The 72,089-nt window shown below is 37.3% G+C and overlaps 1 protein-coding gene across 1 annotated transcript; it reads right to left on the bottom strand.

The window, feature by feature from the left end:
- Positions 1–19,449: 19,449 nt before the first annotated feature.
- LOC131162684 (uncharacterized) lies at positions 19,450–58,980 on the bottom strand. Its single transcript, XM_058119315.1, is given in 14 exon segments — positions 19,450–19,497; positions 19,604–19,738; positions 19,908–19,974; positions 20,055–20,137; positions 20,139–20,193; positions 40,012–40,580; positions 50,402–50,406; positions 51,229–51,286; positions 53,624–53,627; positions 54,029–54,083; positions 57,611–57,720; positions 57,793–57,885; positions 57,887–58,308; positions 58,852–58,980. Coding segments are annotated over 14 exon segments (1,833 nt in total).
- Between the last annotated feature and the right edge of the window lie 13,109 nt (positions 58,981–72,089).

A 72,089-nucleotide genomic window follows, 5' to 3' on the forward strand; every position in this document is an offset into this window, starting at 1 on the left:
CAACCGAACATTAACCCTGAGCTTTTCCAACAACTCGGATGTCTGAATGTTTACGTTCAAAATACTCTCGGGCAACTGAACATGCAAGTTTGTCAGACCGAACTTGAGAAGAGGTGACCGAACCTCAGATAGTTTGGAAAATTGCCTTGTTCAGCTACCCGAACCATTTTTTAGGCACCCGAAATTCAAAATTGTCCTTTTCTCATGTGTTAGTTCGGGCAACTGAACCTAGGGCTCGGTCGACCGAAACTCTCGGGTTAACCTAATTTTTATCGTGGTTAATTGGGGTTAAATAAGGTTAATTTTTTAAAACTCAATTAAAATAATTTTAATAATTCCCTTGGTATCCCCAATGGTTATGATTTTGGCTAAGTCTATAAATATGAGTTCATTTGCTTAGATTAAGGATGATTAGCATTGTGATTAACATTGAAACTCTTTGAAATTTGTCAAAGCTCAAAAAACATATACCCTCACATACTACTATTCCTTTGCTAAATTAAGTCTCGTGAGAGTACCTTGAGTGATTATACTTTATTTCCATTTGCTAGAAACTCTCATTTTGCTTATTGTTTGTTTGATTTTTGGATTAAGAGTTGTGCATAGGTTTTCCCCCGATTTAATTTAATAAATCTTTTGTGTGGGAAAACTTAAAGCTTGTGGGTCTTGGCACTTGAATTGCAAGACACCTTAGCTTGTGTTTTTGAGTGTGCAAAAAAAAAAAAAAAAAATTTTTTTCAAAAACTCATTTTTCGAATATCTCTTGTGCTCAAATATTGAGAAAATATTTTTAGAGATATTTTGATTACTCTTGGTGAAAATCTTTGAAACCCTAAATTGTTATTGAGATTTACATCTATACATTGTTTCAAAGATTAGCTTGTTAATACACCTTTATGCTTGATTGAATACATACATTATATGGAGTGTTGATTGCACATATATAGCACTGAGCTTGTAGTTCTTATATTATTGATGTGCATTGATTAATACTAGTACGAATCTGCTTATTAGAGAAGCATAAATTTTGTACACATCTTGTGTTGTGAATTGGTTGTATTACAGGCGTGGCCTGAGGGGGGCGTTAATCTAACCCCGAAGGATTGGTTGTAAATGTTGAGGTCAATCCTATGTTAATTTGACCTGGTTGTATCTCGGTGCCGCTTCACCCGTGAAGTGAGCCTTAGTGGAATTCTTGTACTTGTGAACCAAGGCAGAGACGTAAGCACATTTTCCGAACCTCGATAACATATCTGAGGTCATCTCTCTTTACTTGTTTTTCTGTGCATGCGTAATTAGTTTATGTTGACCCTATGGGTCATACCCTATTTTGATTATGACAAATACTCAGGTATTTAATGACTACGGAGTTGATGTGCAGGTTTATCTTGGTAGTATCTTATGATGGCACTCGGAGACCTGGAGGAAAACGAAGACCCTAAAGAAGACTCTAGATATAATTTATTTGTTGTAATTTATATTCGGGTCTATAATATTTAAGTAGGAAAGGTCTGTAATAGTAACTAGGGCTCTGGTTTGTAATAAGCTCACACACATCACATGCATGATAATACGTAAGCTCAAACAAACCGTGAATGAAAAATGCCCTTAGAAAGACATTAGAGTTTTCCCTTCGGTCGACTGACATTGGACTTTTTCGGTGTCTTTTGGATCCTAAGTGACCCTAGGACACACACATTTATACATACTTGTTAGGCACTTGAATAGGGTTTGTATGATTCGAAACGGGACCGAAATGCAAACTTGGTGCACTTTCGGTCGACCAGCACAGTCAGTTCATTTTGGCCTGGTCGACCGAAACCTCCTTAGGTCAAAAGTTTGATCATCTGGTCGACCGAACCAAGTAGTTCAAAAAGCCCTGGTCGACTGAAACCTCCCTGGGTAAAAAATTTGACCATCTAGTCGATCGACCCTTTTTGTACTCCAACTACCTGGTCGACCGAATGGTCCTTGAAAGAATTCCCAGCGGTCTGATCAACTGAACCAGGTAGTTCAAAATGTCTTGGTCGACCGAACCTCATAAAATTGAGAAATCGCCCTCTCCTGGTCGACCGAGCCTTCAGTTCAAAAGTCCCCTAGTCGACCAAAGCATATGAGTCTTGGTCGACTGAAACATTTCTGGTCGACCGGACCTCTCGGGTTGTCCTGATTTTTTACCGCAGTTAATATTTTTTAAACAGGGTTAAAATGCTTTAAATATCATTAAACTTTCCAAAGAATACCTAATAAGTCCCCAACGGTCATATTTTCTCCCATATCTATATATGTGAGTTCATTGGAGAAAATTAAGGGTGATTAGCCACCTTGATTAGAGAAGAATTCTCTGAAAAATAAAAATCATATACTACTCATTTTCTTACTCAAATCACTCAAGCTTACCTTCTATTATCGCCTACATCTTTTGTAAGTGGATTGAGTTTGTGTTTGGGAAGGTTTACTCTCCGTATTTTATTTGTTTGACATAATTTTATTTGAGAGCAAAACTTAAGGATTCTTAGTGGATTTTGTTGATAAGTCTACCCTAAGAAGACTTTGTTGGATCTTCTAAGCTTGCACCTTCATTGCAATATTCTGAGAAGATCTTATAGTATTTTGTTTGCAAAATCTTTTCAAAATCATTTTCAAATATCTAGTGTGCTTTATATTGATAAATATATTTGAAGAGATATTTGTTTATGAGATAGTGGTCTTTGTTGCAATATTCTTTTACTCATACATTATTTGTTGAATACAAAGATTATGCATCTTTTGCAAACCGAGCTTATACTTCATTTGATACTCACATGCTTGAAATATCCTGCTGATTGAAATACTTGAGACTAGACATCTTTGTGTGAACTTATTTATTGAACATATCTTGTGATACAAAGACTGTTTGTTTGTCACTCTCACGTACGCATTACACTGATGGAAAATAGCTTTGAGAGTTGAACCATTTAGACCACATGGAGCTTACATATTGAATCATATTGTAGTGTATGTTATTGCGCGCATTTGGGTACATATCTGCTTTACACGAAAGCACAATCACTGTACCATCTAATTATATACACTTTTGTTGTATATCCATTCACATGCTTGAAGAGGAAGATTAGCCCTAGAATAGTCCCGGATTGGCTTAGACCCGGTTAGGAAAGTTAGGTGCATCGTCTTGTTAAGGCATGTAGGTTGAGGTCAGCCCCGCTAATTGACCTGGTTAAGGTTGAGGTCAGCCCTGTGTTAATTTGACCTGATTGTAAATGGTGTCGTTCCACCCTTAAGTGAGTTATTAATGGAATCCTCTAACTTGCGAGTTAGAGGCGGGGACGTAGGCACAGTTGGCCGAACCCCGATAACATATCGTGTGTTGTGTATATTGTCGCACTTTATAATTATCGCACATGTATGTTATAATGTAAATGTTGCGCTTGATTTAAATTTCCGCATATTATATTCATCAGTGTATTTGGAACTGCATAGAAAGACCCTAGGTTGTTATATTCAGCTGACATCTAGTTTAACTTAAGAGAAAAGTTTAAAATTCTAATTCACCCCCCCCCTTTTGGGAATACACCAATTCTAACAGTTTACTTGTGTAATTTAATTTCAACTGAATATATTGATTTATTTTATATTTTTGCATTAGATTGACTCTAGGGTTGTGTAATACTACTGCTAGATAATTGACTTAGGGGAGAAATTTTTAAAATACCAATTCACCCTCCCTCTTGGGATTACATTAAAGTTAACAATTTGTATCAGAGCCTAGTAGCTTAGACTTAACCGTTTTTCTACGAATGATCTAGATGACTCATAATACTGTAACCCTTTTCCCTGAGGGACCCTCTTCCATATGTCCTCCTATTTTTAGCAGTGTCAATTACAAATCTGGAAAAAAAATATGCGTATTTACCTTCAGAATATTGAATGGAAGGTGTGGAGAGTTGTCTCTAAGGGAAACTATGTTCGCATGAAAATTGAAGGTAAAATTAAAGTTCATAAGACTTAAGATGAATATACTAATGAGAATATGAAAGTTGTTAGTATAAATGTTAATGCCATGAGTAATCTTTATTGAGTAAGAAGCATTTAGAATGAATACTGGTGAGTCCATTCAAAACATGTACATTTGCTTCGCACACATTATTAATTCACTGCATGCATTGGGTAAGACAAATCCCACATATAAAATGATTAGGAAAATCCTTAGGGGTTTGCCTCTTGTTTGGGAAGCAAAGGCTATGACCATATCTGTGGGTAGAGATCTTAAGGCTATGTTACTAGATGAATTGATAGGTTCACTTATCACCTATGAGTTAGCTATTAATGAGAGACTGAATGAGCATAATAGAATGAGAAAAGTAACTACATTAAAAACATCTACTAATATATCTAGTGAGTGCAGTGAACCTGAATCTAGAGATGACATGGCTATGCTTACTAGGAAGTTCAGCAGGTTCTTTAAAAAGAATAGTAGGCCATATAAAAAGTTCAGAGATTCAGTATCTGAGAAGGGAGAGCCTAGTAAAAGAAAATAAAAATCAAACGCTCCCACGTGCTATAATTGCAACAAGGTTGGACATATCAAACCTGATTGCCCATTGCTGAAAAAAGAGTCTAGGAAAAAGAAGAAAGCCATAAAAGCAGGCACCTCATGGGATAGACAAAACATCAGTGATTCAGATTCAGATTTCAGCGACTCTGAGATTGCCAACTTGTGCCTAAGGGCATAGGATGATGATGTATTGTCTTCTTCCTTTTAACTTCATATTATTCTGACAATGATTGTGATTATGATAGCATGCCTACATTTAAAGAATTGTAATATGAATATATTCATGTATCTAAATTATTAAATAAAATGACTAAGGAAAATGATGTTTTGAAAAAGAAATGTGAAAATTGGTCAAAAATTTTTGATATTGCAAAGAAGTCTCATGCCTCATTTCTTAAAGAAAAAAGATTTAAAAATTGTCGAGCATGAGAGAAAATTATAGGAGAGCTCCAAAATTATTTATAGATTTGCTAAGGGTTAACGCAATTTTGAAAAACTTCTTGGGGTCTAAAGAAACTCTCTTAGCAAAGAAGGTCTCTAATTTAAAGGTATTAAAAATGTGAGACGACCTGATCTTTATTTGGGACATTTTACTTGAAAATCAAAATCCCAAATTCCACCTAATGATCTTCGGTGTTGAACGATATGCTTTAAATGCAAGCAAATTGGTCATATTCAGCTTGACTGTCCACTTAGAAATAGATATGTAAGAATTAAAAGGGTGTGGAGAGTCAAGGGTGAATCAAGCACTAACCCCTATGAACCCAACAGAATTGGGGACCAGCTTCAGCTACTTAGATTTTCTTGCAGGTGTGCTTAAGATCATCCTCATCTAAGGACAAGTGATACTTGGATAGCGGTTGCTCATGACATATGATTGACAACAAAGCCAAGTTCACATCCATCACTCCCATGGATGGAGGGTTCGTGACATTCGGGGACAATGCAAAGGGCCAAATTATCGGTATAGGTAAGGTTGGTAAGGAACCTTCCCTCGTTATTGATAATGTACTACTTGTTGATGACTTGAAAAATTTGTTAAGTATTAGTCAATTGTGTGATAAAGGGTATAAAGTATATTTTGAAAACGATAAATGCATTGTTGAGAGTAAATCTGATAACAAAGTATTTTTTACAGGTGAACGTCATGAAAATGTGTACATCACTAGCTTTGATAATTTAGCTTCTTAACAAGTTACATGTTTTTTTGCTATAAACGAAGTTAGTTGGTTGTGGCATAGACGTTTAGGACATGCTAGTATGGATCTTTTGTTAAAACTTGTGAAAAAGGACTTAGGTAAAGGTTTGCTTAAAACACATTTTGTAAAAGATAAAATTTGTGATACATGTCAAATGGGCAAGCAAACTAGGTCAAGTTTTAAGAAAAAGAAATTCATATCTACCACTAGACCACTTGAAATGTTACTTATTTGGTCCTAATCAAGTTCAAAGTTTAGGTGGAAAATTGTATGCTTTTGTTATCGTGGATGATTATTCTAGATTCACATAGGTGCTATTTCTCTCTCATAAAGATGAATCATGTGATTAATTTACTAAACTATGTAGAAGAATTCAAAACGAAAAAGGCTACAAAATCACACACATATATACGAAGTGATAGGGGAACTGAATTCAAAAATGATGACATAGAAAACTATTGTGACCTAGATGACATTTCACATAATTTTTCTGCACCTAGGACCCCACGAAAAAATGGAGTTGTAGAAAGAAAGAATAAGTCTTTGCAAGAAATAGGTAGGACAATGCTAAATGAATATAAATTACCCAAATATTTTTGGGCCGAAGCTGTGAGTGCTACATGTTATGTTATGAATAGAGTGTTAATCAGACCCTTACTTAATAAGACTTCATATGAATTGTGGAACAGTCATAGACCTAACATTTCCTATTTTCATGTCTTTGGTTGTAAATGTTTTGTACTTGGAGATAATAAGCACCTAGGAAAATTTGACTATAAATTTGATGAAGGTATTTTCCTAGGCTATTCACTTTACAATAGAGCATATAGAGTATTTAATAAGAGAACATTAACTGTTATTGAATCTATTCATGTTGTGTTTGATGAATCTAATCCATTTTCTAAAAGAGATGATGAAGATGATATTGATATTAGAAAAGGATTAGATAAGTTATCTATTAAAAATAATGTGGACAAAAATTCAGAAATAAGTGATAAATCAATTGAAGAAAATAAAACTAAAAATGAGGTTCAGGAGCTTCCTAGAGATTGGAAATTCATTAGGAACCATCCTATAGATCAAAGTATAGGTGAATCCTCACGTGGTGTAGTCACACAGTCTTCCTTAAGAAACCTAGTGAGTCATTTTGCATTTTTATCCTAGGAAAAACTCAAAAATATCAAAGAATCCATAGAAGATGAATCTTGGGTGATGTTTATGCAAGAAGAGCTTAACCAATTTGAAAGAAGCAAGGTTTGGACCCAAGTTCCTAGGCCCAATGATCATACTATTATTGGAACTAAATGGGTTTATAGAAATAAAAAGGATGAAAATGGGGTAGTAACTAGAAACAAAACTATACTAGTTGCCTAGAGATATAATTAGGTAGACGGGATAGACTTTGAAGAAACATATGCTCTTGTAGGTAGAATGGAAGCCATTTGTATGTTGCTTGCTTATACCGCTTTTAAGAACTTAAAATTGTATCAAATAGATGTTAAAAACACCTTTCTAAATGGCTATATAAATGAAGAAGTCTATGTAGAACAACCTCTTGGTTTTGAAAATTATAAATATCTTGATCATATATACCGGTTGTCCAAAACCTTGTATGGATTGAAACAAGCTATTAGAGTATGGTATGAGAGGTTTACTGGTTTTCTTATAGAAAATGGTTTCACTCGAGGCAAAATTGATGCTACACTCTTCATCAAATCTAAAAATGATCCATGCTCCTTATGCAAATTTATGTAGATGATATTATATTTGGAGCTACTATAATGATGAGCTGTGAAATAAGTTTTCCAAGTGCATGCAAAGTGAATTTGAAATGAGCATGATGGGTGAATTGAGTTTCTTCTTAGGACTGCAAATTAAACAAGCTAAATGTGGGACTTTCATATGTCAGTCTAAATATGTTAGGGACTTGCTCAAGAAATTTAATATGGAAGATGGTAAAACTTTGGGAACTCTTATGAGCTCTTCTACAAAACTTGATAAAGATGAGCAAGACATCCCTGTTGATGTGAAACTATATCATGGCATGATTGGTAGTCTCTTATATCTCACAGCTAGTCAACCTAATATCATGTTTAGTGTGCGTATGTGTGCTAAGTTTCAAGCTGCTCCTAAGGATTCTCATTTGTTAGCCGTAAAAAAAATACTTAGGTGCTTAGTTGGGACTATAGAATTAGGCTTATGGTACCCTAAGCATACGACATTTGAGATTGTTAGCTACATCGATGCTAACTTTGCCGGTAGTAAGGTAGATAGAAATAGTACTATCGGCACTTATCACTATTCAGGTCAATCTCTGATTTCTTGGTTCTCCAAGAAACAGAACACAGTTGCCTTATCCATAGCAGAAGTAGAATATATTGCGACTGGAAGTTGTTGTGCTCAAATGCTTTACATGAAGCAACAACTAATGAATTTTTGATTGCACTATGGTACGGTTCTAATTAAATGTGATAATAATAGTGCAATTAATATATCTAAAAATCCAACCTCACATTCACGAACCAAACATATTGAGATTAAACATCATTTCATTCGTGATCATGTGCAGAAAGGGGATGTGGCACTTGAGTTTGTGTGCACTAGTGAATAGTGGGTTGATATTTTCATCAAACCTATTCAGGAAGATAGGTTCATACATATTATACATGAGCTAGGTCTAATGCATAGTAGAGAGGTCACATAGAAGATTGATAGAGTGCACAAACTTAGGGGGAGCTACCCAACATAGAAATATATGGCTTTGAAAACTTTAATAAATTTATCATTGCCTTTATACCTTGTGGATTTGTTTGTGATTTGCAATGCATGACTATCATATCTCTTGTATGTTGAGATCTATACTTATGTTTTTTGTTTTGATCCATACTGGACTGTTTGAGTTGTTTATAGTGAATAATTGTAAATTTGAACTTAATCAAGTCATTCAATACAGATATTTTTGAGAAAATGTTCTATTTTCAAAAGACATACTGCTGAATTTTCTAAAAATCTCCTCAAACCATATATTATATTTAAATGATTCCTACTCAATGCCTTGCCTATATGCTTAAAATTTATCATGGCTCTTTTTGCTGTTATCAAAAGGGGGAGAATAGGCAAAATTGGGTACTTGGGATAAATGTATGGACTTTTAAATCTTTAAAATTCTCATTATGCATATTGTTAGGGGGACCCCTTTTTGGCTGTACCCACTTTTGCATGATGTATTTGTCATCATCAAAAAGAGGGAGAATGTTGACCTTATTGGTCATACCTTGTTTTGATTATGAAAAATACTTCAGTATTTAATGTCTATAAAGTTTGTACGCAAGATCATATTGGTAAGATCATATGATGGCATGAGGTGACTTAAAGAAGATAAGGACCTAGAACATTTATTTTCTTTGTAATTTATATTCTCTTCAATTTGGTTCTGAAATATTTTTTTAAGAAAGGTCTGTAATAATTGATGCATATCATGCATGTAGGAACTAATAAGATCAAAGACCTTATAAAGACCCTAGGACCTTACACATACACTTAGAACAAGTCCCCACTTTCAAATATGCAATTGGGGGAAACATATTTTACTTAGGTCCCAAAACTGTGGGATTTCGGGCGATCGTACCTTGGTGTTTAAAACACCTCAGTTGACCGAATATAAAAAAAGTCAGCGAGTTTATCTAATCACTTTGGGCGACCGAACCAAAAGGACCTTAGCATCTTCGGTCAATTGAACATTTACCCTAACCTTTTCCTACAACTCGGGCGCCCGAACGTTTACATTTAAAATACCCTCGGGCAACCGAACATGCAAGTTCGGCAGATCAAACTTGAGGGCAGGCGACCGAACCTCAGATAGTTTGGAAAATTGCTTTGTTCAGCCACCTGAACCATTTTTCAGGCACTCGAAATTCAAAATTGTCTTTTTCTCATGTGTCAATTTGGCGACTGAAACTAGGGATCGGTAGGCCAAAACTCTCGGGTTGACCTAATTTTTACCGTGGTTAATTGGGGTTAAACAAGGTTAATTTTTTAAAACTCAATTAAAATAATTTTAATAATTCCCTTGGTATCCTCAACGATTATAATTTTGGCCAGATCTATAAATATGAGTTTATTTGCTCAGATTAAGGATGATTAGCATTGTGAATAGCATTGAAACTCTCTGAAATTTTTCAAAGCTCAAAAAACCTATACCCTCACATACTACTATTCCTTTGCTAAATCAAGCCTCATGAGAGTACCTTGAGTGATTATACTTTATTTCCATTTTCTAGAAACTCTCATTTTGCTTATTGTTTGTTTGATTTTTAGATTGAGAGTTGTGCATAGGTTTTTCCCCAATTTAATTTAATAAATATTTTGTGTGGGAAAACTTAAAGTTTGTGGGTCTTGGCACTTGAATTGCAAGACACCTTAGCTTGTGTTTTTTAGTGTGCAAAAAAAATATTTTCATAAACTCATTTTTCGAATATCTCTTGTGCTTAAATATTAAGAAAATATTTTTAGAGATATTTTGATTACTCTTGGTGAAAATCTTCAAAACCCTAAATTGTTATTAAGATTTACATATATACATTGTTTCAAAGATTAGCTTGTTAAAACACTCTTATGCTTGATTGAATATAGACATTATATTGAGTGTTGATTGCACACATATAGCACTGAACTTATAGTTCTTATATTATTGATGTGCATGGATTGATACTGGTACAAATCTTCTTGTTAGAGAAGCATAAATTTTGTACACATCTTGTATTGTGAATTGGTTGTATTCCAGGCGTGGCCTGGGGGGGGGGGGGGGCGTTAATCCTGTCAGGAAAGATTGGTTGTAAAGGCTGAGGTCAACCCTGTGATAATTTGATCTGGTTATATCTCGGTGCCGCTCTACCTGTGATGTGAGCCTTAGTGGAATCCTTGTGCTTGTGAGCCAAGGCAGGGACATAGGCACATTTACCGAACCTCGATAACATATCTAAGGTTGTCTCTCTTTACTTGTTTTTCTATGCATGTGTAATTAGTTCACTTGTGTAATTTAATTTCAGCTGAATATATTGATTTATTTTATATCTATAGTAGATTGACCCTACGGTTTTTTTTTTTTTTTTTAAGAAGGGCGGCACCTCTATTTATTTATTGATAACCCCTCATTTTTGGCGGAGGAATACCGTGTTACAAGACAATCAATGGGAGATAACAAAAGATAACACGTTAAAAACCTCCCAAAGAACAACACCACATCCAGCCAAAAATCGGGTTACAAGTCCAAACAAAACAAAACAAAACGGGCCCTATAACACAAACCTCACGCAACAAAACAAAACAAAAGATAAACAACATAAAGCATAAGTTAAAACCAAAAGGAAAACAGTTAAACATACCGCATATAAGTCGTACCCATCTTCTCCAATTTATACAAACTATTACTAACTCTAGGGAGTTGACTACTATTTGTAAAAGAACTATTCCTCCCCATAGCACCTTGTCAAGCCAAGGCATCTGCCACTTTGTTCCCTTCTCTATACCAATGATTTATTGAAAAATCTACTCCCTCCAATAAACCAATAAGCAGCTCCCAAAAATCCCACAAATACCACAAGGAGCACTTCCTGTCTCTTATTCAATTAACTACAATATTCGAATCACATTCAATATCGATACAGGTATGACCCAAACGTTTGCAAATCTTTATTCTCTCCAACATAGCTCTCAATTCAGCTTAATTATTTGAACAAGAACCAAAATATTTTGAAAAACCAAACACAAAAGAACCTGTATGGTCTCTAAGGATGCCACCACCACTTGCTGGCCCTGGGTTCCCCAGGCTGCTCCCATCTAAATTTAGTTTCAACCTCCTTTGCCTCAGTTTTAGCCATCTCACAATTTGCATAGTTTTAATTCTTTTATTCACAATTTGCACTTCCAGATTCTGCAATACCCGAAAATCAGCATCCTTTAACTAAACCATTTTTGTCATGATCCTACTCAAAACCCCCACCCAATACTTAATGGAGAGCCATACATCAGTACTACTCTCTAATTTTCCTCCCATTCTAGCCACACATCTCCTTCTCCACAGCCTCCAAACTACTAAATAATGAATCAAACCCATCAATGAACCCAGTTGAGAGAACCTGGAAACCCTATTAAACCACATTTGGACTATTTCTTTCCAACTTTGTTATCTAAGGAAAGGAACACCTACCTCCACCGAAACCTTCCTCCAAACCTCAGAAGTAAGGTCTCCCTTATGTAACACATGCTCCAAATCTTCTGATTGCCTTATCTCACAACAACTACACGCTGAAACAAGTGAAACCCCCACCCTTCTCACCTTCTCATCAACACTTAAGCACTTAAAAGCAACCTTCCACATACAGATAGAAATTTTCTTCAGTAACCATTTGTTCCAAACCCACTTAGTCCAATCAAATTTTGGAGCTCTAACTCTGATAACATTCCATGCAGATTTTGTATTAAAGCAACCATCCTTTTCCGGGAGCCATAACAGAATGTCCGAAGAATTTCTAAGATTACCCACCTTTTCCATCACTTCATCCGCTTTACTAAACCCCAAAATCCTCTGCAAATTTCCATATCCCACGCATTATTGATAACCAAATCTTTTAATTTGATATGAGATTGTGCACCATTTGGACAATCTGCAAACAAAGGTCCCGAATTTAGAAACTTATCATACCACAATTTTACATCTCCTTCTCTAACTTTTCACTTAGATTTACTTAACAGTTTAGGCATACCCTGCAGAACTTTCCTCCAAAAGGAAGAATCCGATCCATGCAATCTGCAAAGAGCAATATGACCTCATTTCAAATATTTTGCTTTAAAAAATCTAGCCCATAAAGAATTTTGCATTAATAAATGCCAACCAAACTTCATGAACAAAGACCGTTGCACTTCCAAAATGTCCCTTACTCCTATGCCTCCCTCCTCCATAGGAACACACAATTTCTTCTAAACCCTCCATTTCATTTTTTCTTTCCATCCTTAAATCCTTAGGAAAAAGAAGCAAACATACCTTGAATCTTTTTAATCACCAGTTTCGGTACATTTAGAACAGCTAACATATGCAATGACATACTTGAAAGCACATGTCTCAACAAAACAAGACGACCTCCTTGAGACAACAGTTTACTTTTCCAGCTCTCAACTCTCTTACTGATTTTTTGGATTAAAGGGTCAAAATGACAGCCTTTCAATTTACTATCTACTATTGACACACCCAAATACGTAAAAAGAAATTTACCCTCAATAAAACTAGTTTCTTGAAGAATTTATCCTTTCCTCTGAACACCCAACTTGTTTGAGAAAAAAATAGTTGATTTATCTTTATTCACCCTTTGGCCAGTCCAGTTTTCATACTCCTTAATCACCTCCATTAACTGAGTAACAGATTTTTTTCTAGCATTAGCAAAAATAACAACATCATCCGCGTACATTAATTGCGATATAATAGGTGCACCACACGGGTGTGCAAATGGTAAAATTAGCTTCTCAGACAACTTTTTTTGAATTAATTTAGAAAGAATTTCTTCCATGATGATGAAAATATATGGCGACAACGGATCCGCTTGCCTCAAGCCCCTTTTTGACTTGAAGAAACCTCTATAAGTGCCATACATCATAATAGAAAACCATGGAGTGGAAATACAATATTGAATCAACTTACAAAACCAATTTGGAAAACCAAAAGCCTGAAAAATCTGATCTATCACTTGCCACTCCACTCGATCATACGTTTTGCTCATATCAAGCTTTAGCATTAAAGATAATTGACCTAGGAGAGAAATTTTTAAAATATAAATTCACCCCACTCTTGGGATTATAGTAAAGCTAACATTGCGGTTACTAATACTTATTAGTGACGAATCCTAAAAACGTCACTAATAATATAGTATTAGTGACGAATTATAATCATCACTAAAACCCTAATACTATCACTAAAAATTCTACATTAGTTCAGCTCAAAGTCGTCACTAATAGTAGAGTATTAGTAACGAATTTAAAACTGTCACAAATAGTTGGGCTTTAGTGGCGCTTTTAAAATTCGTTACTAATACGCAACTATTAGTGATGATTTTGAAACCTTCACTAATACTTAAAAATGGATAATTATTAGTGACGGTTTTAAAACCATCACTAATAATTTAAAATTAATACTTTTTTTTAATCATTAATTCCTCTAAAAATCTATAATTATATTTTCACATACATAATATTAAAACATAATTACTAAAAAATTCATAAATTATTTAAAATTCTAATTCAAATTCAAATACAAATACAAATTCAATTAAAATACAGAAATTTCATCTGTTCAGATAACAAAAAAAATTCAAAATTTAAATTCAAATTCAAATACAAATACATTATACAAATTTAAATTAAAATACAGAAATTTCATCTGTTCAGATAATAAAAAAGATAAAAAAAAATAATCAAAAGTTGCATCCGACTGTGTTGCATGACATCGTGCTGATGTTGTGACAATTGCGAACCCTACAAATTAAAAAATATAAAGAAAAAAATTAGTATACAATTTTTGAACATATATGTATATGTACCATAAGTATCAATGATTTGATAAAAAAAATAATCGGACATTCGGATACTAATGCGAAAGAAAAAACTACAAAAAAAAAAAAAAAACTCAAGAGAAGTATAATAATTTAAGTGTGGTTATGGGAAACGTGCATCAGAGGAATTATTGATGAGTTCACAAAATGATTTAGTTATTTGGTGCATTATGAATAGTAATTTGCAATGTTGTTCACATAAAGGATGAAGTTTAATATTTGTTTAACTTTCACTCATCCTTTCAAAAATATTTTAACATTCATTTTATCATAATTATCTTTGTACATGATTTTATTTTAAAAAAAAAAAATTAACGAAATTTCGACAGCATGCTGTCTATAAATTGGACATTTTTCTATAAAACTTGTACCTGAAACCTGATTGTTTTCAGCAAATAAATCATTTCAAGCATGCAACAACCTAAATCCACCACCAGCATGCAATTTACAATATATTGCACCAGCCATGGAGTTTAACACAAGCATATATTCCAATAGTAGTAAACAAAGTTCTTGGTTTTTCAAATTATCACCAGGGGTGGTGGGGTTAAGAATTTTTTAATGAAGCAATAACTGTAAAGGGTTTAAAAGATGAAAATTTGTAGTTCATAAGCTATGAGTTTCAAGAACTAGCATCAGCAATGCAAAGAATTCGTCTTCATAATTGAGCGCCCTATGAAGGAATGATCTTCTTAATGCCAATACCTAAAAGATCACATTTATCCTTAATTTCAACAACATAAAGAAAAAGTAGGCAAGATCAAAAATAGAATCAGTCAAGCATTAGAATAAGTTAATTGTGTGTGCATTAGAAGCAATCAGTTCTACATTTTCTTTTTATTTGTTATACCTCCCAACACACTACATGGAAAAGAACAATAGTGACAATAGAAAAAAAAAACAACAAGATTCAACAACAACATAAGCACTGATCAAAGGTCCAATTAAAATTTAATCAGTTCAGTATATTTCACAATGTATTCGAACAACAAGATGGATCTATAGTGCAAAGAACTACAAAAAATTATTAAAACTATAACAATATTAAAATATGATCACGTTCTCAAATGCTTTGCCAATACACTAATACCAGAAAAAATAAATTAACCCAATTAAAACAATCAAAAGTACATTTTACTAATGATAGAACAACCAATTTCCACAGGCTGATAGGCCCTACAAGCACCAAATTTTTTTTTTTTAACCCTATGATTATGCTTTTAATGAGAATAAAAGCTATTCTATAATTATTCAAATGGGTTCACTTCTTCTTGTTACTTCTATATCGTCAAAAATTCACCTTTTTTGCGTCATCGACAATTATCCAAGTTAACCAAGATACCATATTCTAGTAAGTGTATAAAGTCCTTTAGCCTAAATTTTGTTTGCCGAAATAAACGGTCTCTTCTACTGTAATAGTGCGCTTCTACTATCATAGTGCGGATTGGGCAATTAGAACAATGAGGATGCATATTAGTAAGGGTAATACCTTCACCATGAATCAAGTATTTAAGCACACACTCAACCTCAATGAGCGTACGATATACAAAAAATTAAGTAGCAAAGCAAGTAATGTCAACTAAGTTTGAATCAAGTATTTAAGCACACACTCAACCTCAATGAGCGTACGATATACAAAAAATTAAGTAGCAAAGCAAGTAATGTCAGCTAAGTTAGCCAGCAAAAATACGTGCCTAAATATTAGCCAATGCCATGATATTTTGCCCAATAGGCATCAGAATTAGTAGAATTAAGCCATCTCTATAATCCAATATCCAAATCAAAAAGACTATAATATCTACAGAAAATATCTCAAGTTTTAAACAATAATACAAGATGTTGCAATACATTGCCAAATGTCATAGTTCAAGTATTCTATAATTTATGATTTTTCAAAATCCCCTCTGAACTTATATAGAATTTTTGCATGCTGCAAAGGAAATTGTGTGTTGTGCGTAGGAAAAAATTTTGGGTGCGCAAACAATAGAAATTGTGTGTGTTGTAGGTACAACAAAGAATTGTAAGTGTGTGCTGTGTGTTGGCAACATGGAAGTATGTTTGCATAAGGAGACCGTGATAAGTAGGATTTCCTTATTGTGTAGTGGGCTCATTTTGAAAGGCTCAAACAAGAATAAAGATATAGAAATTAATTTGTGTTTCACTGACTTTAGAGGTTTATATTTTTCTTAACTTCATCCATTTTTAGTCTTTTTACCTTTTATTCTCTAGTCATTTTTGAATTTTTATTTCAAAAAATATCTCTCTACGATGTAAAAGTGGGAGAAGCTCATTCACGTGGAAAAGTTGTTGTCATCAAAATAATAGAAGGATTCTAGCACAATGGCATTACCATTCACCACATTGCTCCATTTTCATGCTTACATGTATTCGTGTTTAAATTAAAATTACTCAATTGCATTAGTTTGAGCAAGAAAATTCAAATTAGACTCAAACTCTAGTCCAATTAAAAATGTAACAAGTTTAGACATGATAAAGCTCCAATTGTCTCAACTTACTTGTACCCTAATTCCATTATCTATGATTAACTTCTCATAGCCCTTATTTCAACTCCATTAAACTCAACTCCATAATTTTAATTTCTCTTTTAAATTTTAACTTTCAAAATTAACTTTTAAAAAAAATACTAGATTTCAAACCTACTAAATTTCAATACCATCTATTAGTCCTAGTGGCTAAGGGCTTTCATTCTAACTTTTTTTGAAGACAATGACCCATTAGTAGTTCTTTAAGGTTACTGAAAATTTTCTTCTAGTCTAGTTCAGATACACAGGACAGTTCCAAAGCAAGCATAAGGGTTAAACGTGTATCAAACCGGCAAAAGAGCAAATGACCATCAACAAAGTTCAACATATGACATATCCGGAACTTAACCACTCAACCAAAGCATTTATGGATCTTACTTAGTGAGCACAAGCTTTGGGTTGTGTGTGTGTGTGAGTAAGGAAGGTTGATATTGTAATTCCTTGCGTATGGTGCTGTTCAAAAGTAATTAGCAAGAGATGGACAAATTGCATATGCATTTAGTTCATGATAGGCTAGAACATAGACACTGGGCTCGCATATGCATATCAAGTCAATTAAACTGCATAAGATGTCTAAATAACTTTCAAACATATTTTATTAACCCAAGACATCTTAAAATGGATTAAACATTATTTCTGAACAAGATGAAACCTTTACTTTAACATAAACCAAAGTTTGAATAGTTTTTAACTGATAAGTAAAGGGTTCATCGACGAATATAGGGGATTCGTCGATGAACACAACAAGGCACCTCGTCGACGTACACAGGGTTCTTGTTGATGAAGATATACCGAGACCACCTAAAATTTTAGAGCAGGTTCATCGACGAATACAAGGGATTCTGCGATGAAGACAATGTTGTGGTTCGTCGACGTACACAGGGTACTCATCAACGAAAAGATACTAAGACCACCTAAAAGTTTAGAGTAGGTTCGTCAATGAATACAGGGGATTCGGCGACGAAGACAAAGTGGTGGTTCCTCGACGTACATAGGGTACTCGTCGACAAAAAGAAACCGAGACCCATGTGAATTTAGAATAGATAGTTCGTCGACAAACACAGGACATTGTTGACGAAGGTACACATGGGACTCGTCGACGAAGTCGTGACCTCGTCGACGAATGTTGGGCTGCAGATTGCATTAAATGCGCTTAAATGACTAGTTTTCAATTTGTCTTATGTAAATTAATGCCCAATGGCTCTCCGGCGCTCAGCTCATCTCTTTGGCCTTTAAAATTGGTCTTATGCATTTATTTCAAAGTAGTTAAGCAATTTGGTTGTTGAGAACAGTTATTGTGCATTCATAGTAAGGTTTTACTTTGTGCTCTCTTGCCCTTTTGCTCTTTACTCTTGTTTACACACCATTTGCAAAGAGGAAATAGTGTGAGGTTTATATTGGGATATTCAGCTCAAAGAGTCATTCTACATTGTATCTATTTGTTTTCTAATTTATTGTATTGAAAGGTTCTTTGTGAGCCATTATAAGGTGACTCTAGGTGAGCACCATTGTTAAAGCTCTTTGTGAGCAGTTGGTTGTAAAGGCTTCTCCACCAGGAAGGAGGGTTACATAGTGGATTTGGGGAATCCTTGAGATGGTCTCAAGGCATGGGCATAGGCTCAGTGCCGAACCACGTTAACATCGCTACGTTAAGCTTCTCTTATCTATTGTCTCTTGTTTTGCTCACTTATTGCTATTTGCTTTATATACATGCTGTTATATAATATCCATGCTCTTACCAAGAAAACTTTGTGATTGTAGAAAAAGTTGTATATCCGCGAAAGACGTCTATTCACCCCTCCTCTAGATGCATATCCGGGCCAACACCATCACTTAGGAAGGGTGTGTGTATAATGCTATTTTTTTTTCTCCATTTTCGTTATTGAAAACATAATATGGCTTTACCTTACTTCCTGGACAAAGGAGAGAACCCAATGTAGTTGGAAAGTTGATTGCATTAAGGTATGTCTAGATACGACATTAGCAGTAAATGGGATTGTGAAAATGAAGGAAAAATTCAAGTTCCAGGAAACTCAGAATTTAAATATCTTATTTGGGAACTTTGTGAGGAATTTATAAATCCATTTCCAAAATAATAATTAGAACTATAATTTAAAGAGTTGGCGAGAAAGGACCACTTTAGTAAATCAAACCCAACTTCCATCTCTGGTGATGTCAGGAGGGTGCAATTGCACTTGGGTGGAGTGGGGGAAGCAAGCACAGGAGGCTTCGTCTTAAAGCACAACAGTATGATTAGTATAATACCATCTCCTTGTGTTTGGGAGTACAGATTTTGGACTTTAAATTTAAATTTCTGTAAATTTGAATCAAATGAAGTATAAAATAATATTGACTTTTGCCTAAATTCATACAAATCTGAATACAAGGCCTAAAATTCATGCTTTTAAATACCTCTAAAATTATTTTGAGTTCTATAAATCCTCTCTTCCGGTAACCAAATAAGGAAATTTAACAAAAATGTTACTTATTTCTAGTACTTCTTACAAATGAAATGCCTCTTTCAAATACCATATAAAAAATGGGGCATATGTTCAGCCTTCTCCACTCCTATGCACAAATGCTGACATGCCCAAGTAATTCTAACAGAAATCCATAATTTCCATAAATGAACATTATCAGTTACTCCGATCCATGCAAATGGCTAGAGAGAGAGAGAGAGAGAGAGAGAGAGATAGAAAGATTTACCTGACTCTTTGCTTGCTTGAAGCCTTCCATATTTAAAGGCCTTAGGGTAATTACTCTTTTTTCTTGACCGCCTTCCACTGTGCCTAAACCGTCCTCTGAATTCTGCCCTTCCTCAGCTTTCTGTTTTCTTTCGTGCAGGAAACAAGTCAAATGGCATAACCAAAATTGAAAGTTGCTTTTGCAAGTATTCAAATTTAAACAACGGACTGCTAGGATTTTATTTATTTATTTTCCTGTACGAGAAAATAATAGGAAATAAGGGACGAAAAGATGAGATGGTTGAGATGCATGAAGTTCTTACTAAATCCTTTAGTCTCTCTTTCTGTATTAACTCTCTAACGGGCCGATAAGCTGCTGTTGTGCACGGGTTCCGGTTTCAACAGTAATGGAGGTCAATACCACATGATTTATGCATCAAAACACTCATTCCATTACTGAGAAAATGCAAACCTTTAGATCACTTCCACTAAATCCTTCTGTCATAGTTGCAAGCTCCTTGAAGTCTAGTCCTTCTGATACTTTTTCTTTAGATAAAAAGAGTTCCCATGATCATTTCTCTGTTCTTTGCAGATGGGAGGCCAACCATGATCCTGTTCATCACAGTAAACATCAGAATAGGCATGCCTCAAACCCAAAAACTTCATTGGTGCTAATTCTTTAACAACGTTTTGCAAACTTAAATACTTGTGCTAGAGATGTTCATGGCAAAATTTTATGATCACATAAAGATCAAAGATGGAGAATTTTCATTTGGTTTTTAAGTCCAAGTGTCCAACATTTGTTAGAGAAATAACATCACACACATGCTTTTTATTTTTAAAATGTTAATTTATCTCCCTAAAATACCCTTATACCTATGTTAGTATATCTCCCTTACCCTTGTATGCCTCCTCCTAGGATGGTCTTGTACAATTGTTTGTGTACAAAAAATTAAAAAAATTTACATTAATCTTAACATGGTATCATAGCCAAGTTAAACCTAATTTTTTTTTCTTAAACCTCCTGCTCGCTGCCGTTCGGGACGCCACCGTCGTCATCGTCTCTCCTCCGCTCGGCCGCCGTTCTGGATGATGTCGTCGTCCTCGTTGGTAGTCGTTCCGGACGACGTCGTCGTCCTCTCGCCACACGGCTGCCGGTCGTCCCTTTGCGTCTAGCATCCACGGCCATCATCCTCACCAGTCTCTGTCTGGCGCACAACCTCCTGGGGTAGAGAGTCTCTGTTCTCCCGTTCTCTGTCTTCCACGACGCGAGTTCACCGTCATGCTCCGCCCTTGTCTCCGTCGTTCGTGAACTCGCTGCTGACGCAACAGCCAGCCCACCAGCAAACCAGTGCGTTCTCTCCGTCTGTCTTCCACGACGCGAGTTCGCCGTCATGCTCCACCGCTTGTCTCCGTCGTTCGTGCACATGCTTCTGAGCCTCACCCAGTGCATCAGTTACTGGTGGGGTGGTTTGGGCTCCGGGTTTCTTCACCATCATGCCAAACCCGCCTGTCGCCGGCGAGGGAACCTTCGATTTCTCAGAAAAGCTCTTGCCTTTGATCTCCTCTTACCAGCTAAATGGAGTCTGTGTTTGTGTTTGCCTGTTCTAGGGTTTCTGCGAATGTAGATTGAATTTTCCAAGGTGGCATTTGAGCGTCCATTCTGATGAGGAGAGAGGCGCTGAGACTTGGTTCATCTGCCAAGGAGAAACGGTTTGAAAGCAGAGCGGGGGCTGAGACTTGAATCCTTTTTTTCTTTTTTAACTGTGCTTCAATTTTTGACTTTTATCCATTATTTTTTATGGCGTCTTTAACTAATGTTGTCCCCCTCTAGAAATTATTTTGAATGATTTCAACTACAATTCTTGGGCCCAACAAATGTTCATTTTTTTTATTGATAAGAGATTATGACGTTTTGTCATTGGAACAAAACAAAAACCCACGAAAACTGACACGCAATCACCAGAAGCGTTTGATGAGGCTCTTGATGAATGGAAAAGTACTCACTGTAAGATCTTTTCTTGATTTATTAATACATCCATTCCTACTATCTAGAGTCTACTTCCTAAATTTCGTAATGCCAAACTTGCTTGGGATCCTACTATCTAGAGTCTACTTCCTAAATTTCGTAATGCCAAACTTGCTTGGGATTTTTTGGCCAAACGATACAACTGTGGTAGTGATGTTACTCTTGAGTTTCAGTTGGAAACTCGGCTTTCCCTGATGTGTCAGGAACCTGGACAATCTATTGCCGAGTTTCATGCTCAGATTAGTGACATTTGGGATCAGCTTTCTCAAGCTGACCCTCCTTTTTCTGATGAGCAGTCGATTAAACTTTTTGCTGCATACCAGGATCATCGTCAGTTTATATACTTTATGATGCATATCCGGGATGAATTTGAGAATACTCGAACTTCCTTGTTACATCGTTCTCCTCTTCCTACACTTGAGGTTGCTTTTGCAGAGCTCATTTCTGAGGAGACACGCTAGCAAACTCGTCAGACTCATTTTACAGATATGGTTTTAGCTACTGCTCCGTCTCATTCCTCTACTCCAGCTACTCTTGCTGCAGCTGTTGCATCTTCTAAACTGCATCGTTTCCATGTCCAGTGCCACTATTGTAAGGAATATGGTCACCGAATTTTCGATTTTCTAAAAAAGAAGGCCAAGGATGCTAGGGATGCTCTCAAAGCTAAGATATCTTCCTCTTCCAAGCCTGTTGCTGCTGTCTCCACCAGCTCAATTTTTGCTCCATCTTCCACGTCTCCTTTGTCGTCTCTTTCTGCAGCTGACCTTGAAGCAATTATCACTCAAGTTCTATCCCGCACTTCTACTCCCTTATAGGTCTCCATAGGTACCCTGACATCTTGGTTTATTGATTCTTCCTGTTGTAATCATATGACCTCTAATTCCTCTTTAGTAGCACATAAATAGTCTTTAAATCATGTTCTATTAATTTATACTGCTGATGGTTCACAAATGTCTGTTAGTCATCTTGGTCATATTTCTACTCCTACTTTTTCCGTGCCTGACACATATGTTGTGCCTAACCTGTCTCTTAATCTCCTTTTTGTTGGTCAACTTGTTGAATGTAGTTTTATCTTAACCTTTTCTCAAAAAGGTTGTGTTGTGCAGGATCCGAAGATGAGCAAGCTTGTTGGGACCGGGCGTAAAGTTGGTCACCTTTTTGAGCTCACATATCTACATTTGCCTCGTTCGTGTTCTCCTCCGTCTCTTTCTGCAGCCATGTCTTCCAGTGTTTGGCATTCTCGTCTTGGTCATGCCTCATTATCTCGTGTTCAGTCTTTAGCTTCTAGTGGTTGCTTAGGACATGTTAAATTTAAACATTTTGATTGTATGCCTTGTCAACTGGGGGAACAGAAAGCTTTACCTTTTAATGAAAGCAATTATCTGTCTTCTGCACCTTTTGATTTGGTTCATTTTGATATTTGGGGACTTTCTCCTGTCCTTACTAAGGGCGGGTCTCGTTACTTTGTCATTTTTATCGATGATTACTCTCGCTATACATGGATTTATCTTTTGCATGATCGCACTGGGTTACTTAATGCATTTCGTGACTTTAAGAAGATGATTAAAACTCAGTTTTCTCGCACCATTAAAGTATTTCGGTTCGATAATACCCTGGAATATATTTCTACCCCTTTCATTGAAGAAGTTCGGGAGGCCGGCACCTTATCCCATCGATCATGTCCATCCACCTCCCAACATAATGGTCATGCAGAACGTAAGCATCGTCACATTCTTGACACTGTTTGCTCTCAACTCTTCTCTGCATCCCTCCTAGAATCCTTTTGGGGTGAAGCTGCTCTTACCATTGTTTACACTATTAATCGAGTTCCCACCCCTATTCTACCCAATAAATCTCCATATGAAGCTCTATATGGAATGATACCTTATTATTCTCTTCTCAAAGTCTTTGGTTGTGCTTTCTTTGTTTTGCTTCCACCTCATGAACATACAAAACTTGAACCTTGCTCTCGTCTCTGTTGCTTTCTTGGTTATGGCATTGAACACAAGGGTTATTGGTGTTATGACCCCATAGTCAAGCATCTTCGCATCTCTCGCCATGTTCAATTTTGGGAACACAAAATGTTTGCTAGTCTCTCTCCATTTTCTTCCAATTGTCTCTCATACTCCCCCATTTTCACTGATTCTAGCCTCGATCCCTCTCCCATTTTCTCTTCTAATGCAGGTCCTGCCAGCTCATTAGGTGATCCCTCTGCGTCTGCCGCTCCTGACCCTAGACTGTCTAATGATCCTGCCGTCGCTTCCACACCGCCTAAGTCCACTGATTTGGATGTTCGTCGTTCTAGTCGGCTAAGGGCACCTCCTACATATCTTAGTGACTTTCACTGTTTTTCTACTCTTAACTCCCTTCACGAACCTCGCAATTATCGCGAAGCTTTTTCTGTTCCTGTTTGGCAGCAAGCTATGTCTGAAGAACTTGACACCTTTCACGAAACTCATACTTGGGACCTGGTTGACCTTCCTCCTGGTAGGACTGTAGTTGGGAACAAAGAGGTGTATAAACAAAAAACAAATTCCGATGGTTCTAAAGTACGACATAAAGCTCGTTTAGTGGCAAAGGGCTTTACTTAGGAATATGACATTGATTATGAGGAGACATTTGCTCATGTTGCTCGTATTACCTCAATTCGCTCCCTTTTGGTTGTTTCCTCTGCTCGGCAGTGGCCTTTATTTCAGATGGATGTCAAGAATGCCTTTTTACATGGTGATTTGGATGAGGAGGTCTATATGCAGCCCCCTCCTGGGTATCCTCATTCTCTTGGTCAGGTTTTTCGTCTCCGTTGTGCTTTATATGGGCTTAAGCAAGCACCTTGTGCTTGGTTTGCCAAGTTCAGCTCCACTATTGCCCAGCTTGGGTTTGCCTCTAGCCCTTATGATTTAGCTCTTTTTACCCATCACACTGCATCTGGCATCACTCTTCTACTACATTATGTTGACGATATGATCATTACTAGTGATGATACTTCTGGTATTCATTAGCTTAAGCAGTTTTTGTGTCAGCAGTTTGAGATGAAAGACCTCGGTTCTCTTTGCTACTTTCTTGGCTTAGAAGTGTCTCCTACCTCTTATGGCTACTCCTTGACCCAAGTCAAATATGCCTCTGATCTTCTCACACGTGCTGTACTCACCGATTGTAAGATAACTGATAGACCGCTGGAGCCCAACATCAAACTCTATCCTATTGATGGGGAGCTCCTTCCCGATGCCACTTGTTACCGACAACTTGTTGGGAGCTTGATTTATCTCACTGTCACTAGACCAAACATTGCCTATGCGGTGCACCTTGTTAGTCAGTTTATGTTGGCTCCTCAGTCTGTTCATTATGCAGCTCTTCTTCGCATCTTACGATATGTGAACGGCACCTTATTTCATGGCCTCTTTTTTTCTTCTCACTCATCCTTGACGTTACAAGTTTATTTAGATGCTAATTGGGCAGGGGACCCTACTGATCATTGGTCTACCACTAGTTTTCTTTTTTCACTTGGTGACTCTCTTATCTCTTGGTGGAGCAACAAGCAGACTATTGTTGCTCGCTCTAGCACTAAGGTTGAGTATCGGGCTCTCGTTGATACTACTTCTGAGCTTCTTTAGCTTCATTGGCTTCTCCAAGATATGGGAGTTCCTCAGCCCTCGAGCACTCCACTTTATTGTGACAATCATAGTGCTGTCTAGATCGCCCACAACAATGTTTTTCATGAACGCACCTAACATATCAAGATCGACTGTCATTTTGTGTGTCATCATCTTCAAGATGAGACACTTCGCCTCTTGTCGGTTCCTTTGACTGATCAATTGGCTGATATCTTCACGAAATCTCATCCACCAGGTCGTCATCGTGTTTTAGTCTACAAACTCCATATGTCATCTTCGATACCACCTTGAGTTTGAGGGGGGATGTTAATACATCTCCCTAAAATACCCTTGTACCTATGTTAGTATATCTCCCTTACCCTTATATGCCTCCGTCTCCTATAAAAGGATGGTCTAGTACAGTTGTTTGTGTACAAAAAATTTAAAAAATTTGCTTTAATATTAACATAAAAGTATATATAAAAAAAAAAAAAAATTATCCAAGCACTCTACCTTATCTAAAACAAATAAGTGGATATATTAGGGTGTTTTTTTAAAGAATGTTGTGTGGTTCTATTAGAGCTCCTAAAAATGTAGCAAATACTTGCACTCAAAATGCCGGATAATGGCTTCGTCAAGGTCAAATGGCCTGTTGGTTGTGGCGAGAACAAGGATACGCTCACCAGGTCCAGTCAGGAGCCCATCCCAATGAGTCATGAACTCATTTTTAATCTTCCTTATGGCTTCATACTCCCCTGCTTTATTCCACTGCCCAAGCATGCTATCAACTTCATCTACAAAAATAATAGTTGGGGAGACCTTTGCTCCAAGAGTGAATAAAGCTCGTACTTTATTTTCATCCTCTCCAAACCATTTAGAAGTGATGGTAGACATGGACACATTGATGAAGCTTGCTCCAGCCTCCTTGGCTATGGCCTTGGCTAGCATCGTCTTCCCAATCCCAGGAGGCCCAAATAATAATACTCCTCTACAAGGCTTTAAGAGGCCTCCCTAAAAGAGATCTGGTCTTCGAAGAGGGAGCATTACCATTTCCCGAAGGGATTCTTTAATGTCTTCCATGGCACCAATATCGGTAAATGTCGTGAAAATCTCATTTGCCTCTATGACCTCTAGCCTTATGCACTTCTTAAATTCATTGTCAGGAGGAACATCCTATTAGGAGTTTTAATATACCACACCATATTATCAGTTCTGACAAATGGGTTTAAAGATGAACATTGCCTACTTTTTGAATAGATGATCTATGTAGAATTGTGCAAAATTGACAATGCTAATTGTATCATGCCATAGAATCATTCTATTCTTCTTGTTAGGGTACTTAAAAATTTGAACAATTTTTTTTATACAAGTTTGTGCAAGTATTTTTGTAGAAAATTGAACCAAAAAAATAAAAAAAATAAATAAGAAAAGAAGAAGGGAAAAATAAAAAGGGGCAAACAGTAGGATTCGTCAACAAAGCCTTTGATTTCATCAACGACGGTTCTCCTATGGTTCGTCAATGAAGTTCAGAGTATCGTTGACAAAGAAATCCTGAGTGATAGAAAAATATTAGACTTAACGTTCATCGACGAGACCCTTCATTCGTCGATGAATGGTCTTCTATAATTCATCAATGAATGCGCTAACTGGTCGACAAAGTTGGTGAGTCAACGACCTATAAATAGATATTTTAGTTGCTTAATGGTTAAGAAATCATATTTACTCTCTCTCTCTCTCTACAATTATTCCTCATTTGTCGCCAAAATAGACGACCGAAAGTTACCATGAGGATCAAAGGGAAATTCTCTACTAGTCTAGCGGAGTAGATTCTTGAACAAGGTCTTTACAGGAACCACTCCAAAACCAGGGTAAGTAGGAATTTTGAGGTTTTATTGTTGATTTAGAGTATAGGGAGCCTGGGGAATGTTTAATGATAAGTATTTTGTGGGTTAGGATGATTAATTTAGGGAAAATGTATTTCAGGGTTTTGAGCTTTGAACGCCTTAGGGCATGGATCTAGGGTTTCAGAAGACTTTTCCAGTAAGTTAGGTAAGGGGATTAAGTTAAGTCAGAAGTTTTATTAAAAATTGAGCCTAACAAAATGCTATATTTGTATAGCTATGTTTACAGTTGTTTTTTCAAAAACCAATCGGTCAAAATGGACTTTTCAAACCTAGGATATATGATACGATATTTTCAGTAAAAATGAACAGTGGGAAGTATAGTTTGACCTTATAAATAGGATGTACTGTATATGAAAAATTTTGTGGCAGATGGATAAAATTGGTTGTTAAATATTGGAATTGTTTGTGAAGTACTTAAATGTTTTTGAAATACTAGAACTGTTATGAAAATGCATCAAATTTTATATGATGGCCACGAGGGTTGAGTTTTGTATGATGACCATGAGGGCTGAGTTTTATATGATGGCCATGAGGATTGAGTTTTATAATATGACAGGTTTTATATGAAATGAGTTGAAACACAGTTTTTATTACTTAAATTACATGATATGCTTTAGGAACCTTGAGGACCAGTTATGTTATGGGCACGATACCGTTGTTAGAGTTCCAATATTAGACCATGTGCGCCCACACTGTTCACGGGGAGGTGTAGGGTGGTCTCAGTTGATTAGCCTCAGTAGATGGGGTACCTTCCCTAGAAGACTGAACTTCTAGGATGTGGTGGGGCAATCGGACTCGCAAGCAAGTTGCGGAAGCCTGCGTGGTCGAAGTTAGATGCAGACGTATGTTTTGACTTAGTCTGGGTTAATCATCTCAGGCTTAGTCTAGCTTTTGGCCGCACAACCCGTGTTATGGGGAAAGTAAATGACGTTAGTCATAGGGAGTGTCTTTTATGCATATCTGTAAATTTACGTAAATTTATGTAAATGATGTTATTTAATTACTGAAATGTTTATATCATGGAAGCGAGATAAGTATTTTTAGTAGTATAAAGTGAGTATAATGTATGAATGCTATTTTCAGTTAAATAAAGGATGAATGTTTCTATAAACACCTAATGCATGCTGACCACACACTGATGTTAACTTAATCTTCCTTATTGAGAAGTGTTTCACCCCAATATATAAATTATCTTTTTAGGACCATCTCAAGCTTGGGTTTAGCGTACTCTGGGGTAGATTGATCGCTAGACAGATCTTTGTGAGTGGCAGTAAGAACTTTGTTGTATGTAGGCTAGGTTTTAAGCCTTGAGTTGTATTATGGTTGTATAGAGTGAGATGGGTTTTGTTTTGTATTATGGATTATAGTATGGATGTTTGGAAACATTTTTATATAAAGGAAATTTAGAACTTTGGTAATGTATGGTTGGAGAATGTTCATTATTTCCATTACATTTATTATGATGTTTATGGTATTAGGTACTCAGACGTCACTAAAGTAGCACCTCGAGCCCATGTGGCGGGTCGGGTGTTACAAGTGGTATCAGAGCCTAGGTTTTCTAGGTTATGCAAACTTTGACAGTTGATAATTACCAAAGTATAGGTTGAGATAAGTTAAGGTTAAGAATGGGTAAGTTAGGTTGAGTTTTAGTCTGGAAGCTTAGAGGCGAAGATTCATTGATGGTCTTCTGTGTTTTTCCTAGAATGACGATTTCAGAAAAAACCATGGTAAATTCATCAATGGTTTCGTTTCTGGGTTGAGAGATTGGAGATAGAAAATTTAGGTTGGGAACATTAGGCTGGGGGAGTATGTACGTAGTGTCATCGTTATGATTAAGGGTCGGTACCTTAGCAGTTTTGTAGTAGAAGTGTGTAAATGATTCCTTTAACTGCAAACTCATATGTTTTAAATTATTAGTTATTCCATACTTTCATCAACTATGATAAATGTGGAATTTCTATGTGGGTTTCTATCCTCTCTTTAGGATGGATTCTAGGGGAAAGGAGGTCATAGTTGGAGGGGATAATTATGTGGATACCTCTAGTGAGGATGACGTCAATGCCTCGGTAGTGCTATGCAGTATAGCACGGCAGGCTAGGAAGAAAAATTGGAGGGATTCCCGAGATCAGAGTCAACTATCAGCTAATAGGGGTTGCATGTTCCATCAGTTTACTCAGGTGAATCTGTCGGCATTTTCTAGAGGACCGAACCTGATTGTAGCTGAAGACTGGGTTTAGGAGATGGAGGAGCTCTTGGGTGTGCTAGAATGCACAGAGGAATAGAAGGTGAGGTTTTCCACCTTTAAAATGGTGGGGGAAGTAAAGAGATGGTGGAGATTGGCTAAATTAGTGGAGGAACAGTGTCCAGGGTATATGTCTACTACCTGGAGTTGTTTCAGGGAGGTCTTCATTGGCAGATACTTCCCTATTACCACTAGAGACGCGAAGGCAGAGGAGTTTCTTCATATGACCAAGTCGCCCATAATTGTACAACAATATGCGGCCAAGTTTGTGGAGTTGTCTCATTTCACTCCACATATGGTCCCGGATGAGTCGAAGAAGGCTCAGATGTTTGAGAGAGGTCTAAGGTAGAGTGTGCGATCATAGGTGGTGGCATTATTGACGCAAAGTTTCAATGAGCTGGTGGACAAGGCCATGGCAGTTGAGGCCAACATTTAGGAGGGGGAGAAAGTAGTAAATCAGAAGAAAAGGCCTTTGCCTCAGAGGTTTCAGTCTAACTCAAGCCAGAGCCCATGGAGGCGGCCGGTAATCTTATGGGCCAGACATAGGAGATAGGATCTCGAGCCCCTTAGGAGAATTCTCAGCGTCCTACCTATCCCAGATGCCATAAGATGCATTGGGGCGAGTATAGGATTGGATCAACAAGTTGTTATCGGTGTAGTGGGGCAGGACATTAGAACTAGGACTACCTGACGACATTGAATTATGCAACCCCATAGGATTAGTATGGGAGAGGTGCTCAGGCACCTCGAGGTGGTCACCAGAGGGGCACCGCCCAGGTGCAGGTGTATTCCATAACACTGGGTGACGCCGAGCACGCAAGAGATGTAGTTACAGGTAATATTTATAAGCTTTTAAATAAATTTGTTGTGCTCTTTGATTCAAGTGCAACCCAATTGTTTGTATCTTAGGGGTTTGCTAAATTGTGCAGGATAGAAATAGAGCCATTAGATGCCGAGTTAGCAATAGTTACGCCGACTGGGTCGGTTAGTATATGTAGTAAGGTGATTAGAGATTACCTAATGGAGATTCAGGGGAGAAAGCTGCCTGCTAGTCTAATCATTATTGATATGTATGGATTTGAAATTATTTTGGGGATGGATTGGCTAGCATCCAGCTATGCAAGTATAGATTGCCACAGGAAAGAAGTAGTATTTAGACCTCTAGGGGAGTAGGAATTTAAATATGTTGGCTCATGTGTGCGCTTTGCACCATGAATCCCTTCTACAATTCAGGCGAAGAGGTTGCTTTGAGAGGTTGGCTGGGTTATCTTTCTTTTGTGAAGAATCCCCGCACCAAATGAAAGGACTGAACGGAGGAGATTCCATGTGATAAAAGAGTTTTCAAGATGTGTTTTCTAAGAACTTATTGGGGTTACCTCCAGACGCGAGGTGTAGGTTCGCCCATGAGTCACTCGAGGGACGGGGTCACCTTCATGCTCCATGACCGAATGCCCCAAATTTGAATTAAAGGAGCAAGGAGCAACTACCGGAACTTCTTGAAAAAGGGTTCATCAGACCAAGTGTATCACCCTGGGGAGCGTCGATGTTGTTTGTGAAGAAGAAGAATGGGTTAATGAGGATGTGCTTGACTGTAGGGGGTTAACACAGTGACTGTGAAGAATAAATACATTTTTTCCCTCCATCCTCGCTTGACGACCTAGTTTGACTAGCTGAAGGCTCTCCGGTTTTCTCTAAGATCGATTTGTGATCCGCTATCATCATTGAAGGTGACTTAGAGATGTTATCGAAGACACTTTCGAACCCGGTAGCCCCTTTACGAATCTTTGATTATGCCATTCGGTTTGACGGATGTCACCTATAGCATTCATGGATTGATGAATGGTTGAGTTCCATGAGGACTTAGAATTATTTCATGGTAAGTATGCATTGATGACATCCTAGTTTTATTCGAGGAGTCTGGGCAGAGCAGAAGGCTCATTTGAGGCTAGTACTCCAGGTACTCAGGAGAAGATATTATTTTTCTAAATTCAAGAAATGCGAGTTTTTTGGCTGGAACATTTGCATTCCCGGGACATTAGTAATCCAAAGATGGAATCTTAGTACCCGAGTAAAGTGGACGCAACAGTAGATTGTGCGAGATTGAAGAACATGCATAAGATTAGATTTTTTCTTAGGTCTAGCCAGATACTATCGTCGGGGGGATTCGTTGAGCTTTCTAAATTGCAGTCCTTTAATGTAGCTTACGAAGACGAACATAAGTTTGAGTGGGACTAGGAATGCAAAAAGATCTTCTAGGAATTGAAGCAATGGGTGGGGTTAGGCCATGACTCCTAGTGTTGACCATTCCTCAGGGGATGGTGGTTACATGATCTAGAGTGACGCATCCTAGAAAGGCTCGGGTGTGTTGATGCACCAGGGAAAAGTTATGGCGTATGCTCTCTGGTCTAACCAAGAAGATATGAGCAGGGGAGTAGAAATGGAAGGAAGTAAAAGCAGAATGAGAGTGATGAAAAAGTGATCAATGAAATAGAGAAAGGGGAGGCGGGGGGACCGCAAGTCGTTGTGAATGGAACGTTCGGAGGATGATCAAGGGAGGTGAGGGAAGACTAACCCTTATTATTATACACTAACTATCCTATGGCATGAACTTAGAGCTGGAAGTAGTGGTATTTACACTAAAGATCTAGCGACACTATCTATACGGTGGAGAATGGTGGAAAATTCTTTATGATCATAAGAGTCTCAAATACTTCACTGCAGAAGAGTTGAATATGAGGGAACATAGGTGACTTGAATTAATTAAGGACTACCACGGCACTATTAGTTACACCCGGGAAAGCTACGTGGAAGTGATGCTTTGAGTCGGAAGTTAGTGCCTGCATCAGTCTCAACAATTAGGATTCAGCACCATATTAGGATGGACTTGGAGTAGGGTTGGGTGTATAGTTCGAAGAAGGAAAACCCCCCCCCCCCCCCTCACCAACATAATGTGCTGGCCTGGTATGCAACCAACCTTATAAAGATAGGATTCAAATATCAGCTCATATGAAAGGGGGATGTAGAGCTGACAGATATTGTAATGGAATATAGGATGGGTTAATTCAGACTTCATGGTCTCGGATGTGGGATATTGAGATTTTCACACCAGGATCTACGTACTCAAATGATGACTGGTATTAATGGACCACTCTTGGAAGAGGCACACGCTCTCTATATACGGTGCATCCAGGGATCCAAAGATATACCAAAGCATCACATGGATCTTCGGGTAGTTTAACCATGAAAAAGAGATCTCCCATAATGTGGAGGAGTGCTTGATTGTCAGCACTAAAAGTCAAAGCACAGAGGCCAGCAGGACCACTTTAGGTCACTTGACATATCCAAAATGGACGTGAAGCATATCTCGATGACTTTGTGTCAGGAGACATTGCCTTCGGGGGGCGACACATGGTGTCAGAATGCTATCTGGGTTATTGTGGATCGGCTGACGAAGACTGCACACTTCATTCCTGATCAGATTCATTTACTCCATGGATAGGCTATCAGAGCTTTATTGTACAGGAGATAGTACTCTCTTCATGGTGTCCTCAGTTTTCTTTAGTTCAAATTGAGATCCACTTTCACCTCTCGATGTCTGGAAGAGTTTGGGGCAGGACGCCTTGGGATCTCAACTCACCTTCAGTGTAGTGTTTCACTCCTCATAGCGAATGAGTCAGTCCGAGAGGCCCATTCAATTCTAGAGATATGCTGGCGGGCATGCGTACTAGATTTCGTGGTAGTCTAGATTTGGTATCTACCACTCAATAGAGTGTGCATATAACCAACAGTTATCAGGTCAGCATTTAAGATGACACCATAATAGAGGCTTGTACGTGTCCCGTGCTATTCTCCGTTGTACTAGGATAGATTAGGTGGAGCGGTAGTTTTGGGGCCGAAATTTGGGTACAGCAGACCTCTGTGAAGGTCGAGATTATTTAGGAGAAGGATAAGCGCTCAGAGTTGGCAGAAGGTTATGGCATATACTCACTGACGGCACGTATCGTTCAAGATCGAGAATATGGTATTCATAAGGTTGCTCCGATAAAGGGAGTGCATGTGTTTTGGGAGAAAGGCAAGCTGAGCTTGGGTACATTTGGGCCATTTGAAGATCCTGGAAAGGATTGGGTCTAGTTGCCATCGAGTGTCGTTAACCCCTAGTATTTTTCTAAGTTATAACAATCTTCCACGTATCAGGCTAGGACGTGTGTTAGAATCCTCGCATGTGATCAACTATGAACCCTTAGAGATCGGGGGATGTTTTGCATACGAGAAATACCAGTTCAGATTTTGGATCGGAAAATGCAGGAACTATGTACTAAGAAGATACCATATGAGTGGTTGTGTCGTAATCATGGCAGTCGAGGTGCTTCATGGAACAGAGACAGAAATACACGCAGAATACCCACCAGCTTTTAAGAGAGATCAGCATTAAATAGACCAGTACAATTTACTAGGTAGGTTTTTTTTATTTGCAAGTCAGGCAAGTAAGTGAGTTTAGTTTTGTTAGTTGTTTATGGAAGATTGTGGTATGGATCATCTTTGGGTGAGAATTTTTTATGGTATTGGTAATCTTCCGAAACAATATATTTAACCACGGTATTCCACTGCCATACGCGTGAGGGATAGTTAATAAACTTGGGACGGGGCCGCTATGTTGGTGGTCTACCGACTTCTTTGGTAGAGATGGATAATGAGATAAGGATATGATAGAAATCATTGTTAGCAAATTTCAACGGATGACATTCCTTATGAAAAAGGGTGGGGGGGGAGTGATTTAGAAACTCAAACCCAGAAAAACTAAGGAATAAATAAGAAAAGAAGAAGGGAAAAATAAAAAGGGGCAAACAACAGGATTCATCAATGAAACTTTGATTTCGTCGATGAAGGTTCTCCTATGGTTCATCAACGAGCAACCGGAAAATATCAGAGTGTCGTCGATGAAGAAATCCCGAGCAACCGGAAAATATCAGACTTAAGGTTCATCGACAAGACCCTTCCTTCATCGACGAATGGTCTTCTGTAGTTCGTCGACGAATGCGCCAAATCATCGACAAAGGTTGCTGAGACAACGACCTATAAATAGATATTTTAATAGCTTAATGGTTAAGAAATCATAATTCTCTACTTTCATCTCACTCTCTCTAGACGGCGCCCCTCACACACACTCTCTCTCTATGATTCTTCATCGTTCGTCACCAAAATGAAGATTGGAAGTTACACGAGGATTTGGGGCAAGTTCTTTGCTAGTCTAGCGGAGTAGATTCTTGACAGGGGTTTTTGTCCAGGGCCCACTCCAAAACCAGTGTAAGTGGGGAATTTTGAGGTGTTGTGTTGATTTGGAATAGGGGAGCCTTGGGATATTTAATGACAAAGTATTCTCTGGGTTGGGGGGGATTATTTTTTAAAAATTTGGGGAAAATATATTTCATGGTTTGTGAGTTTTGAAACGCCTTAGGGTGTGGATTTATGGTTTTAGAAGACTTTTCCAGTAAGTTAGGTAAGGGGATTAAGTTATGTCAAAAATTTTATTAAAAAATGAGCATAACAAAATGCTATCATTTGTGTATTTTAGGTTTTCCTTGTTATTTCAAAAACAATCAATCAAATGGTCGTTTTCATAAAACTAGGGAGATATGATATGGCATTTTTCAGTAAAAATGAACGGTGGGGATATAGTTTGATGTTATAATAGGATATATTGTATAGGAAAATTGTGTGGCAGATGGATAAAACGTTTGGTGAAATACTGAATTGTTTGTGAAATACTGGAATTGTTGTGAAAACGCAGGAACTTTTATATGATGGCTGTCGGGGGAAAAAAACGACTGGCGCCCGCGAGGGACCCTGATTTTCAGGGTCTCAGAAAAAGAGAGTGTGACATTGGGAGAGAAAGGACAGATAATGGGTATGACGTGGTGTTTGAATGTCTCTAGAGGTTTTCATAGAATTAGTTTAATTTTCCGGTGGCTTTGATCCATCCTTCAATTAGATGATGAGGAGAGGGAAAGGCACCGATGAGACTTGGTGCAATCTGCCAAGAGCAAACTTTGAACACAGTCGGGTTTGGACTTGAATCCTTTTTTTCTTTTTTTTAACTGTGGTTCAATTTTTGACTGTTTATATGTTCATTATTTTTTATGGAGTCTTTATACGGCTGTCCCCCGCTACATATTTTTGAATGATTTCAACTAAACAATTCTTTGGCCCAACAAAGTTCGTCATTGTTTTTATTGGTCGAGAGATTCAAATGGTGTTTTGTCATTGGAACAAAAAAAACACACGAACTGACCACCAATCACCACCACGAAGCGTTTGATTAGCCCTTGATGAATGGAAAAGTACTCACTGTAAGATCGTTTTCTTGATTTATTAATACATCCATTCCTCTTCTGGAGTTACTTACTAATTTCCGCCTGTAATGCCAAACTTGCTTGGGACCTACTAGTCTGAGCGTCTACTTCCTAATTTCGTATGCCAAAGTGCTTGGGATTTTTTGGACGCAAACGTACAACTGTCTGGTAGTGATGTTACTCTTGAGTTTCAGGTGAAACTCTCGTCTGCTTTTTTCCCTTTGTGTTAGGACCTGGACAATCTATTGCCGATTTCATGCTCGATTAGTGACTTTGGGTCACGCTTTCTCAAGCTGACACCTCCTTTCTCTGATTAGCATTCGATTACTTTTGCTAGCTACCAGGATCATCGGCATTTTAATACTTTTGATGCATATCCGGGATGAATTTGAGATACTCGAACTTCCTTGTTACATCTTCTTCCTCCTCTTCCTACCTGAGGGTGCTCGTGCAATGCTCTCCTCTGAGGAGACACGCTATCAAACCTCGGGTCGATCTTTTACAAGATATCGGTTTTAGGCCTACTCTCCTCCCGTCCTCATTCTCTCTACTCCAGCTACTCTTGCTGCAAGCGTTGAGCATCTTTCTCTCAAACGCATCGTTTCCATGTCCAGTGCCACTATTGTACAAAGGATATGGTCACTCGAGAGTTTCTGATTTTTCTAAGAAGAAGGCCAAGGATGCAGATGACTCTCAAAGCCTAAGACATCTTCCCTCTGCCCGCCTATTGACCTGCTCTGCTGCTGTCTCCACCCAGCTCAATCTTCTGTTCCTCTCAGCCGCCTCCTTTGTCCTCTCTTCGACACTGACCTTGAAGCATATCACCTAGTTTCTTCCCGCATCTTCCCTACTTCCTTATATGTCTCCAAGGTACCCCCCTGACTCTTGGTTTATATGATTTCTTCTTTCCCTAGTTGTATCTAGCCTATAATTCCTCTTTAGTAGCCAACATAAATAGTCTTTTACATTCATGTTCATTTTTTATACTGCGGATGGTTCCCAATGTCTGTTGTCATTCGGCTCATATTTCCTATCCTACTTTCCGTGCCTGCCATATTTGTGGCCTAACCGGTCGCGTATCTCCTTTTTGTTGGTCATCGTCCCCTTGTTTGAAATGTATTTTTTTTATCTTCCAAACCTTATTCTCAAAAGGGTTTGTGTTGTGCATGATCCGAAGATGAGCAAGCTTCGTTGGACCAGGGGGTAAAGTTTGGTCACCTTTTTGAGATAAAAAAAAAAATATATACATTTGCCCTCGTTCGTGTTCTCTCCTCCTCCTCTCGTTCCCTGCCAGCCATGTATTACAAAGGTTTTTGAAATTATAGTATTGGTCATGATCATTACCTCGTGTTCAGTCTTTAGCTTCTACATGGTTGCTTTTAGGACATGTTACATTTAAACATTTTTGATTGTGTGCCTTGTCACTGGGGGAACGAAGCTTTACCTTTTAATGAAAGCAATTTACTGTCGTATGCAAAAAAAACCTGTTGATTTGGTTCGATTCTGTATTTGGGGACCTACTCTTTATCCCCTTACTAAGAGCGCAGGGCTCTCGTACTTGTCGATTTTATCGATGATTTGATAGCTATACATGTATTTATCCTTTGCATGAACGTCAATGGGTTTTAGCTTAATGCATTTCGTGAACTTTAAAAGATGATTAAAACTCATTTTCTTCAATCCAGTTAAAGTAATGTCGTGTCCACTATGCCCCTATAACTTTTTCTACCCCTTTTCATTGAGACTTCGGAGGCCGGCACCTTATCCATCGATCATGTCCATTCTCCACTCCCAACATAATGTTCATCTGCCCGAAACGGAGCACTCCGTCCTTCTTGGACAATTGTTCGCTCTCACAACTCTATCTCTGCTCCCTTCTAGAATCCTTTGGGGTGAAGCTGCTCTTACCATTGTTTTACACTATTAATCGAGTTCCCACGCCTATTCTTTCCAATAAATCTCCATATGAGGCCTCTATATGGAATGATACCTTATTATTCCTTCTCAAAGTCTTTGGTGTGCTTTCTTCTTTGTTTTGCTTCCACCTCATGAACATACAAAACTTGAACCTCGCTCTCGCGTCTCTGTTGCTTTCTTGGTTATGGCATTGAACACAAGGGTTAATCGGTGTTATGACCCCATGTCAAGCGTCTTCGCATCTCTCACCATGTTCAGTTTTGAGAACACAAAATGTTTGCTAGTCTCTCTCTCTCCATTTTCTTCCAATTGTCTCTCATACTACCCCCATTTTCACTGATTCTAAGCCTCGATCCCTCTCCCAATTTTTCTCTTCTAATGCAGGTCCTGCCAGCTCATTAGGTGATCCCTCTGCGTCTGCCGCTCCTGACCCTAGACTGTCTAATGATCCTGCCGTCGCTTCACACCGCCTAAAGTCCACTGATTTGGATGTTCGTCGTTCTAGTCGGCTAAGGGCACCTCCTACATATCTTAGTGACTTTCACTGTTTTTCTACTCTTAACTCTCCTTCACGAACCTCGCAATTATCGCGAAGCTTTTCTGTTCCTGTTTGGGCAGCAAGCTATGTCTGAAGAACTTGACACCTTTCACGAAACTCATACTTGGGACCTGTTGACCTTCCTCCTGGTAGACTTTAGTTGGGGAACAAAGATGTGTATTAAACAAAAAACAAATTCCGATGGTTCTAAAGTACGACATAAAGCTCGTTTAGTGGCAAGGGCTTTAACTTAGTAATATGACATTGATTATGAGGAGACATTTGCTCATGTTGCTCGTATTACCGTCAATTCGCTCCCTTTTGGTTGTTTCCTCTGCTTCGCAGTGGCCTTTATTTCAGATGGATGTCAAGAATGCCTTTTTTACATGGTGATTTGGATGAGGAGGTCTATATGCAGCCCCCTCCTGGGTATCCTCAATTCTCTTGGTCAGGTTTTTCGTCTCCGTTGTGCTTTATTGGGCTTAAGCAAGCACCTTGTGCTTGGTTTGCCAAGTTCAGCTCCACTATTGCCCAGCTTGGGGTTTGCCTCTAGCCCTTATGATTTAGCTCTTTTTACCCATCACACTGCATCTGGCATCACTCTTCTACTACATTATGTTGACGATATGATCATTACTAGTGATGATACTTCTGGTATTCATTAGCTTAAGGCAGTTTTTGTGGTCAGCAGTTTGAGATGAAAGACCTCGGTTCTCTTTGCTACTTTCTTGGCTTAGAGTGTCTCCTACCTCTTATGGCTACTCCTTGACCCAAGTCAAATATGCCTCTGATCTTCTCACAACGTGCTGTACTCCACCGATTGTAAGATAACTGATAGACCGCTGGAGCCCACATCAAACTCTATCCTATTGATGGGGGAGCTCCTTCCCGATGCCACTTGTTACCGACAACTTGTTGGGAGCTTGATTTATTCTCACCGTCACTAGACCAAACATTGCCTATGCGGTGCACCTTGTTAGTCAGTTTATGTTGGCTCCTCGGTCTGTTCATTATGCAGCTGTTCTTCGCATCTTACGATATGTGAAGGGCACCTTATTTCATGGCCTTTTTTTTCTTCTCACTCATCCTTGACGTTACAAGTTTATTTAGATGCTAATTGGGCAGGGGACCCTACTGATCATCAGTCTACCACTAGTTTTCTTTTTTCACTTGGTGACTCTCTTATCTCTTGGCGGAGCAAAAAGCAAACTGTTGTTGCTCGCTCTAGCACTAAGGTTGAGTATCGGGCTCTCGCTGACACTACTTCTGAGCTTCTTTAGCTTCATTGGCTTCTCCAAGATATGGGAGTTCCTCAGCCCTCGAGCACTCCACTTTATTGTGACAATCATAATGCTATCTAGATCGCCCACAACAATTTTTTTCATGAACGCACCTAACATATTGAGATCGACTATCATTTTGTGTGTCATCATCTTCAAGACGAGACACTTCACCTCTTGTCGATTCCTTCGGCTGATCAGTTGGCTGATATCTTCACGAAATCTCATCCACCAGGTCGTCATCGTGTTTTAGTTTACAAACTCCATATGTCATCTTCGATACCACCTTGAGTTTAAGGGGGGATGTTAATACATCTCCCTAAAATACCCTTGTACCTATGTTAGTATATCTCCCTTACCCTTATATGCCTCCTTCTCCTATAAAAGGATGGTCTAGTACAGTTGTTTGTGTACAAAAAATTTAAAAAATTTGCTTTAATATTAACATAAAAGTATAAAAAAAAAAAAAAAAATTATCCAAGCACTCTACCTTATCTAAAACAAATAAGTGGATATATTAGGGTGTTTTTTAAAGAATGTTGTGTGGTTCTATCAGAGCTCCTAAAAATGTAGCAAATACTTGCACTCAAAACGCCGGATAATGGCTTCATCAAGGTCAAATGGCCTGTTGGTTGTGGCGAGAACAAGGATATGCTCACCAGGTCCAGTCAGGAGCCCATCCCAATGAGTCATGAACTCATTTTTAATCTTCCTTGTGGCTTCATACTCCCCTGCTCTACTCCACTGCCCAAGCATGCTATCAACTTCATCTACAAAAATAATAGTTGGGGAGACCTTTGCTGCAAGAGTGAATAAAGCTCGTACTTTCTTTTCATCCTCTCCAAACCATTTAGAAGTGATGGTAGACATGGACACATTGATGAAGCTTGCTCCAACCTCCTTGGCTATGGCCTTGGCTAGCATCGTCTTCCCAATCCTAGGAGGCCCAAATAATAATACTCCTCTACAAGGCTTTAAGAGGCCTCCCTCAAAGAGATCTGGTCTTCGAAGAGGGAGCATTACCAGTTCCCGAAGGGATTCTTTAATGTCTTCCATGGCACCAATATCGGTAAATGTCGTGAAAATCTCATTTGCCTTTATGACCTTTAGCCTTATGCGCTTCTTAAATTCATTGTCAGGAGGAACATCCTGTTCGGAGTTTTAATATACCGCACCATATTATCAATTCTGACAAATGGGTTTAAAGATGAACATTGCCTACTTTTTGAACAGATGATCTATGTAGAATTGTGCAAAATTGACAATGCTAATTGTATCATGCCATGGAATCATTCTATTCTTCTTGTTAGGGTACTTAAAAATTTGAATAATTTTTTTTATACAAGTTTGTGCAAGTATTTTTGTAGAAAATTGAACCAAAAAAATAAAGAAAATAAATAAGAAAAGAAGAAGGGAAAAATAAAAAGGGGCAAACAGCAGGATTCGTCAACAAAGCCTTTGATTTCATCAACGACGGTTCTCCTACGGTTCGTCAATGAAGTTCAGAGTATCGTTGAGAAAGAAATCCTGAGCGATAGAAAAATATTAGACTTAACGTTCATCGACGAGACCCTTCATTCGTCGACGAACGGTCTTCTGTAATTCATCAATGAATGCGCCAACTGTTCGACGAAGTTGGTGAGTCAACGACCTATAAATAGATATTTTAGTTGCTTAATGGTTAAGAAATCATATTTACTCACTCTCTCTCTCTCTCTCTCTCTCTCTCTCTCTCTCTACAATTATTCGTCATTTGTCACCAAAATAGACGACTGAAAGTTACCATGAGGATCAAAGGGAAATTCTCTACTAGTCTAGCAGAGTATATTCTTGAACAAGGTCTTTACAGGAACCACTCCAAAACCAGGGTAAGTAGGAATTTTGAGGTTTTATTGTTGATTTGGAGTATAGGGAGCCTGGGGAATGTTTAATGATAAGTATTCTCTGGGCTGGGATGATTAATTTAGGGAAAATGTATTTCAGGGTTTTGAGCTTTGAACGCCTTAGGACATGGATCTAGGGTTTCAGAAGACTTTTCCAGTAAGTTAGGTAAGGGGATTAAATTAAGTCAGAAGTTTTATTAAAAATTGAGCCTAACAAAATGCTATATTTGTATAGCTATGTTTACAGTTGTTTTTTCAAAAACCAATCGGTCAAAATGGACTTTTCAAACTTAGGATATATGATACGATATTTTCAGTAAAAATGAACGGTGGGAAGTATAGTTTGATGTTATAAATAGGATGTACTGTATATGAAAAATTTTGTGGCAGATGGATAAAATTGGTTGTTAAATATTGGAATTGTTTGTGAAATACTTAAATGTTTGTGAAATACTAGAACTGTTATGAAAATGCATCAAATTTTATATGATGGCCACGAGGGTTGAGTTTTGTATGATGACCATGAGGGTTGAGTTTTATATGATGGCCATGAGGACTGAGTTTTATAATATGACAGGTTTTATATGAAATGAGTTGAAACACAGTTTTTATTACTTAAATTACATGATATGCTTTAGGAACCTCGAGGACCAGTTATGTTATGAGCACGATACCGTTGTTAGAGTTCCAATATTAGACCATGTGCGCCCACACTATTCACGGGGAGGTGTAGGGTGGTCTCAGCTGATTAGCCTCAATAGATGGGGTACCTTCCCTAGAAGACTGGACTTCTAGGATGTGGTGGGGCAATCGGACTCGCAAGCAAGTTGCGGATGCCTGCGTGGTCGAAGTTAGATGCAGACGTATGTTTTGACTTAGTCTGGGTTAATCATCTCAGGCTTAGTCTAGCTTTTAGCCGCACAACCCGTGTTATGGGGAAAGTAAATGGCGTTAGTCATAGGGAGTGTCTTTTATGCATATCTATAAATTTACGTAAATTTATATAAATGATGTTATTTAATTACTGAAATGTTTATATCATGGAAGCGAGATAAGTATTTTTAGTAGTATAAAGTGAGTATAATGTATGAATGCTATTTTCAGTTAAATAAAGGATGAATGTTTCAATAAACACCTAATGCATGTTGACCACACACTGATGTTAACTTAATCTTCCTTACTGAGAAGTGTTTCACCCCAATATACAAATTATCTTTTTAGGACCATCTCAAGGTTGGGTTTAGCGTACTCTGGGGTAGATTGATAGCTAGATAGATCTTTGTGAGTGTCAGTAAGAACTTTGCTGTATGTAGGCTAGGTTTTAAGCCTTGAGTTGTATTATGGTTGTATAGAGTGAGATGGGTTTTGTTTTGTATTATGGATTATAGTATGGATGTTTGGAAACATTTTTATATAAAGGAAATTTAGAACTTTGGTAATGTATGGTTGGAGAATGTTCATTATTTCCATTACATTTATTATGATGTTTATGGTATTAGGTACTCAGATGTCACTAAAGTAGCACCTCGAGCCCACGTGGCAGGTCGGGTGTTACAAGTGGTATCAGAGCCTAGGTTTTCTAGGTTATGCAGACTTTGACAGTTAATAATTACCAAAGTATAGGTTGAGATAAGCTAAGGTTAAGAATGGGTAAGTTAGGTTGAGTTTTAGTCTGGAAGCTTAGAGGCGAAGATTCATTGATGGTCTTCTGTGTTTTTCCTAGAATGACGATTTCAGAAAAAACCATGGTAAATTCATCGATGGTTTCGTTTCTGGATTGAGAGATTGGAGATAGAAAATTTAGGTTGGGAACATTAGGCTGGGGGAGTATGTACGTAGTGTCATCGTTATGATTAAGGGTCGGTACCTTGGCAATTTTGTAGTAGAAGTGTGTAAATGATTCCTTTAACTGCAAACTCATATGTTTTAAATTATTAGTTATTCCATACTTGCATAAACTATGATGAATGTGGAATTTCTATGTGGGTTTCTATCCTTTCTTTAGGATGGATTCTAGGGGAAAGGAGGTCATAGTTGGAGGGGATAATCATGTGGATACCTCTAGTGAGGATGACGTCAATGCCTCGGTATTGTTGTGCAGTATAGCACGGCAGGCTAGGAAGAAAAATCGAAGGGATTCCCGAGATCAGAGTCAACTAGTAGCTAATAGGGGTTGCATGTTCCATCAGTTTACTCGGGTGAATCTGTTGGCATTTTCTAGAGAATTGAACTCGATTGCGGCTGAAGACTGGGTTCAGGAGATGGAGGAGCTCTTGGGTGTGCTAGAATGCACAGAGAATAGAAGGTGAGGTTTTCCACCTTTAAAATGGTGGGGGAAGTAAAGAGATGGTGGAGATTGGCTAAATTAGTGGAGGAATAGTGTCCAGGGTATATGTCTACTACCTGGAGTTGTTTCAGGGAGGTCTTCATTGGCAGATACTTCCCTATTGCCACTAGAGACGCGAAGGCAGAGGAGTTTCTTCATCTGACCCAGTGGCCCATAATTGTACAACAATATGTGGCCAAGTTTGTGGAGTTGTCTCATTTCACTCCACATATGGTCCCGGATGAGCTGAAGAAGGCTCGGATGTTTGAGAAAGGTCTAAGGTAGAGTGTACGATCACAGGTGGTGGCATTATTGACGCAAAGTTTCAATGAGCTGGTGAACAAGGCCATGGCAGTTGAGGCAAACATTTAGGAGGGGGAGAAAGTAGTAAATCAGAAGAAAAGGCCTTTGCGTCAGAGGTTTCAGTCTAACTCAAGCCAGAGCCCATGGAGGCGGCCGGTAATCTTATGGGCCAGACATAGGAGACGGGATCTCGAGCCCCTTAGGAGAATTCTCAGCGTCCTACCTATCCCAGATGCCATAAAATGCATTGGGACGAGTATAGGATTGGATCAACAGGTTGTTATCGGTGTAATGGGGCAGGACATCAGAACTAGGACTACCTGACGACATTGAATTATGCAACCCCATAGGATCAGTATGGGAGAGGTGCTCAGGCACCTCGAGGTGGTCACCAGAGGGGCACCGCCTAGGTGCAGGTGTATTCCATAACACTGGGTGACTCCGAGCACGCAGGAGATGTAGTTACAGGTAATATTTATAAGCTTTTAAATAAATTTGTTGTGCTCTTTGATTCAAGTGCAACCCAATCGTTTGTATCTTGGGGGTTTGCTAAATTGTGCAGGATAGAAATACAGCCATTAGATGCCAAGTTAGCAGTAGTTACGTCGACTGGGTCGGTTAGTATATGTAGTAAGGTGATTAGAGATTACCTAATGGAGATTCAAGGGAGAAAGCTGTCTGCTAGTCCAATCATTATTGATATGTATGGATTTGACATTATTTTGGGAATGGATTGGCTAGCATCCAACTATGCAAGTATAGATTGCCACAGGAAGGAAGTAGTATTTAGACCTCTAGGGGAGTAAGAATTTAAATATGTTGGGTCATGTGTGCGCTTTGCACCATGAATCCCTTCTAGAATTCAGGTGAAGAGGTTGCTTTGAGAAGGTTTCTTGGGGTATCTTGCTTTTGTGAAAGAAGCACCAAAGGAAGGACTGGAACTGGAGGATATTCCAGTGATAAAGGAGTTCTCAAATGTGTTTCTAGAGGACTTACTGGGGTTACTGACTCACTCGAAAAATGAGCAGCTCGTAAGCTATCCCAAGTATAGGAGTTCTGTCGTGTAATATTAAGCCCAAGGGCTAGATCGTCTCCTCAGGGAATGCGTTTTAATTTCAAATTTTACATTCGCCCAATCGAAATTAAAAAGGTACTGAACTCAGTTCAGATTCGGGTTTTCAAGATTGTGGAGACTTAAATGAAAACACAAATTAAAGTCTTAAAACTATCACGCACGGAATTAAATAACAATAATGAAAACCCTAGTCTACTTAAGGAAACACTAGATCATACTAACTAAAAATGGAAACTTTAAACATGGAATTAAAATAACAATAATGAAAACCCTAGTCTACTTAAGGAAACACTGGGACACGCGTTAATTAAAAATAGCAACCTAGAACATGGAATTAAAAACACACAATGGAAACTAAACTAGACACATACTAAAAAAAAAACCGAACCTACTAAAAATCGAACCTTTAGCACAATTAAGAGATCAAATCAAGACTCACAATTTAAATGCAAACATGAATTCAACGGAAATTTAAAAAAACGTAAACAATAACGGAACACAATAAAAACATAACCTTTACTAATCATAGACCCTAACTAAATCGAATTTCGACAAAAATGAATTTAATTAAGAATGCTAAATTAAAATAACTATCAATTAGATAAACAAAAAGATTAATTTAACAATAATGAAATACCCAACATTACTCAACTTAAACAAAAAGAAAGAAAACTCCAATAACATTAAAAAAAAAAAAAAAACTAAACTTTCTTCAATATTCCAAGATTCAAAGAAAAGTAAATAAAAGAACGAAAGAAAGGAAAAGAGAGAGAGAGAGAGAGAGAGAGAGAGAGAGAGAGAGAAACAAATCCACGGAGCTGTGGCAGCAGCTGCGGCTGTGGGGGGGTTGGTTTGCGGTTGTGGCATGGAGTAAGGAACAGCGGGAGAGTGGCTCACGGATTATCTGGTGCTATTGGTGGTCGCCGGAGAGAGCAACAAAGTGCAGCAGGAGCTTTTTGTGCTACGGCAACAATAGGAAAAAGAGGTTTGAGCGAGAGAGAGAGAGAGGGATAAAGGGAAGGAGAACAGAGAATAGAGAAAAGAGAAAGAGAGCAAAGCAGGATTTAAAAGAACAAAAAAAAAAAACAAATTAAAGAAGAAGAAGAAGAAGAAGGAGAAGAGGAGAATGGGGAAGAGGAGAATGGGGAGCCCTGGGGGCTGCCTATGTAGAAAAAGGAAGAGAAGGGTTAAATAGGATAGGGGGGAAAGCCCTAGACCCGGATAGGAGACCCGACCCAGCAACTTGACCCAATTGGAGTTGACCCAAATTGCTATATTTTTTTTTCATTTTTTTCATTCTCTGTTCATCGCAAATTTGACTCTTTTGGAACCCGTATCTCACAAAACTAAAAACATAAAAGTCGTAGATAATCTTTTCCTATTTCTCCAAAAATTTGAATCGTCTCGATCAGAGTTCAGACGGAAAAGTTATGCACAAAATACGAACAGGTATCGGTTTTGGTTCCCGAGAATTTTCCTACGACAAAAAAATTACCAAAACTTAATAAATAATGCAATAAAGTTCAAGAATGATAATTTTGGCACTTTATAAAAATATTGGACAATTTTAGACATTTAATTAAAAATATAAACCGTAAAGTTCGGGTTAAGATGCCCAATTATGCAGTTTTGACGCTTAATCACACCCCCCAACTAACGTTTGGCTAGTCTCTAGCAAATGACGTGAATGAATCTTAGGGTTGTGCCTACAACTACAAACTCCGGTGATCATGAAATCAATGCACATGTGACATAACTATACCACTTCACATACTAGAACATAACTGAATTTCACACAAGTGTTTTCATATTCAATGCACACGACTCCAAAGCACGCCACTCATGCAAGTTTCATCGTTTATATGTGATTGGAGAGCAGTATACTCACATGAAGTTAATTAGTGGCACATTCAGAGTTTATGCAATCATATAAGTTTGAGTATAAACAGGTAAACTCTCGAGGTGTGTGTGATGTGTGTGACTCAATACACCTAGGACGCCAATGGACACCTACAGAACGGTCGCTTTGACTCGGCCTAACTGGTATACCCTCAAGAACACTCAAAGAAAATGGGTTCACTCATCATATGTGAGGAGGAGTGTCGCGATCAAACATCCCACATATTAAAAAGAACAACGCTTAGTATATGGCGTGGACTAGTCTGGAAAGGATCTAGCCTATCTATGAGGTGTTGGGTCCTTCACCCTAGCATCTTCTTACCTACTCGCCATATCCAACCGAGACCACCCTAGATCAACTTACTCACAAACTTGTCATGAATACATCTGAGGCATTAACCGGTTGAAGCATCTTCATACATGGAAAATATGTGTCGTCCTTGACTTTTTGTGATATGTATTTGGGCCGGCATTGACATTTCATTTCATGCGCATGTGTATTGCTTATTCTTTTTTCTGCTCATTCTTCATTTTCTATCTTTTCTTGAGCAATAAGGACAATCATAACACTTCTTTTGTAATCTTCATACCATCAATGAGAATTTAGCTCGAACAGGAGTTCATGAATTAAGTCTATCTCTAGGGGTGGCTCAGCCTTCACATTTTGAGTAAGCTACAAGACCTAGGTTTCTATCTCCCCACTAGGTGTCACCTCTAGGCTAGCAAATCAAAAATAAAGACTAGAGTACAAGGAATCATCCAGAAAAAGAGAATTGAGTTCTATGAACTCTGATTTGATATTAATGCTCAAAAGGACGATAAATAGCTCAAGGATATCTGACAAGGTGTCATAGTCTCCATGGGTGTTCTCTTAATGCTCACAGGAAACCCTAAGTGCAATGAATCACGTGAATGTGTTTATTCAGCCTCGTGAGATGCCGTATAAATACAGGAAAATATATAGTTAAATTAACACGAATGTACTACCAATCAATTCTTCATGGAGTCATAAGATCATATAGAGAGAAACTACGCATGATTGACTCAAGTGTGTCATTCATAAGTTATATACAAGTATGTAAAGGGTATACAAAGTATTAAGCATGACATAGTGCAGTGTAATTCCTCAGTGTTCCTCCTTTTTTTCTCTCTTTCTTTGATTTTTTTTTTGATTTTTTTTGATTTTTTTTTGATTTTTTTTGATTTTTTGTTTTTAAAACCCAGTACGTGTACGTGTACAGTGTCACATGCGAATGCTCATCCCCCCCAACTAAAGTGGAACATTGTCCCCAATGTGAAAGCATAGGGGAAATAGAAAATACTGTGCACGGGAAAAGTAAGGTGTACCTGAGTGCCGAAATAATGGAAAACAAAGATCGAACTACGAGAAAATAGACCTGAAAACTAACTACAAATAAAATAAAATAAAATAAAAGGAAAATAAAGGAAAGAAAAACATCACAATTGTCTTGGCGGAGGCTCTGGAGGAATTTCGTCTAGTGGTAGTAGGTCTATAAATTGCACCGGCGGTTCTCCAAATTTAAGTCGCCACAGTGGATTAGTCTTCATACCTGCATGAAAATCAACCTCAAATGAATTAATGCGTGTCAAAGTACCAAACAATTTGTGTGCAGGTCGACGCTCGTGTGTGGATAAGAAAGGGACTTTATTCAACATTGTGTCCAGGAAATGTGCTTCTTTACGAACTAACGTGTGATGAGAAGTTATTGGAGCAATTACCTGTTGTTCTTCAAAAGCATTAACATTAAAAGTTTTACCTAGTTCTTTGAAAATTATATGCTCACCATACTGGTCACCCTCTTTATCGGGTGTACATATCACCATACCACTGCAAGAGTCTGCCTCCACACTAGGCTCCTTAACATATGATTCAGGTGGGAGTGACGGTTTCATGGTTTTTGAGCTCGGAGTATGAGGTACCACAGGTTGGTACTCCGTATGAGTATCAGTCTCCTCATTAACTAACTGCTTCGCTTCTAGCCCCGTTTCCTCTTATTTTTCTTTGACCTCTTCTGGTTCAGCCGTGACTTCTAGTTCTGGGACAACTAGTTGTTCGACGATGAGCATCTCAGGTTGGGGAAATTCTTTCTCGCTTCTCGAAGTAGTGGTGGCCGCTGCTGTCTGAAGAGAAACATCGTTTATTTTTTAGTGTGGCTATTGGTACTCTTGAGGACTAGGCTGAGGTTCCACGGGCAATTCATCATTTTCTAAGATGTCCAACTGCGTGCTTATCGCATTAATGGTATCCCGCAATTCATTATTATGATCGACTTGAATTTGCATGAATTGTTGGAGCATGTTCTCCATCTGTGTTATACTATCCTTGAAAAGGTCTGACGACGTACAGCTCGGAGAGATCTGTTGTGGCTGATATTGAGGCGGAGGGTTGTTTGGGCATTTTGGTGGTTCATATGCATCACCACCACTAATTGTGCTGATAGGGTGTGCAGTCATGGGTGCCTGAGTGCATCGTGTGTTCCACTGTGGGACATTGTCAGCTAAGTAATCAAAGAATGATAATACCTGATCTGGATCCTCGCTGACGGGCTCTCCATTAGACATAGTCTGGACAAAACACTTGTAATCAGGGGTAAGAGCAGTAGAAAAATAATCAGCTAACCTCCATGAGTCAAACCTGTGATGTGGGCAAGTACTTAGCAGATCCTTGAATCGTTTCCAGCAAGCCCGAAATGTCTCGTCATCCTACTGCAAAAAATTAAGAATCTGTTCCTGCAAAAATTGAGTTTTTTGTGAGGGACAAAATGCATGCAGGAATTCACGCTCCATATCAACCCAATTAATGATAGAGTGAGGTCTCAAGGAATGAAACCAGATCAGTGCCCTATCCTGCAAAGTAGCAAGAAATAAATTTAGTCGAATAGATTCATCAGTTTTAGCATGAGAGAAAAACATGTTGCAAGTTAATTCAAACTCTGCTAAGTGCTGATATGGCACTCAGATTCCGTCCCGTAAGACTCGGGTAGCAATGATGTCCTCCCGCGCTGCATCATGAAATTAAACTCGTCATAAGGCAAAACAGTGGAAGAGGATGCAGTGGCATATTCAAGCTGCAAAAAATTCATTATCGTGCACGGTGCAAGTGCAGCCATTTTTCAAAACTCAAAATTTTTTTCTATTTTTTTTTCATAAAACTAACAAAAATGACTGGAAAAATACAAATTTGAGACTAAGACCGACATTCCCCCGCAATGGTGCCAAAAACTTGACTCACTCGAAAAATGAGCAGCTCGAAAGCTATCCCAAGTATAGGAGTTCTGTCGTGTAATATTAAGCCCAAGGGCTAGGTCGTCTTCTCAGGGAATGCGTTTTAATTTCAAATTTTATGTTCGCCCAATCGAAAAATAAAAATTACTGAACTTGGTTCAGATTCGGGGTTTTTCAAGATTGTTCAATTTCACTTTTGATGAATTAAATGACACGTAATTTAAAAATCTAAACTAACATGCACTAAATAAAAGAAAATAAGAATAGAAATCCTACGTCTACTTAAAGAAACATTGGGACACGCATTAATAAAAACTGGAAACCTAAAACATGGAACTAAAACATGCAAGAATGGAAACTCTAATCTACCTAAGGAAATATCGAAACACGCTCTAATTAAAAATGGTAACATTAATCATGGAATTAAAGCATGTAAAGGAAACTCAATCAGATTCAAAGCATACAATAAAAATCGGAACTTTAACAATTCAAGAACTTAAACCAAAATGCAACACATAAAAAAAAAGAACGATGACAAAAAATAAAAATACGAACTTTTATAAAACTAGTCCTAACTAAACCGAACATCGAAACAAAAATTAAATCTTGGAAAGAAAAAAAATAACTAATTTAAATATGAACCCAAGCGTAATTAAATATGAACTTCCAACTAAATCTACCAATAAAATAAAATACCAAAGACAAAAATAATTAAACAATCAACTATTGCAAAGATAAAATATTCAAAATCCAAGCGTTTTAAATACCTTCAGTAAATAAAAAAACAATACTATCCTATATCAATATTAAAAGAGAAAAGATAAAAGAGAGAGAGAGAGAGAGAGAGAGAGCAGGGGCCTCTCGGGTAGCCAAGTATTGCTGCTGAAGTTGCTGATAATTACTGTGGAGGCTAGAAGCTCATGGCTTGGCTGCGTGTAGTCGGAGTTGCAGAAGACGGCTTCTGTGCTCTGCTATGGTGGCTGCTGTTTGGAGGAACAGTTGTGTTGGAGACTGGCCGAGAGGCTGGTTCTAGCTGCTGAAAAATTGCAGCAAGTTGCAGAGGACCTGTTGCTGCCGCTGGAGTGGAACAGGGACTTGGGTGCTCGGCTGCTGGAAGAGAAGTCTGCTGCGGTTGTCCTAGCTATGTGGAGTTGTGCTCGGGTTGCTTGGCTGCAGCAACAGATTTGGCTGGAGAAGAGGCTGGTACAAAGGAGCTGGGATGAGATCCAGAAGGAGAGGAAGAGCAGGGGAAGAGAGGAGAGTTTGAGGGAGAGAAAGTAAAGGGAAGAGAAGAGAGCAAGATGAAAAAAAAACAAAGCCAACTAAAGAAGAAGAAGAAGAAGAAGAAGAAGAAGAGGAAGAGGAGAGGAGAGGAGAACCCCCATGGGGCTACCTACACAAGGAGAGGAAGAGAAGGAGATTTAAAGGAGGCATTGGGTGCCCTAGACCCGAATAGCACTGACCCGAGCCATTTGGAAAGGGTTGACCCGGTAACTTGATTTTTTCATTTTTTTCATTCTCTGTTCATCACAAATCTGACTCTTATGGAGCCCATATCTCACAAAACTCAAAACACAAAATTTGTATACAATCCTTTCCTCTTTCTCTAAAAATTTGAATTGTCTCAATCGGAGCTTGGAAGGAAAAGTTATGCACGAAATACAAACAGGTGTCGGTTTTGGTTCCCAGGAATTTTTCCTGCGACAAAAAATTACCAAAACTTCATAAATAGTGCAATAAAGTTCAAGAATGATGATTTTGGCACTTTATTAGAATAATGGATAATTTTAGACATTTAATTAAAAATATAAACCATAAAGCTCGGGTTAAACGTTCAATTACGCAATTTCGGCGCGTAATCAGTTACCTCCAGATCGCGAGGTGGAATTCGCCATTGAGTCAACTCGAGGGACGGGGTCAATTTCCAAGGCTCCATACTGAATGCCCTAACTGAATTAAAGGAGCTAAAGGAGCAACTACAGGAACTTCTTGAAAAAGGGTTCATCAGACCAAGTGTATCACCCTAGGGAGCGTCGATGTTGTTTGTGAAGAAGAAGGATGGTTTAATGAGGATGTGCATCGACTATAGGGGGATTAACAAAGTGACTGTGAAGAATAAATACATGTTTCCTAGTATTGATGACCTATTTGACTAGCTGAAGGGCTCTCAGGTTTTCTCTAAGATCGATCTGTGATCCAAGTATCATCAGTTAAGGGTGAAATTAGAGGATGTATCAAAGACAACTTTTAGAACCCGGTATGGCCTTTACGAATTTCTGATTATGCCATTCGGTTTGACGAATGCACCTATAGCATTCATGTGTATGATGAATGGTGTGTTCATGAGTACTTAGATCATTTCATGGTAGTATTCATTGATGACATCCTAGTTTATTCGAGGAGTCTTGCAGAGTATGAAGCTCATTTGAGGCTAGTACTCCAGGTACTCAGAGAGAAGAGATTATTTTCTAAATTCAAGAAATGCAAGTTTTTGCTGGAACATGTTGCATTTCCGGGACATGTAGTATCCAAAGATGGAATCTTAGTGGACCCGAGTAAAGTGGAGGCAGTAGTAGATTGGGCGAGATTGAAGAACATGCATAAGATTAGAAGTTTCTTAGGTCTGGCCAGATACTATCGTCGATTCGTTGAGGCTTTTCTAAATTGTCAGGTCCTTTAATGTAGCTTACGAAGAAGAACAATAAGTTTGAGTGGACTAGGGAATGCAAGCAGATCTTCTAGGAATTGAAGCAATGGTTAGCCATGACCCTAGTGTTGACCATTCCATCAGGGGATGGTGGTTACATGATCTAGAGTGACGCATCCTAGAAAGGGCTCGTGTGTGTTTTGATGCAACAGGGAAAAGTTATTGCGTATGCTTCTCTCTAAGTTAAGGAGTATGAGAATAACTATCCTATGCATGACTTAGAGCTGGAAGTAGTGGTATTTACACTAAAGATCTGGCGACACTATTTATATGGTGAGAAGTGTGAAATTATCTTTACTGATCATAAGAGTCTCAAATACTTCACTCAGAAGGAGTTGAATATGAGGGAACGTAGGTGACTTGAATTGATTAAGGACTACCACTGTACTATTAGTTACCACCCCAAGAAAGCTAACGTGGAAGCTGATGCTTTGAGTCGGAAGTTAGTGCCTGCATCAGTCTCAACAATTAGGATTCAGCACCATATTAGGATGGACTTGGAGAGGTTGGGTGTATAGTTAGAAGAAGGAAATCACCAGACATTCATTGCTGGCCTGGTAGTGCAACCAACCTTAAAAGATAGGATCAAATCAGCTCAGATGAAAGATGCAGAGCTGACAGATATTGTGAGTGGAATATAGGATGGGTTGAATGCAGACTTCAATGTCTCGGATGATGGGATATTGAGATTTCACACCAGGATCTGCGTACCAAATGATGCTGGTATTAAATGGACCATCTTGGAAGAGGCACGTCGCTCTCTATATACAGTGCATCCAAGGAGCACAAAGATATACAAAGATCAACAGGGATCTTTCTGGTAGTTTAACATGAAAAGAGAGATCTCCCATAATGTGGAGCAGTGCTTGATGTGTCAGCAAGTAAAAGCAGAGCACTAGAGGCCAGCAGGACCACTTTAGTCACTTGACATCCCAAAATGGACGTGGAAGCATATCTCGATGGACTTTGTGTCGGGATTGCCTTCGGCGACACATGGGCAGAATGCTATCTGGGTTATTGTGGATCGGCTGACGAAGACTGCACACTTCATTCTGATCAGATTCAGTTACTCCATGGATAGGCTAGCAGAGCTTTATGTACAGGAGATAGTACTTCTTCATGGTGTCCCAGTTTCTTTAGTTTCAAATTGAGATCCACGATTCACCTCTCGATTCTGGAAGAGTTTGCAGGACGCCTTGGGATCTCAACTCACCTTCAGTGTAGTGTTTCACCCGCATACGAATGAGCAGTCCGAGAGGACCATTCAGATTCTAGAGGATATGCTGCGGGCATGCGTACTAGATTTCAGTGGTAGCTAGATTTGGTATCTACCACTCATAGAGTTTGCATATAACAACAGTTATCAGGTCAGCATTAAGATGACACCATATGAGGCTTTGTATGGTCCCAGTGCTGATCTCCGTTGTACTAGGATGAGATAGGCGAGCGGTAGGTTTTGGGGCCGAAATTGGTACAGCAGACCTCTGTGAAGGTCGAGATTATTAGGGAAAGGATGAAATCAGCTTAGAGTCAGCAGAAGAGTTATGCAGATACTCACTGACGGCAACTATAGTTCAAGATCAGGAATATGGTATTCATGAGGTTGCTCCGATAAAGGGAGTGATGTGTTTCGGGAAGAAAGGCAAGCTGAGCCTTGGGTACATTTGGCCATTTGAGATCCTGGAAAGGATTGGTCTAGTTGCCTATCGAGTGTCGTTACCCCTAGTATTTTCTAGAGTTTATAACATCTTCCACGTATCAGTGCTAAGGAAGTATATGTTAGATCCTTCGCATGTGATCAACTATGAACCCTTAGAGATGGGATGTTTTGGCATACGAGGAAGTACTAGTTCAGATTCTGGATCGGAAAATGTAGGAACTATGTACTAAGAAGATACCATTAATGAAGGTGTTGTGTTGTAATCATGCAGTCGAGGAGGCTTCATGGGAACTAGAGACAGAATTACGCCAGATGTACCCACAGCTTTTAAGAGAGGATCAGCATTAAATAGACTAGTACAATTACATAGGTAGGTGTTAGTTTAATTTGCAGGTCAGGCAAGGTAAGTGGGTTTAGTTTGTTAGTTGTTTATGAGATTGTGTATGGATCATCTTTGGGAGAATTTTTTATGGTATTGTAATCTTCCGAAACAATATATGTAACCATGGTATTCCCCTGCCATAAGTGAGGGTAGTTAATAAACTTGGGACGGGGCCGCTATGTGGGTGGCTACCGACTCTTTGGTAGAGATGGATAATGAGATAAGGATATGATAGAAATCAGTTAGCAAATTTCAAGGATGACATTCTTATAAAAAGGGGGGGGGGGGAGATTGTAGAAACTCAAACCAGAAAAATAAAGGAAATAAATAAGAAAAGAAGAAGGGAAAAATAAAAAGGGGCAAACAACAGGATTCATCAACGAAACTTTGATTTCGTCGATGAAGGTTCTCCTATGGTTCATCAACGAAGTTCAGAGTGTCGTCGATGAAGAAATCCCGAGCAACCGGAAAATATCAGACTTAAGGTTCATCGATAAGACCCTTCCTTTGTCGACGAATGGTCTTCTATAATTCGTCTACAAATGGTCTTCTGTAGTTCGTCGACGAATGCGCCAACTCATCGACAAAGGTTGCTGAGACAACGACCTATAAATAGATATTTTAATAGCTTAATGGTTAAGAAATCATAATTCTCTCTCTCTCTCTCTCTTTCTAGCCGGCGCCCCTCACACACACTCTCTCTCTATGATTCTTCATCGTTCGTCACCAAAATCGAAGATTGGAAGTTACCACGAGGATTTGGGGCAAATTCTTTGCTAGTCTAGCGGAGTAGATTCTTGAACGGGGTTTTTCCAGGCACCACTCCAAAACCAGGGTAAGTAGGAATTTTGAGGTTTTGTTGTTGATTTGGAATATAGAGAGCCTGGGGAATATTTAATGACAAGTATTCTATGGGTTGGGATGATTAATTTGGGGAAAATATATTTCAGGGTTTTGAGTTTTGAACGCCTTAGGGTGTGGATTTATGGTTTTAGAAGACTTTTCCAGTAAGTTAGGTAAGGGGATTAAGTTATGTCAAAAATTTTATTAAAAAATGAGCCTAACAAAATGCTATATTTGTGTATTTATGTTTTCAATTGTTATTTCAAAAACAATCAATCAAAATGGTCTTTTCAAAACTAGGATATATGATATGGCATTTTCAGTAAAAATGAACGGTGGGAAGTATAGTTTGATGTTATAAATAGGATATATTGTATATGGAAAATTGTGTGGCAGATGGATAAAATTGTTTGTGAAATACTGGAATTGTTGTGAAAACGCAGGAAATTTTATATGATGGCTGCGAGGGCTGAGTTTTATAATATGACAGGTTTTATATGAAATGAGTTGAACCACAATTTTTATTACTTAAATTGCATGATATACTTTAGGAACCCTGAGAACCAGTTACGTTATGGGCACGGTACTGTTGCTAGAGTTCCAGTATTAGACCATGTGCGCCCACACTGTTCGTAAGGAGATGTAGGGTGGTCTCAGCTGATTAGTCTCAGTAGGGGGGGTACCTTCCTTGGAAGACCGAACTTCCAGGATATGGTAGGGCAATCGGACCTGCAAGCAAGTTGCAGATGCCTGCGTAGTCGAAGTTAAATGCAGACGTATGTTTTGACTTGGTCTGCATTGATAACCCTAGGCTTAATCCAGCCTTCAAGCCGCACAACCCGCGCCATAGAGGAAGTAAATAGCATTAGTCATAAGGAGTGTCTTTTATACATATTTGTAAATTTCTGTAAATTTATGTAAATGATGTTATTTAATTACTAAAATGTTTATATCATGGAAGCGAAATAAGTATTTTTAGTAGTATAAAGTGAGTATAATGTATGTATGCTATTTTCAGTTAAATGAATGATGGATGTTTCTGTAAACACCTAATGCATTCTGACCATGCATTGATGTTAATTTAATCTTCCTTACTGAGAAGTGTCTTATCTTAATATACAAATTATCTTTTCAGGACCATCTCGAGGTCGGGTTTAGCATACTCTGGGGCAGGATGATAGTTAGATAGATTTTTGTGAGTATCAATAAGAACTCTGCTGTTTGTAGGCTGGGTTTGAAGCCCTGAGTATGTATTATGGTTGTATAGACTGAGATGCGTTTTGTTTTGTATTATGGATTATCGTATGGGTGTTTGGAAACCTTTTTGTATAAAGGAAATTTAGAACTTTGGAAATGTATGGTTGGAGAATGTTCATTATTTCCGCTACATTTATTATGATAATTATGGTATCAGGTACTCAAACGTCACTAAAGTAACACTCTGAGCCTATGTGGCGAGTTGGGGGGTTACAGTTTTAGAGCATCCACGTACTCTATTTTTATATACAGAAAAAGAATGAAGCATTTAAAAAAAAAAAATGATGGAAGCATGACTGCACAAGTACATTATATAAAACACAAGACAAAACTTTTCTAAAAAAAAAAAAACATATCTTTTTGGAAGGTTAATGAAAGTTGGAAGCAAAAAAAATCAATCACAATATTTGCAACAAAACATGAGTAATATTATGTTCAAGTGGATTATTAAGAAAGCTAGACTGACTGCAACTTTTGACGGTGAGTTGTCACCATCTTTCTTTGCTGCTGAAGCTGATGATGTATCTCCTCCAGTTTTTTTTTTTTTCCCCCTTGTATGTTCACTGCCCCCAAACTGCCAATAAAACGGGAGAAGGACTACGATAAACCTTAGAATGTTCAACTTGTGTCTCCAGCTGCACCTCCAGCTTTAAATTATCTTTGTCTGCAAACTTACCTTGCTGGAATAGACTTAATCCATGGGACAAACTGTTTCGTGGCCACAAAAATGTAAGTAAACAGAATTTAGAAAAACAACATGGAATAATATGTTAACCATACCTCTTGGATGAAATAATGAGCTTTCCATTTCTGTACTCAGTATTCTTGTTGTTCATCAAATGATATGAAATTGCAGATACTACAATCTCCTGTAAGAACCTTAGTGTCTGCCAAGCAGATCGAATCCAAATCATCACAGTCAAGATCATTTGCTGCAAGTACTTCCATGATATGGTTTTTGTTATCTTGAAATTTAATTCTTTTCATATCCTCCTCCAGCTGAGTTTTCCAGCTGACTAGGTGAGTTTCATCATCAGGTGGCCTAATTTCAATGTTGTAAGGGAATAGAGTAGTAAGCCTCTCATCCACTTCTCTGTAGTCATTATTTGAATCTATAATTCGTGAACCAGATAATTTCTTCAACATTTTTTGAAACAAGTTATATATCCTCTGTGATTTAAATAGGAGCATTTCGACATCCCTAAGATATAGAACAACGGGGCTAGTTTTTGACACTGAAACAAGAACTTGTAAGTCAAATATTGATTTCCATCCATCAATATTGCCACAAATATCCTTGAAGGAACATATTCAGAAGAATTTTGCTAGAATATTACATTGTAGCACATAATTTCATATTGCATATGTACATTACACACACACACACACACACACACACACACATACATATATATATATATATATATATATATATATATATATTCTTATTTAGTACAAACTACAAAATATTAATCAGAGCACACAATTTATAATTCATTTGGAGGGTAATATATAATGAAAGAAGTTAAAATATATATATATATATATATATATATATATATATATATATATATAATGAGAGAAAAAAAACAATTCATATATTTCTTGGTGCATAAGAAATGCTGTTAAAGAGGTTTATTTAAATGCAATCACCAAATGAAGGAACTGAAGGAAACCAACAATAGACCCAAGAAAAGATGCAACCAATATACATTGAAGAGCTAAATTGGAAGTTTGGAACCATGTTTAAACTTCACAATAATAAATTCTAAATTTGCACCAACTGAATTTACAAACATGGATGACAACTAAACCTAACTCAAGTAATCAGTTTCTTACATCCAAAATAATTTCATTATTCATCAGGGCATGTCTTCTATTGGTTGCGGGGAGAACAAGGATACGCTTACCAGGTCCAGTCAGAAGCCCATCCCATTGAGTCATGAACTCATTTTTAATCTTCCTCATGGCTTCATGCTTGTTGACCTAACTAGATTTTTCAATCTTGTTTTGATGATACCAAATGAATTATATTTTAACATGTGTTGTTGAGTGACTTTATTTCAGGATTGTATAAAACTACACTCATGTTTGTCTTGGAAGCAAGCTGAAAATCAAAGCCAATCAAGTGAAAGTTTCTCGGAGTATTGAAGCAATAAAAGACAAATGAAAACCTTAAAGGTTAAGTGGGACTTGAAGTCGAGATGAACCTCAAGAGACTTGAATACTTAGTACTTTAAAAGTCATATTCAGTAAAGTCGTTTGTAAGTACTTCAAAATCAAATATAATTTAAAAATATGAAGCTCATTAGGGTGAAAAGACTAAGAGACCAGTTTTTAAAAACCTTGGAAAATGATTTTGCAAAGTTACATTTGAGTCTTTTAAATTATAAGGGTTTACAAATCAAAATTGGAAGTTTTTGGAAAAAGAATGGACTGGTCAACCAACTGACCAGATTACACTGGGTTTACTCAGCCAACTGATAGGAATGCAATAGTTAAATAAACCGCCTAGGCGATTGACCAAATGAACTGACCTTACTCAGCCGACTAACATTTTTTAACGTAATTGAGTCAGCCGACTGATGTTTTAATGGAATTAATTTCTGGCACACAGAAAGGCCTACAACTCTAACACTGAAATTGCTACTGAATCATCAACCTACGGTTCTAACACTGAGTTTTCTCAATCACTAAAAGAACCCTTGGTGATCTCTATACTTGAGCTTCATACTTTCTATATTATTATTTAATTGAAGTATACTATGTGCTCTAACTTGTACAAATATACTCTGTTTTGAGAGTTTCATTGTACTAAAATTCTTGTAGCTTTCTTATTGTATTTTGACGGTTCAAAACTGATTTGGATCTTCGTGCCAAGCATGGGTTGATCGCTTGGAGAGGTTTCTCTTCCTAAAAAAGAGGGATTATTGTAAAAGGCTTGCTCCTCCCGGAAAGAAGCGTACATTGTGGAATTTTTTTGGTGGAATTGACCAAAGGCAAGGATGTAGGCTAAGGATAAGCCGAACCTCGTAAAACTTGGGGTTCTTCTCAACCGTGCTCTTTTCAATTTCTGCACTATATATATTCTTGTGTATGCTAAGTGCAGGTTGTAGGGCTTAAACACTGAATTCAAAGAAGACTCTTAATCTATAGAAAGTATGTTTCAATTAACCGTTTGTGGAAACCCACAGGGGAGTACGTTGGTTATTTTGCGAAAATCTTAATTAAAAGAAATGCAATAAAATTCAATCCAAAGTAGGGCTTGCATACGAATTACATGGCTAATTACAAAAGCTGAAAGCAATTCAAAGAGTTGCAACTTCTTGGTTATTTCAGTTGTTGGTATTGCGTGGTTAATTGGATCGTTTAAGTTTTCAGCAAATTGTTGTGTGTTCTGGTTTTGATTGATAATTGATTAATTTACTTAAGTTTTGCTGTGAGTACTAAACAAGTAAGTAAAAAAATTTAAAAAGAACTTAAATTTTTTAAATAACCCAATTCACCCCTCCCCCCCCCCCCCCTTTTTTTGGGATTACTATTCTATTTTCAATTGCTATCAGAGCCTAGTTATAGTAAATCTTAACAAGAAGCTATATAAAAATCATAATGGCACACATAGGATTAGCTCCCTTCGGAGAGGGTCAATCCTCAACCCGACCACCAATCTTTTGTGAAATAAACTATACTTTTTGGAAACAACGTATGAGAATATATCTTCAAACTATGGATTGGAAAGCTTGGAAGGTTGTCACGGATGGTGACCTAATACCCTTCAAACTAGTAGATGGAAAACAAGTTCCTAAGGAGAGAAACGATATGACTAACTTAGATCACAAAATGTTGCAAGTTAATTCAAGTGCTATAAATGCTTTATATTGTGCTCTAGATATTAACGAATTCAATAGAGTCATGGCCGATAAAACAGCCAAAGAAATTTGGGATAAGCTAGAGGAAACCTATGAAGGAACGGTTGATATTAGAGACAATAGGATTGATATGCTAACTAGTGAATATGAAGCTTTCAAAATGAATTCAGATGAATCTATTACTAGTATGTATACAAGGTTGACTCACATAATCAATTCTTTCAATGTCTTAGGAAAAACCTACACTACCTATGAGATGATTCGAAAAATACATAGAGATCTTCCACCTATACGGGAACCAAAGGCCAAAGCAATAACGGAAGGTAGGAATCTTAAAACCACATCACTAGATGAACTTATAGGTTCACTACTTCCTTATGACATTACCTTAAAGGAAAGAAATCCTAAACCTAAGCACAAGAAATCTATTTCTTTAAAAACACCTAAGAAAAGCTCAAGTGATGACGATAGTGAATCAAGTGATCTAGGTTAAGATGAATTAGCATTCCTTACCAAAATACTTGGCAAGTTCTATAGAAGAAACAAAAAGTTCCCTAGAAAATTTAGTAAAACAAAATTTGAAAAAAGAGAAACAAGTAAGAAAGAAAACAAAAATAAAAATGAACTACCTATATGTTATCATTGCAAAAAGCCAGGTCATATCAAGTCGAACTGCCCTCAACTCAAGAAGGAGAAGAAGAAAAAGAAAACAGCCATGAAGGTAACATGGGATGACACAAGTTCAAGCAAAATGGAAAACGAGTCAAGCGGGCAAGAGATGGCTAACATGTGCTTCATGGCACATGATGAAGAGGTAAATTCTTACTACTCCTCATCTGAAGAATCTAGTAGTGAATCATGTGATGAATCTTGTGACAACATGCCTTCCTACAAAGAACTTCAAGATGAGTTGTTTGCTTTACATAAACGATTTATCAAAGTTTCTAAAAGAAGTATAACTTTGAAAGAACAAAATGAAAATCTAATGAAACAACTTGAATCCTCTAAATCTATTGAAAAAGAGAAAGAATCTCAAATTGAAAATCTAAAAGAGAAAATAAACGATATATCACAAGAAATAGTAAAAATACAAGTAGATGATCAAAATAAGAAGAATTTAGAAATAATTGATCTTAAGAAGACACTTGAGGATAAAGAGAAAATTATCTACAATTTCACAAAAGGAAAAGAAAACTTTGATAAAATGATTGGACAACAAAGAATGCATGGAGATAAAGAAGGAATTGGTCATAATGGAATAGAAAAAAGAAGTTGTCCATGGGGTACTTTGTGAAATAAGCTAAACACTATGCTAGTACTTCTTTTACTAATATACATGAACACACCACTTGCTCCATGTGCAAGAACAAAGGACATATCATGTTTAACTGTCCTCTTAAAAAGAAGTATGTTAAAGTTAAAAATAAATGGAAAGAAAAAAATGGAATTAGATATAATTTAAAGAAAATTAAGAAAGTTTGGAGTCCAAAAGTAACATCTTATATCTTTCATTGTAGGTATGCTTTAGGACAACACCATCAAAGGAAAAGTGGTACTTGGATAGCAGGTGCTCAAGACACATGACCAGATATAGAACCAAGTTCACCACATTAACTCAAAAAATGGGGGATACATAACCTTCAGTGACAATGCTAAAGGTATAATTGTTGGAATTGGTAAAATAGGTAAAGAACCCTCTTTAATTATTGATGATGTGTTGTTAGTAGATGGTCTAAAACATAATCTCTTGAGTATTAGTCAACTTAGTGATAAAGGGTTTGAAATTATCTTTAAGAAAGACAAGTGTATAATACAAAACCCTAAGAATAATGAAATTCTATTCACATCACATAGAACAAATAATGTGTATTGCATAAAACTTGATAATTTAATATCTCAAGATGCCCTAAATAAAAATAGATGGCTTTGGCATAGAAGATTGGGTCATACTAGCATGGACATTCTATCTAAACTATCAAAGAAAAATTTAGTGAAAGTCTTACCAAATACTAAGTTTATCAAAGATAAAATTTGTGATGCTTGTCAACTAGGAAAACAAGTCAAGATAAGTTTTAAAAAGAAGAAACATATATCAACTAGTAGACCCTTAGAATTCATGCACTTAGACTTGTTTGGACCTACTAGAACTCAAAGTTTAGGTGGAAAACAATATTCTAAATATATGTGGGTATTGGTTTTAGTCAACAAAAATGAAGCTTGCGATATGTTGATAACTCTTTGCAAGAAACTTCAAAATGAGAAAGGATATAAAGTCACAAACTTTAGGAGTGATCAAGGTAGAGAATTTAAAAATAATGATGTCGAAAAATTTTGTAATGATCATGACATAAACCATAATTTCTCAACACCTAGAACTCCATAAAAAAAATGGAGTTGTGGAAAGAAAAAATAGAACCCTTTAAGAAATGGCTAAAGCAATGTTAAATGAAAACAATTTACCTAAGTATTTTTGGGCTGAAGCTGTAGATACAGCTTGTTATGTAATAAATAGGGTATCTATTATATCAAATCTAAATAAGACACCTTATGAATTATGGAAAGGGAGAAAGCCTAACATAGCTTACTTCCATGTATTTGGGTGTAAATGCTTTGTTCTAAATAACAACGATAACTTAGGGAAATTTGATGCCAAATCAAATGAAGGAATTTTCTTAGGATATTCTGCAAATAGTAAAGCCTATAGGATCTATAATAAAAGAACACTTACTATTGTTGAATCAATGCATGTAACTTTTGATGAATTAAATCCCTTTGTAAATGAAATCAAGAATGGTGAAAACGAAGATATCTCACAAAAGGTGGAAAATCTTGAAATTAAGGAAGAAAAAGAAGAAAAAAATGAAGAAACTTCAAAAGAAAAACCCACAAAAAATAAAAAATTACCAAAAGAATGGAAATACATAAGAAATCATCCTCAAGATCGAATTATTGGAGAACCTTCAAGAGGAATAACCACTAGATCATCATTAAAGAATATATGCAACCATTATGCTTTTCTATCTCAAGATGAACCAAAAAATGTAGGAGAAGCACTAAATAATGATTCATGAATTATGGCTATGCAAGAAGAGCTTAATCAATTTGAAAGAAGTCAAGTATGGAAATTAGTTCCCAAACCTAAAGGTCATTTAATCATAGGAACTAAATGAGTCTTTAGAAATAAGAAAGATGAAAATGGGATAGTGGTTAGAAACAAAGCTATGCTAGTAGCTCAAGGATACAATCAAGAAGATGGTATTGACTATGATGAAACCTTTGCCCCGTTAGCAAGAATGGAAGCAATTAGAATGCTCCTAGCCTATGTAGTCCATAAGGGATTCAAGTTATATCAAATGGATGTAAAAAGTGCTTTCTTAAAAAGGTATATAAATGAAGAGGTTTATGTAAAACAACCACCAGGTTTTGAAGATCTAAAACATCTCAATCACGTATTTAGATTAACTAAAGTCTTGTATGGTTTAAAACAAGCTCCTAGAGCTTGCTATGAGAGACTAAGTAAATTTTTACTCAAAAATGATTTTTCAAGAGGAATGGTAGACAACACACTTTTTATAAAGACCAAAAATAAAGATGTTAATAGTTAAAATCTATGTTGATGATATCATATTTGGTGCTACAAATAAAGAACTATGTAAAGATTTTGCCACATGTATGCAAAAAGAGTTTGAAATGAGTGTGATGGGAGAGTTAAATTATATCCTAGGGTTACAAATCAAACAAGCCAAAAATGGAACATTCATAAATCAAACTAAATATATTAAAGATATGTTTAAAAAGTTTGATATGGAAGAAAGTAAACCCATAGGAACCCCTATGAGTACCTCAACAAGCCTTGATAAAGATGAAAAGAGAAAACCAGTAAACACAAAACATTATTGAGGAATGATAGGTAGTTTACTTTATTTAACAGCTAGTAGACCTGATATCATATTTAGTGTATGCATGTGTGCTAGATTTCAATCAGTACCTAAGAAATCTCATCAAGTTGCAGACAAAAGAATTCTAAGATACTTGATAGGAACCCTTGATCTAGGCTTGTGGTATCCAAAGGACACTAATTTTGAAATGATAAGCTATTTAGATGCAGATTATGTCGGATGCAAAATTGATATAAAGAGTACAAGTGGCACATGTCACTTCTTAGGAAGATCATTAGTATCTTGGTTCTCAAAGAAACAAAACTTCGTGGCCTTGTCAACCGCTGAGGCTGAATATGTAGTAGCCGGCAGTTGTTGTGAGCAAATACTATACATGAAACAATAGTTAAAAGATTTCAATCTAGATTATCAAACAATACCAATTAAGTGTGACAACACAAGTGCAATAAACATATCTAAAAATCCTATTTCACACTTAAGAACCAAGCACATTGACATACGACATCATTTTCTAAGAGATCATGTTCAAAAAGAAGACATAACGCTTGAATTTATAAATGCAAATGAGCAATGGGCTAATATCTTCACTAAACCTCTCTCAGAAGATAGATTTATAAACATTAAAAGAGAGCTTGGTCTATTACACAGTGGAGAAATTGAGTAAAAGTCAAAATTTAAGAAAGATTAACAGTCAGCCGATTGATCACAAGCCCAGCCAACTGATGGAACAAATGCATGAGAAAAGCATTATAGTCAGCCACCTGACCCAAGACCCTGCCGAATGACTAAGTTACTGTATCTGAAACAGAGACCAGTTAGCCAATTGACCAGCCACATGTGCTCTCTTTCTCTCCCTTTTTTTAATTCCTCCTCTTCCAAAAAATCACCAAAATCTTGTCTTCCATTTCCAAAATCTAACACTACCTTATCAAAACCACCTTCGTTTTTCCATAGAAAAGTTCCACAATACCGAGGATCAAGTCTATAGGAAGTAAAAAACCCTCCACCTCATTTCAACCCACTGAAGATTCTTCGATCAAGCAATGGCTCATAGCCCCACATGCCAAGAGCTTTTATCGAAATCATCTAAGTACGGTGGATCCAATTCTAGGTAAAATCCTTGATGCTTCATTTTTCACATCTGATTTTCCACAAATAATTTTGTTATTTGAGCCCCTAGGATGGAAAAAATTTTCATTCTCTATCAAGCTAAGGGACACTTCCTAAACCTTGTTAAAATTTTCTATGCAAATCTCATTAAGGAAGAAAACTGACTTTCTACCAAAGTGATAGGAAAATCTATCTCTCTCACTCTCAAATCCCTTGCAAAAATTTTTAAAATCACCAATGGAGATTTTGAATGTCCTACTTTTGGTACTTCTTGGATTCTAGAACAGGACTTCACTCCAAAAGAATTCCTTGCCTTGATATTAGATACCGAGTCTGTTTCTTTTGACAATCCTCCGCTATACAAACATTTGAATCTTCAAGCTTGAATTTTACAAAAAATCATCACATATAATATAATTCCTCAAGCTGGATCACACGCATATATTTCCTATGTATACTGCTTTGTCCTCTGGTGCTTGCTCAAGGGCAAGAAACTAGACTTATTGAGTCTTATGCTTAAATGGATTATATCGCATGTAGAAGCACGGCAAGTCACCCTTCCCTATGGAGGAATCCTAAACATGTTTTTTGCAAAACTCCAAGTATCCTCCTCTTCTGATTTCTTTGTAAAACGCACCCATTATGACATTTTCAATTCCACAACTCTCAAATTAATGGGTTATGAAAAGTATGAGGATGGATGGATTTTAAAGGGAAATGGAGCTCAAGTACGTCAACCCCCTATTACGTTCCTTCTACATGGTTTAATCCATTTTACCAAAAATTCACCACCTTCAACCAAACCATGCAAACTGGGCTTCAATCCCTTCAAACCAACTTTTCTTCCCTTCAAGCTAATTACTCCTCACTTGACGAACATTTGAGTCTCATCAAGAAACACTTAGTCAGTTCCTCTCGTACCACTGATCCTATGGATATCAATTCCTCTCCTACAAGTGATGATGGAAGTGATGATGAGGACTCCAAAAATGGAAGTGATGATGATGATAAGGAAGACATGGAAGAAAGCATGGTTCTCAAGAAGAAGAAGAAGAAGAAGAAGAAGAAGAAGAAAAAGAAGAAGAATTGACTGCAGTAGAAGAAGAACTTCATTCTGATAATGAAAACTGATGTTGTTTCTTAAAAATTTGAAACTTGTAACTTTTTTATTGTATTTTGGCACGTTGTATGAAAAAACACTTAGCTTGGTTGCTTTACTTATTTCTTACGACCTATTTCTTTCCCCTTGTTTTTTGAATGATGTCCAAAGGGGGAGACATTGTGAAAAGCAAAGATGTTATATTAAATATATGGAATATTTATGATGAACATGTTGAATAATGAGCCTTATGATAAGCTAAGCTGATCTATGACTGAGTCCATTATTTGCATATTGAATATCTTATCTTTGACTTTGAGCATATTGAATAGCTTTCACATGTTAAAGAATGCTTATAATAAGAGGAAGTTTGTTTTTTTTTAAAGGAACCCTCATCTTTGCTCCTCGTTTGTCATCATCAAAAAGGGGGAGATTGTTGGCCTAACTAGGTTTTTGATCCTTGTTTTGATGATAAAAAATGAAGGATATTTTAACATGTGTTGTTAAATGACTTTATTTCAGGATTACATAAAACTACACTCATGTTTGTCATGGAAGCAAGATGGAAATCAAAGCCAATCAAGTGAAAGCTTCTCAAAGTATTGAAGCAATAAAAGACAAATAAAAAGCTTAAAGACTAAGTGGGACTCGAAGTCAAGATGAACCTCAAGAGACTTGAAAAGTCATATTCAGTAAAATCATTTGTAAGTACTTCAAAATCAAATATAATTTAGAAATATGAAGCTTAATAAGATGAAAAGACTTACAGACCAGTTTTTGAAAATCCTAGAAAATGATTTTGCAAAGTTACATTTGAGTCTTTTAGATTACAAGGGTTTACAAATCAAAATTGGAAGTTTTTGGAAAAAGAATGGATTGGTCAGCCGATTGACCAGATTACACTTGGTTTATTTAGCTGACTGATAGGAATGCAACGGTTAAATAAACTACCCAGTCGACTGACCAAATGAACTGACCTTACTGAGCCGACTAACATTTTTTATCGTGGTTGAGTCAGCCGATTGATGTTTTAATGGAATTAATTTTTGGCAGAGAGAAAGGCCTCATCCATCTGTCCAGTTGACTGGCCTTGAGAAATACACTACCTAGTCGCCTATCCAGCCGATTGACTCCATGGGATTTAAAATTTTTGAACTTTGATGGGAAAATTTAAAAAATTAGTTTTTCAAGTATGAACGTTATAAAAACTTGGTGGACACTCCAAGTAACTTGGGGAACAAGGAAAATAATCCCAAAAAGCCTATTAATACTCCCTTAATTTCAAGAAATTAATCATCAAGCAATCACACAACATTTTTGCATTCAAGCTTTCAATCTCTTTTAAAGTTCTCTATTGCTCACACTCCATCTAGGAGATAACTTCTAAAATTGTTGCTGAATCATCAACCTACGGTTCTAACACTGAGTTTTCTCAATCACTAAAAGAACCCTTGATGATCTCTATACTTAAGCTTCATACTTTCGATATTATTATTTGATTGAAGTATATTTTGTGCTCTAACTTGTACAAATCTGCTCTATTTTGAGAGTTTCATTGTACGCAGATTCTTGTAGCTTTCTTATTGTATTTTCACGGTCCAAAGTTGATTTGGATCGTTGTACCAAGCGTGGGTTGATCGCTTGGAGAGGTTTCTCTTCCTGAAAAAGAGGGATTGTTGTAAAAGGCTTGCTCTGCCTGGAAAGGAGCGTATATTGTGGAATTTTTTGGTGGGATTAACCAAAGGCAAGGATGTAGGTTGGGGATAAGCTGAACCTCGTAAAACTTGGTGTTCTTCTCAACTATGCTCTTTTTAATTTTTGCACTATATATATTCTTGTGTATGCTAAGTGCAGGATGTAGAGCTTAAACACTGAATTCAAAGAAGACTCTTAATCTATAGAAAGTACGTTTCAATTAACCGTTTGCAGAAACCCACAAGGGAGTATGTTGGTTAATTTGCGAAAATATTAATTAAGAGAAACACAATAAAGTTAAATCCAAAGTAGGGCTTGCATACAAATTACAAGGCTAATTACAAAAGCTGAAAGCAGTTCAAAGAGTTGCAACTTCTTGGTTATTTCGGTTGTTGGTATTGTGTGGTTAATTGGATTGTTAAAGTTTTCAACAAATTATTGTGCATTTTGGTTTTGATTGATAATTGATTAATTTACTTAAGTTTTGCTGTGAATACTAAACAAGTAAGTAAAAGAATTTAAAAAGAACTTAAATTTTTTAAATAACCCAATTCACTCCTTTCTTGGGATCACTATTCTATTTTCAATGCTCCCCTGCTTTACTCTGCAAACTTTTCAGAGAGAGAGAGAGAGAGAGAGAGAGAGAATCACACATTTTTAAACCCCTCATTCGTGCCGGTCTGAGTACCAAAGAAGACAGTAACCTTTGTCTTCCCCAAATCAGCTTCAGTCCCATCTTCCTCCGCCATAGCCACCATAGACTTCAACGCCACCACTGGGTTCACCTCCTTCCATTACTCCCCTGATTCAACGCCACAAAAACATCACAAGGCCGACAATCATAGCCACTAAGTTCGTCACGATCACCACCACCCAGTCAAACTCTATCGATAACCCCAGCGCCACATGGATTGAACTCACCAACTCCAAACTCGAACTCACCCTTGACCCAGCCTTCAACCCCCCCTCTTACTCCCTTTGTGATGATCGCCCGTCTCTCTCTCTCTAACTCTAGAAAATAGAGGAATTACATTTTTATGCATTAAAAATAAAAAAAAGGGAAGGCTGGAGAGGACGCGCACAGGCAAGAAGAATGAATGAGGGAGGAGGAGAGGAGGAAAGAAAGGAGGAGGGAAAGGAGGGGGATCGAAGTGGAGAGGGAAAGGAGGGAAAAAGGGCGTGCGGAGATGAATTTAGCCTAGGTTAAAGTATTTGTGACATATTACTAAACTGTCACTAATATCCTATTATTAGTGACGAATCTCCCAAACCGTCACTAATACTGTTAACTAAATTATTTTTATATTTCTTAAATAAAAAAACTATTAGTGACGGATTACTAAACCTTCACTAATACCCCATTATTAGTGAAAAATCTCCCAAATTGTCACTAATTCTGTTAACTAAATTATTTTTATATTTTTTTAAACTAAAAGCACTATTAGTGACGGTTTACTAAACCGTCACTAATACCTTATTATTAGTGATGAATCTCCCAAAATTGTTACTAATACTGTTAACTAAATTATTTTTATATTTTTTAAGTAAAAACACTATTAGTGACAAATTACTAAACCATCACTAATACCCTATTATTAGTGACAAATATCCTAAATCGTCACTAATACTATTAACTAAATTATTTTTATATTTTTTAAATAAAAACATTATTAGTGACGGATTACTAAATCGTCACTAATACCCCATTATTAGTGACTACTCTCCCAAGCCGTCACTAATAATGTTAACTAAATCATTTTTATATATTTTTTAAATAAAAACACTATTAGTGACGGTTTAAAAAACCGTCACTACTAATTGGCTATTAGTGACGAATTCTCTGAACCGTCACTAATAGTGTTAAATAAATTATTTTTATTTATTAATAAATACTAGTAGTGATGGTTAGTTATTTATCACTAATAAGTGACTTTTAGTGACAAATTTAATTCATCACTAATACCCCAGAATCATCGCTAATATTTTCCCAAAATAATTTTCGTGCGAAAAAATATTTCTCGTGTGATTTTTAGTGACGAAAGCATTAGTGACTGTTTTATAACAGTCACTAATAGTGTTGTATTACTGACGGCTGCTAAAATCATCACTAATGCTTACACTATTAGTGACGGTTTTTAAATACCATCACTAATACTAACTTTTAGTGACGAAATTGAATTCATCACTAATACTTTCGTCACTAAAAACCAATTTTTTTGAAGTGGAAGGCTAATCATTTGTGTCTTCAGCATCCACCATTAACTTCCATAGTGCTCCTATAATAAATTTTTATTGGTTGAGCAATTTATATGATATATTTATTTTATGCATATTAATGAAGTTTCTCAACATTGTCCTTAATATGGTAGGCCATTCAAATTTTATTAAACCTAGGATTTTCATATGTATAACTATTATAACTCTCTCTCTCTCTCTCTCCCTCTCTCCCCCTCTATTGTTTCGAGACATTTCTATCCTTTTTTTAGCTATTTTTTTTACCACTTTAGGTAAACTAGAATTGTCTGAAAATGATTAGGAACTATGTACAAGGTTACTATTTTTAACCTCTATATATATATATTTTTTGAATTTTTTGGCATTTTCTTGGTCCCCCTTCTATTTTACTTAATTTTTTTAAAAAAATTAAAAATAAATAATAATTTTAATTTTAATTAATTGGGGCATGGTTGCACATGCCTAGGGTGGTCCTATACGCCTGTGCATGCTAACACAACATGGACTAGGATAAAACAATATTGTTTTAGTTTTCAATATTTTAAAATAAAATGATGTTGTTCTAACCTCTTCTACCCTTTGTCTTTCCTCTTATGTGGTCATCGTTAGCCTACATTTTTGCCATTTGAATCACCATTTTTCCTGAGAGGCCCCCTCCGCTGCATGCTCTGGCCTTTTGTGCCCTTTCCCATTATGTGAAACTCCCTCCGACCCTTTTTTTCCTCCTCAAACACCTTTGCCTATGAATCCCTTCACCCAAAGTCCTCCTTTGCCTAAGGCGGGCAGCTTTGGCCATGGAAACAGAACTCTCCACTATACATTGGCTCCCCCATGCCAACTATGCCAACCCCTCAGCGTCTTGCTCCCATCCCAGCTGACCCACCCTCCTTTTTTATTTATTTTTTTGTCTCTTCTATAAAAGATAACCTCTCGACCATTCCAAAAGTATCCTTACTCTCGGCCACCCTTGGGCATAAAAGTAAAGAGTGAAGAAGTGTTGTATAGGGTGACTGACTGGCCGATCCATTTCTTCCCCATTTTTTTTTTTCACACATGCATGAAAAGTTTTTGGCTTCATTTGATAGTAGTCGACTAACCTTTATAGGATGGTCGACCGATTTAGTTAAATTCAAATTTTTTATTGTTTTGATTTGATTGATTGATCGATCT

Source organism: Malania oleifera, chromosome 1, assembly GCF_029873635.1.
Source record: "Malania oleifera isolate guangnan ecotype guangnan chromosome 1, ASM2987363v1, whole genome shotgun sequence".
Lineage (NCBI taxonomy): Eukaryota > Viridiplantae > Streptophyta > Magnoliopsida > Santalales > Ximeniaceae > Malania > Malania oleifera.